The sequence below is a fragment of the Nicotiana sylvestris genome, chromosome 11, assembly GCF_000393655.2.
Source record: "Nicotiana sylvestris chromosome 11, ASM39365v2, whole genome shotgun sequence".
NCBI lineage: Eukaryota > Viridiplantae > Streptophyta > Magnoliopsida > Solanales > Solanaceae > Nicotiana > Nicotiana sylvestris.
Window position 1 is genome coordinate 113,132,737 of NC_091067.1, and position 72,089 is coordinate 113,204,825.

At 39.0% G+C, this 72,089-nt stretch overlaps 4 protein-coding genes across 6 annotated transcripts; 1 reads left to right on the top strand and 3 right to left on the bottom strand.

Annotated features, from left to right (window-relative positions):
* Positions 1-9,088: 9,088 nt before the first annotated feature.
* LOC138881515 (uncharacterized) lies at positions 9,089-9,835 on the bottom strand. The gene has a single exon (XM_070161746.1). It carries the CDS (start codon positions 9,833-9,835, stop codon positions 9,089-9,091), a length of 747 nt encoding a protein of 248 aa, XP_070017847.1.
* A 16,157-nt stretch (positions 9,836-25,992) lies between these two features.
* Positions 25,993-53,022, top strand: LOC104210543 (uncharacterized). Of its 3 annotated transcripts, none has more exons than XM_070162337.1 (15): positions 25,993-26,403; positions 28,320-28,994; positions 29,708-29,914; positions 30,029-30,337; positions 35,072-35,181; positions 36,279-37,469; positions 38,402-38,543; positions 38,616-38,784; positions 38,928-39,091; positions 39,930-40,015; positions 40,827-40,926; positions 48,371-48,432; positions 51,672-51,774; positions 52,122-52,330; positions 52,429-53,022. In XM_070162337.1, exons 1-14 carry the CDS (start codon positions 26,230-26,232, stop codon positions 52,296-52,298), a joined length of 3,669 nt encoding a protein of 1,222 aa, XP_070018438.1. In that variant the 5' UTR covers positions 25,993-26,229; the 3' UTR covers positions 52,299-52,330; positions 52,429-53,022. The 3 variants fall into 3 exon arrangements, with proteins under 3 accessions (XP_070018438.1, XP_070018439.1, XP_070018440.1); XM_070162338.1 differs by having other exon boundaries at positions 52,432-53,022; XM_070162339.1 differs by lacking the exons at positions 52,122-52,330; positions 52,429-53,022 and having other exon boundaries at positions 40,861-40,926; positions 51,672-51,766.
* A 548-nt stretch (positions 53,023-53,570) lies between these two features.
* LOC104245117 (ABC transporter C family member 10-like) lies at positions 53,571-59,266 on the bottom strand. Its single transcript, XM_070162598.1, has 11 exons — positions 57,239-59,266; positions 56,826-57,146; positions 56,642-56,728; positions 55,789-56,376; positions 55,525-55,689; positions 55,042-55,336; positions 54,733-54,947; positions 54,352-54,657; positions 54,204-54,267; positions 53,858-54,097; positions 53,571-53,762 (listed from the first exon to the last, which is right to left on the bottom strand). Exons 1-8 carry the CDS (start codon positions 59,222-59,224, stop codon positions 54,430-54,432), a joined length of 3,885 nt encoding a protein of 1,294 aa, XP_070018699.1. The 5' UTR covers positions 59,225-59,266; the 3' UTR covers positions 53,571-53,762; positions 53,858-54,097; positions 54,204-54,267; positions 54,352-54,429.
* On the bottom strand, positions 53,662-54,368 carry LOC138868135 (ABC transporter C family member 10-like). The gene is made up of 4 exons (XM_070161747.1): positions 54,352-54,368; positions 54,204-54,283; positions 53,858-54,097; positions 53,662-53,762 (listed from the first exon to the last, which is right to left on the bottom strand). The coding sequence occupies exons 1-4, from the start codon at positions 54,366-54,368 to the stop codon at positions 53,662-53,664; spliced, it is 438 nt and encodes a 145-aa protein (XP_070017848.1).
* Positions 59,267-72,089: the final 12,823 nt, after the last annotated feature.

Sequence of the window (72,089 nt, forward strand, 5' to 3'; positions counted from 1 at the left end):
GCAGCCTCAGACCCAAAGATGCATAAAGCATTAACTGCGGCCTCAGGCCCAAAGATGCATAAAGCATTAACTGCGACCGCAGGCCCAAATACAGGTGTTCGATATTTAAGGATTTAAAATTAGGAATTGAGAATCATACTGCAATACATAATAGTGAAATACTAAATCATGCTGAGTTACATGATAGTGCAATACTGGATCACACGGAGTTACATAATACTGGAATACTGAATCATACTAAGTTACATAATACCGGAATACTTAAATCATACTGAGTTATAAAATACTGGAATATTGAATAGGACTAGAATGAGACATGTATTCTTGAACTGATTATGAACACTGAAACTTCAACTGTTTATGACATGCTGAGTAAGCTATAATGAGACCTAGGGACATCAAACCCAAGTCTATATTGAATACTAACTAAGCTCACAATGTTCAGAATGAAAGTCATGAATGAGTTATGAAGCTAGAGAATAGAAGTTCTACAACTATTCAAGGAACTAGGCTTAACTATATTTCTGAGGCAATTGATACGTCGTAAAAGAAACAAAGTGTAGGGAGAGTCATTAACATTCCCAAACATAGAGAGTTAGCCTCACATACCTCAATTTCACCCCTTAGTGATACTACAATGATCCACAACACTAAGAACCTTTAACCTTTTTGGAAGAAATCTTGCAAAAACCCTCCTTTGAATTCTTGAAGAAATCCCTTGAAGATATTGAAGATGGGAGGGGTTGGAGCTCTTGAGAGGGTGTAGAAAAATCCTAAAATTCATCCAAAATGAAGTGGGAAAAATAACCCCCGAAGGTTTTATATCAAAATAGGGTCGGGTTGAAAAAAAATGAAGATTTGCACAGACGCGGTGCATTGGGCGCCACATGGGGCAGCGTGGTAATGAAATATGTGTCTAGGAATGAAATTTGAAGGTGCTATGATAATCTACACAGCCGCGCCGCATGGCGCGACGCATGGGGCGGCGCGGTAGGGTAAAATTCTGCCAGTGTTTGGTAATTTGGTCATAACTTCTGGTAGGAGTGTCCAAATGATAAACGGTTTGAAGTGTCAGAAACTAGACTCAAAGATCTTTAATTTGATATGTTGTACATAACATAACACCTTATATAAATGTAGATATGCTCGTCCAAATTATAGTCTTGTGCGTGCTCATTTAGAATTTTAGTCTATCATGTAATTTTCCAACTTGGCTTAGACTTAGGTCTTTCCTTGGACCCCAAATCACTTATGATATGCCTCGCATACTTATTATCATAACAAATTGATAAAAATCACATTAATACTCATTTAATGCATCCACAACTAATTCAAATTTACGGGGTGTTACATTATCTCCCCCTTGGGATCATTCGTCCTCGAATGATTGTCCTGGATGTATCTTCGGCTAACTCCGGACCTTAAATGGGTCTGGTGGGAACATGAACTTTCATTATGTTTACCGTGAAAATGGTAACAACAATTAAATTTGTAAATGAGATTCTAAAAATACATGATCTATTCTCGAGCTAGTTGTTTAGAGTAGTTGATGCTAAGAATACGAAGTTTAGCGATGAGATGCAAGCTAAAAATGGGGTGATAACCTAACCTAAAGGCTTACTGCCCGGGTTGTTTTACAAAGGGGATACAGGCTAAAATGTGGGGTTGAACGAGCCGAGGAACCTGTTGCCGGGGTGTAGGATCGGTCGATAAGGGGCCTCGGGGTTGATGCCTGGGTCAAGCACGGGCTATCGGGGGCAGTCGAAAATGGGACAATAGTTAAGGATATGATTAAACAAGGCTCTTTATGGCCAATACCAAGCAATATAATGAAGAAAAAGTAAGAAAGCGATAAATGCTAAAGTGGCCTCAGGCTAGTGAGGACGAGCAAGCTAGAAAGAAAAGAGAGAGAGAGAGAGAGAAAGATATTATTGCACTTGTGGAGAAATGGAGCAACATCAGCCCTTTACAAGGCAGTGCGAGTTCCCTTTATATAGGAGGGGAACTCGCTATAGTAAAACATGCATTAATTGTTCAAGTATGGAGATGGGATGGCTAGACGCGATGCTTCGGTGTAGGCCTTGGATAGGTCGGCTTTGTCAGACTTAGTCGCGTGCCTTGGGATCTTCCCCCATTGTTCTGGCTTTAATTTCCGTCTTCTCTGAGTCAGGCCTTGACGGACCCCAAGAGAGGGGACTCGACCTTGGCTCCCCATCCTCGGGGTCTCGAGGCATTCTTCTGAAATGACTTGATAGTGAGAAATTAAGTCCTCTGATTTTGCCCCGTATATATAGTCTTTGCATTTCCCAAAATGAAGCGATGGGAAATGATTCTCACACTTGACTCCTCGAGCTTCTTACAGCGACGTCACACCAGCGATGTACCCTATAGCGCAAGCTTTTGTGGCATCCGAGGCATCCCACGAACGTGTGTATTTCAACCTCATTCAATTCATTGCCGATTTCTGTTCTCCAAGGTGAATATACCATCGTCGATTTGGTTTTTCAAGAATACAATAATTGCGTCCGCCGGTCAATCTTCCAAAACCTCAATGGCCGTGTCATTATCCCCTATAAATGGGGGTGCTTTGGCATTGTTTTTCCTATCTCAATACCCTCGTTGGCTCATTTTGCCCATTCTTCCTTATCATCTTCTTCTATCCTTGAACGTCATGCTTAGGGCTCATGGCCTCAAGGCCATTTGGTGGAGCTCCCGTAGATTGTGTTACGGACTCTTGTCGGGGCTTCCCTTTATCGAGCATGGTCATGCTGCCATGTTACAGCGGTGGTTGCTGATATATTTGTCGTTGTTGTTGCTCTTAGCCCGAGACGGTAACGGATCGGGAGTTGGTTTTCCCCTTATGTAGATAGCCGTTCAGACTATGCACCGTTGCTCACAATCCTACCCAGGCCTGGCGTGGAACTTCACCCCTTGGGTTTTTTCTTTCCCAATGGAAAAAGTGGCACTACCGGTCGCTGAGGTTGGAGACCACCGAATCTTCAGCCTTTGGCTTTGGTGGGCCATGCCTCTTTTTTCTATCTCCTCTGCATCCCCTCCTTTTCCTCTTCTGCATCTTCTCCGGCGGGAATCCCTCGGGGGATTGACCTAGGAACCTAGAGGAGGCGACGGTCGAAGGAATCGCCCTCAAGGATGCGTGCTCGAGGGGGCGGTGCTCGAGGATGCTGATACCAGAGATGGACCCTCGAGGACGGATCGGGCTCTCAGGTTTCATCATATGTACATCCTTTCATTCCTCCATTTTTGGGGTAGAGAACCTCTGTAGGCTTCTGTAGTTGTATGTAAGGACCCTTCGAGGGCTGTTGTACATGAATTTTTATGAATATGAATATACTTCATTGACTTCCGCATTTGATTTTTGACTTATTCTTGTATGCTCTCGTGCCCTTTGAGGTTTTTGAATGTTTTCCTTTGTTGTTGACCGCTGATACCTAACTTGAATGCGAGCGTTCTTCCCGATCCTCTGCTGATCGTTATGGCCCCTTTTTGAGCCCATCACCATACCTTGGATCGAACCTGAATTGATCTGATAGGCTCGGGATGTCGAGCCCTAAGTTTTGCGTGAAGATGAGCTATCGAGAATGATATCCTAAATGAAGATCAGCTTTGGATACCTGGGGGGTCCCTTTTGAACTTGATGTAGATAGCTTTTTAAGGTGTATGGGATAGACTTCTGTTGAGGAGTTGCCTGTACTCAGGCGCTGCCTCGAGCCTTCGTGGAGACTTCATGATTGGAGCTTCGCGTGCTTATTTTTAGAAAAGTAAACCATGAGACTGGGTACCGCCTTGAGTCGAGTGATGGTGTTGAAAGCTTCCTGAAGCCCAACTTCTTTTTTGGTAAAGGTCCTCGGGGTTGGATGTTGCCTCGAAACTGGAGATAATACGGCCGACTCCTTGAGTCCTAGCTTCTCATCGAGGGATGCCTCTGGGATGGGGTATCACCCTATAGATCTATCTCGAGGCCATTGGCCTCTTAGGGATTTTCTCCGAATAGGTGAATCGTCGTTGTTTTCCGCATATATGTGGGGCAACTTCGGCTTCTTCAAAAGACCTCGCTACTTTAGATAACTACCCTTCACTTTGGCATAGGGTTCTTCATTTCTTCAGGCACAAAAAGCGTTGGTGCACGTTCTTGCTCTATTCTGTCAATTTTACTATAGTCATGGCAACTACTTTAGGGTCGACCCGGCAGGGAGTGGGGAATGCTGCTCCCGGGGCTCAGGATCCGCGGGAGTTTGCTCTGAAGACCGTGTCTTTGATAAAAGAGGAACATCTGGATATGGTGAGGAGATACTGTGGATGGAGCAAAGGGATAACGCTGCAGATTCTTTCCCCGGATGAGAGCATTACGAACTTCGCTAATGCATTCTTGAGCGTATACTTATATCCTTTCGCATTTGGCCCCCTTGATATGGTCGTGCTTGATTTTTGTTTGAAGTATTGGGTTACTTTGGCGTAGATACATCCATCATTTTGGCGAGTGGTGTTGATGATGAGGTCCTTTGCGGAGAGGGTTGGGCTTGAATTCACGCTTAGTCACCTCGTCAGGTTGTACAGGCCCTTTCATAACCAAGGTCTGCTAACCTTGAGGTGTCGTTCGTCCACGCCCTTTGTTGTTGATGAAGAAGAAAATGAGGATCGAGAATAGGCCAGTTGGTTCATCCAGGTCCGGATGGCCAACATTATTCTTGTGGAGCTTTTGTGATTTCCCGAGGGATGGAATTATGCACGTGAGTGGAGCGTTTGGTGCTTTTTCAGATTTTGCTTATAGCGAAAACCAGTTGAGTAATTGTGTTTTTCCCCTTTTGCAGCAACTTCATGGATGCCGGGCGAAGTTCTTGACCTGCCCGACTGGGTCCAGAGGTTGGTGACCCATTCGACTTGCGATGAGCGTAGGTGGCGAGCTGTATTCCGCATCAGATAGGGAGTGAAATACCAAGGTATGCGCCCATCTGCCTTTGCCTTGGCCTTAGTGTATTCAAGGTAACATTTTCCCCTTTCTTTTGTACTGGCCTTGCCGTTTTTAGGTATAGGGCGGTCCCTTGGGATGAGGCAGTGCTCTTTCGAAGAGGGGAAGGAGTTGTCGGCCTCTGAGCTGAGGGAAGACGGCGATGAACGGGATACGTGCCATGGTGTGATGGAGCTTTTGGTGGCGCTGAATGGGCCCGTGTCTTTGAGGAGAGGGAATTGTCTGAGCCTGCGGTTCCTGGGGTGTTTGATTCCCGGACGGCAGTTCCTCTGAGTGAATATGCTTTACTTGAGGTTGGTTCTTCTGGAGCCGAAGAGGCAGGATTAACAGGAGTGTGTTCCGACTTCGAGGAAGTTTGCCGTCTTCACTTCATGGTGAGTTTAGGCGCAGTTCTTCTGTATTCTGCGCCCTTCTTTCTTCATCGAGTTTTCCTTTTGCAGGCTTGTGATAGGCTCAGGTCTGACCTGCTCTGTCAAGGAGCCAGGCTTCGAAAAGTTCTGGACAAGGCTTGAATTATGAGAGCCATTTGATGGAGCATGTAACCTTTTTGTAGTACGTGCTTCACTCTTTTTGGCCTCTAAGTTTAACCCCTTTCTCCTATATTAGCTGCAAAACAAGTTGGAGACCTTGGAGTACCTCAAGGACGATATCGATCGCGTTAGGAACGCTTGTGTTGAGCTAAGGGCTCAAGTGCAAGCTCAAGCTTTAGAGGAAAGGGGCGTTTTGGCCAAGGTTCCTGCCTTCGAGGACCAACTCCGCTTGGCTCGTGACAATGCTATAGTTCAAGCAGATATGATCGGGAAACTCGAGTCTGATCTTTTGAAGATCAGGGCTGAGATAATCGATGCCCGGGCTGAAGTGGTTAAGCCAAACCAAGGCCAATTAGGAGATGTCGATTCGTATGAAGGACGTTGTTGATGCCCAAGCTGAGCTGAAGTGGACCCTCGACCAGGAAAAGAGGATCGAGGAATATGTTCGTTGCAGATCCCGAAGAGAAGTATCGAGGAGATCGGCACAAGGGGTTTTGTTCTCTTAGAGGAATTGGCTCTAGCATGGGCGGACGATCGTGATGCTCGGTCACATATTGTTGATGTTGCGGAGAGCGAATCTGATAGGTTGTAGCCTTTTGGAGCGGAGTGTAGATTTCACTATTTTTCCACTTGGTATTTGATACTTGTAAAGCATGTTTGTAGATGGAGAGTGCGCCCCTTTTTTTGCGTATGTAAGATAAGAGGGAACTCGAAGCTTTATTTCTTCTGCATCTCTTTCTATATTGCTTTTGACCAAGTGGGCTGGTTTCGGTGTTTGGCGGGATCCTCGTAGGTTCGGAACTGATCAGGTAGGCTTGGAGATTTTTAAGTGCGACTTTTGTCGTAAGTAGGCGTTGGGGCCTCTATGTTTTGCCCAGCTGTTTGGCTCAGTCTCCGAGTCAGGCCTTAACTCGAGCTTGCCTGACCTTCAATCTTATGTGCCCGTGCGGGCGGATAGTTATTGTTCTTATTTCTTTCCCTCGGGCATTCGCTGTTTCAGCTATTTTGGGTCCAGTCTCCGAGTCGCATTGCGATTCGAGCTTTAGTTGACCCTTAAGTTCTTTCCTGCCTACATGGGTAGACGACGATGGCCTTTTGTGCTTCGGGTCAAAGTGACCTTACAGGGGCGTGGCCCGGAGGCTCATTTGGCTGGCGATAGTGGCATTTATGTCGTGCCCTTAGGCATATCGCAGTTTAACTATTTTGGATTCGGTCTCCGAGTCGGGTTACGACTCGAGCTCATTTTAATCCTCAAGTTTTCGATTTTTCGAGCTGGCGATAGTGGCTCTTACGTTGTTCGGTCGTTGAGACCTTTTTAGTGTGTGGCCCGAAGGCTCGTTTGGCTGGAGACAATGGCTCTTATGATTTTTTTCCCGTGGGCTTTTTATAGGTTTTGTTCTCCGCTCGTTGAGGTCTTTTTGAAATAATTTTGCCTGACCTGTCGTCGATTCTGGAAGAACCTCGATTTCAAGTCGTTAGCGGCGATGTTCGAGCACCTCGGAAGGTTCTTAGATCGTAGGCTAAGTAGGTCGAAGCCTTGTGATTTTGGAGCTGACATGGTCGAAGCACGTTTTTGCCTGTTGAGGGAAACCTGTTTTAACCGGTTCTTTCCAAAGTATATTGAAGTAATGGCCTGCGATTTTTCTTAGCGATGGTCGAGCATCCTCAAGTCGGTTTAATTTGGTTGTACCAGCCATTTTGACCGTAGTCATATGTGTTTGGCCGAATCCATTTTTGATCCCGAGTGATAGTTTAGGCGTCTACACCGAGGGTATGCCCTTTTGGGATTCTTACAAATGCGACGTATAGCCTAAACTTCGGGATTTTGAATGTCATGCCTGTTGAGGTCTTACAGTTTTTCATGCCTGTTGAGGTCTTACAGTTTGTCATGCATGTTGAAGTCTTACAGTTTTTGTTGTAATGTAGATAGATCTAGTTATGTCGAGTCTGACTGCTTGGGGTCTTACAGTTTCGGGTTTTCCAGTGCATGGAGATTAATGACAGTCCCGAGTCATCGAGTTTGTTTAGGCTCGAAGGCCGTTTTTCGTGAGCTCGTAGTTGCCTTGCTGGGGATTTGTGAGCCCGGAGTTCCGACCCTAGGGTCGTGCGGGTGCCAAATTGTTGATGCTAAGTCTCCGAGTATTTCAGGATACATTCGGTGGAGGAGTCCCTGCCGGGAGTATACTAAGATTTCCTTATTTGGTGTATGAGAAGCTGAAAATATATTCTTTTATTGCTTGGCATAAACACACATTGTTTCATTGTTGTGAGCTCGGCCCGTGCGGGCGCGGCTCCTGGGACCATTTGATCTGGTACATGATTCCCTATTGAAACTCAGTCTTCCATTCCCCGGTCCTTCCGAGGGGATGATACCCTTAAAAGGAGATCATCGCTTGTCATTTGATTGTAGAATAAGGCATGTGATCCTTTCGTATCCTCCTCTGGGGGTATGTTGTTCCGCTAATAATCTTGCTGGCGAGACCCTCTTTGGGGCGGAATCCCGACCGAGGGAAAAAAGTGCGGCGGGTCCTGCTAAGGCCTTGGGATCTCTGGGTGGAGTTAGAACTTCCGAATGTCCCGGTCGATTGTCTGCATACAGTTTAGTGAAAAAATAGCAAAGGAATGGAGCAGTTCTTCCTTACTACGGGATGTGTAGGCGACAATTCGAGATTTGGTATGTTCCTGCCGTTTTGCGGTGTGAGCCTTAATACAGCCCTCCATTGTGTTAAATAAGGCTTGGCCGAAGATGTGGTTTGCTTACCCTTTGATCCTTTCGAGGGTGGATGTATTGATGTCGGCGATGCATCACATGGTGAGGAATTTCCCCTCTTCGCATATCGCTCCCCGTCGACGATTTTAATTCCGCCCCTTGCGTGGGATTTCATTCTTTTGGCGAAGTGGGGTCTGTGCTATCTCCGGGTGGTGTGCCCGCGGCCATCTGAACAAGACATCCATGCCTTGCGCCTTTTTTGACGGTATTGAACTCGGCGTTCCTGTCCGAGCTTAGACGGGATGTATCGAGAGGTGGTGGTGTTTTGGCCCGGCGGTTCGAGCCGCATTATTAACCTCGGTCCGACAATGTTGATGTGTTGATCGAACCACCTGAATTCATAAGCACATGTTTTATTTGAAATAGATCAAATGAGGGAGAGGGTTACCAATGCGTCAGTGTGAGGCCGAGGCGAAGTCTTAGTGCCTTTTTTGCCTGATGTAAGGGCGTCCTCTGGACTATATCCCTGGACCTGTTTTTCCCCGACGACGAACATTTTTACTTTCCATTTTTATGAGTCCTTGGAGGGTGCTGTCGCTTTTCCAATATCGTGGCAATACGTCGCGGCTCTTTTGCTTTGTTTTTCCTGGTTTCCTTCCTCCCTTTGGGTCAAATTTGAACCTGATCGCTCGACAGTGATCGGCGACGATTTTTATTGAGTAGCACGACTATTTTCCTCCTAAGCTAGTGGCCATTTTCGACCCCGTGGTTGTGCCCGCCATGCGGTTCCCGCGCCAGGTTGTGGTTTCCTCGGTTGAATAGGTCTGAGGCTTTTGGCGTCCTTGGTTTCGCTTATGGTGATCACGATGTTTGGTATAACAATGCTGAGATCATACTCTGACGGGTGAGGTGCCCCTGCCGGCCATGCCTCGCCGAATCTAGCTCTGCTGAAGATTCCTTGAGGATGTTGCCCTCCATAACTAGACGTTCGCACCTCCTTACTGGAGTATCTGGGCTTCTCCTCTTAACATACCCGTACCATCTGAGCGTTGCTTCCCACATCTTGTCATCAATGGGAGCTACATATACCTTCTCCCAAATATCAACATTCCTAATATTATCCATCCTAGTGTGCCCGCACATCCACTTCAACATCCTCATTTCCTCTACCTCCATCCTCTGGATATGTGATTTCTTAACCGGCCAACACTCAGCCCCATACATTATGGCCGGCCTAACCACCGCTTTATAGAACTTACCTTTGAGTATCAGTGGCACTCTCTTGTCATACAATACTCCAGATGCTAATCTCCACTTCATCCATCCTACCCCAATACGGTGTGTAATATCCTCGTCGATCTCCCCTCCCTCCTGGATAACAGACCTAAAGTACTTGAAGCTGCCTCTACTCGGGATAACCTGTGATTCCAGCCTCACATCCACGCCCATTTCCCTCTGCTCAGCACTGAACTTACACTCCAGGTATTCTGTCTTTGTCCTGCTAAGCTTGAAACCTTTAAATTCAAGAGCCTGTCTCCAAACCTCCATCCTCTCGTTAACACCAGTTTGTGACTCATCAATCAGAACTATGTCATCGGTGATTAGCATGCACAATGGCACATCCCCTTAAAAGTGATGTGTCAACGCGTCCATCACCAGGGCGAATAGGAAAGGACTGAGCGCAGAACCTTGGTGTAGCCCCATAATAATCGAAAAATCCTCAGAGTCGCCTCCTACTGTCCTAACCCGAGTCATCTCCCCATCATACATGTCCTTAATCGCCATAATGTAGGGAACCGACACGCCTTTTGCCTTCAAGCTTCTCCAAAAAACTTCTCTAGGAACCTTATCATACGCTTTTTCTAGATCAATAAACACCATGTGCTGATCTTTCTTCCTATCCCTGTACTGTCCAACCAACCTCCTAACAAGGTGTATAGCTTCTGTAGTAGAACGACCCGGCATGAAACCAAACTGGTTATCGGAAACGGACACCGTCATCCTCAACCTTGCTTCGACCACCCTCTCCCATACTTTTATAGTATGACTCAGTAATTTGATACCTCTATAATTGTTACAGCTCTGGATATCACCCTTGTTCTTGTACAGTGGGACCATCGTACTCCACCTCCACTCTTCCGGCATCCTCTTCGCCTTAAAAATTTCTAAAATTGATTAATATTGATCATATATAGCTAACTCAATAAAACAATATTCGCCTTAATGTTATTTCAAAATAATAATTTTATCAGTTGAGTTTTATAAGTTATCGTGCTTCCATTTTAGTTTCAGTAAAAACACATAACCCTAGAAGATTTAGAATTTTTCAAAAAATATTTTTAAAAATCTTCTCTCAACTTCATTCCAAAATATACAACAAGATTAATTAGATATACTTTTATTACTAAAGATTTGCCAAATAACTTAAATCAAAAAATTGAATCTTATGTTTTCTCAATTTTTTTTTTCTTTCAGAGGTTTCAATGTCACCCATGTAAAAATGTTTTAGTTGCTGAAATAAAAAAAAAGAATTTATGATTTACATAACTTTGTTGAAATATGCATGGGCAAAAAAATATTACTAAAATACGAAAACTTAATAGGACATACAAATTACCATAAAAAATTATTGAATTCATTGAGTGTGTATGTACATTTTAGACATTTTATTTTTTTATTATACATAATCTATTTTAAAGTCCTAAATATTTTAACTGCTTATATCGTTCAAATAAAGATATAATAACCAAAATTTTAATTAGTTTTAAAATCCTAAATACAAATATTCAAATTTATATTTTTATTTAATATGAAATTTACTTTTAAATGATAAAAATTCAATCAATATTAGTATAAAAAGTTCGCATTTTAATAATATAGATCTAGATTTGTACTACTGACACGACCTGAATTTCCCACCTTCGGGACCGTGATGGCGCTTAACATTGTACTTGCTAGTCAAGCCAACGTTATAGAATATTACACCTTTTTCCTTTATCCTTTTATAATTAAAATTTAACAAAACTAAATCAATGGAAATAAAAGCGGAAGTACATAATTTAACTGATTACTCATATACTATTAACGAAAGTCGAAATATATACTACCCAGAAACTAGTGTCACAACTCACGAACATTCTAAGAATACTACAAGTAATGGTTTGAAAGAAAATACATCTGTCTCGAAAAAAGTAAAACAGAAATGAAGTAAATATAGGAGGGGACATCAGGGCCTACGGACGCCTACAAGACTACATTTAGTCTCCTGAATGCAGAATCAGCAACTGACCTCTCGATCAGCCACTACCAGCTCCGAAATCTGCACAGAAAGTGCAGAGTGCAGAGTGCAGTATCAGTACAACCGACCCAATGTACTGGTAAGTGCCGAGCCTAACCTCAATGAAGAGTGACGAGGCTACGGCGGAGCATAACAATATATAACCTGCAACAGTTTATACTAAGACGGAAAGGAATTACAAAATGAAATATAACAATAACTTGCATTAAGTAAAAACGGAACCCAGGCTTTCTACCAATGCTCAGATATAACCAATCCTTCAGAGATTTTCAACACCAAAATAATGAACCTCAACAGAAAAGAATACATAAATAATACTTGATGCGGTGCGCATTCCGATCCCACCATATAATCAATAACAGTATAAACATTCGCCCTTATTGCTCCTTGTTACGGCATGCAACCCGATCCCACCAGTCCACCATTATTACTCCTCAATATATCACCCTTATTCCTCCTGTTATGGCGTTCAACCCGATCCCACCTATCCACCCTTATTACTCATTGTTGTGGCGCGCAACCCGATCCCACCAGACAAACACATTCACCCTTATTCCTCCTGTTGTGGCGTGCAATCCGATCCTACATCTCAGTACCAATCACAAAATAAGAACAAGTGTTTCATAGTTTAGCTCAAATCCTCCACAATATTTATACCTCAAATCGTAACCACGTGATATCTATACAATTATGAAAACTTTAACAGTTAATACTACGCAGCAAGACCAACCAAAGTGTACCATGAAGCACCAACAAACTATCTTCAACCAAAAAGGTAACCAAATGAAACTACGAAACCACTAATATTTCAATAGAGAAAACAACAGTTAACATGAATCAATTAGATATGGAAACATTTATGAGCAAGTAGCAATTAAGATAGAAAATAATATATTAGGAAACGAGGAAGGGAATAGGCTAAAATGATAATTTGGTGGCGCATGGGTACTCGTCACCACACCTATACGCCACACACATGGAATTTCACAGAGCAAATAAGTCGGGGATCTCTAATCTCTCAAGTCAAAGTCAGACCAAACACTTAACTCAAGCCAACAGGTATTTAAAGCTCAATTACCGCTTTACCTCTTGATTCCACCACCAATCCACTCATATCTAGTCATAATTAACTCAATAACATCAATAAATGCAAAAAAAATCAATTCAAATGCATAATTATAGGTTTTCTAATATTTTTCCCAAAAAGTCAAAACCCGACCCCGGGTCCACTTGGTCCAAACTCGAAATTCGGACCAAAACCCGATTATCCATTCACCTCCGAGCCCGAATATATAATTGGTTTTGGAATCCGACCCCAAATCGAGGTCTAAATCCTTAATTCTACCTAAACCCCCAATTTCTACCATATAAATCTTAGATTTTTTGTTAGAAATTTATGAAATATGATGGGAAAGTGAAAGAAAGTGGGTTAGGATCACTTACCAAAGTTTGGGGAAGATTTGGTCTTGGGAGAATCGCTTCTAGGGTTCTAGAATTTGAAAAATGTGAAGAATGGGTGAAAATCCCGTCTAAGTTATGTTTAGAACAGTTGTAGGTATCGCATTTGTGATCCTAGGTTCACAAATGCAAACTCGCAAATGCGGACATAGCTTCGCAAAAACGAAGAATGGCCTGGTCCTGCTATCATCGCAAATACGAACAACTGTTCGCAAATGCGGCCTCTATTCTAATCGCTATTGCGATAATGAGCTTCGCAAATGTGAAGGTCCCCTTCCCAGCCTTCTGATCACAAATGTGATGCTCGCATTTGCGAGCCAAACGCGAAGTCTGCAGACCTGAAGCACATTAGCAAAAATCCTTAAGTCCAAAACACTCTGTAGCCTATCTGTCACGACCCAAGTTCGCTCTCCGTGAACTGTCGTGATTGCACCTAGTCTCTACGACTAGGTAAGCCTAACAGTTTGCGGAAAAAGGAAGCGAAAGATAAAACTAACCAAAAATTGTTGATAAAACATAAATAAAATATTTAAGGTGTCGCTCGGCATATATAAAAAAAACTCTCACTGAAACAACTCCTAAAACCTGGAATCTCATGAAATTACAAGCTGTTAAATAACTACAAGTGTTCCAACTCCAGAATGTCTAAACAAAAGTAAATACAGGAGAGCTAAAGCTAGAGGGGAGAATAGAGAGGGACTCCACGGTCTACAAACGCGGCAGATATACCTCAAAGTCTCTGAAGATCGCCTTGCTTCGCTGATGCTATGGCTGAGCTGAAGAAGCTGGATTTGCACACGAAAAACATGTGCAGGAAAAGGCAAGAGTACACCACAGTGGTACTCAGTAAGTGCCAAGCCTAACCTTGGTCGAGTGGTGACAAGGAAGGTCAGGGCACTACTGATTATAGATTAAAAACAAGATAAAGCAGTATAGAATACGATAATATAATTAAAATGCTAATAGTCTATAATGAATAAAAACACAGAAAGAATCTAACTCAGTACACAGAAATGGCAACAGGGGATCTCCCAGGATATCGTCTTGTAGTCCCAAATGTAAATGTCCAGAGGATCTCCGGGGATATCATCCCATAGTCCAAATCATAAATGTGCAAGGGAAACTCCTAGAATACCAATCCTATTAGTCCCAAAGTAATTATCTAGTATGGGGAGTCTATCGGATGTTGTCCCGTAGTCCCAATCATAAATGTGCGGGGAGATCTACCGGAATACCGATCTGTAGTCCTAAAGTAAACAAGCAGGAGGATTTCTCGGGATATCGTCCCATAGTCCCAAAGTAAATACATAACCATCTCAGAAAAATATACAGTTCTATTCAAGAATTAGACAAGAATTTCTACTCTAACATGCTTCACAGAGCACAAGTAGGCAATTAAAGCAGGAAAAACAATTAAGTCACGTAAGCATGATTTTTCCTAATCTAAACAAGAAGCTTCAAGTACAAGTATTTGCTAAACTACAAGAAAACATGGTATTAGCTTAATAAAAATGGGATTTTCAACAATTAGCACGTGTACGCACCTGTCACCTCACTTACACGGCACTCATATAACAACAATACTAAATCCTAAGGGGAGTTCCCCCACACAATGTTAGACAAGCCACTTAGCTCGAACCAGCTCAATCAACTCAAAATCACGTTCTTGCCACGAGTACCCGACTCCAAATGGCCCAAATCTATTCAAATTAATTGCAAAACGTAAATATAACTTCAAGAAACTAATTCAACTAATTAATTCGAAGCTAACATGCAAAAGCCCAAAAAGTCCCCCGCGCCCACGTCATGGAGTTGGATAAAATTTAAAAATTCAGAACCCCCAATCACTCACGAACACACTCGAACAGAAATCACCAAAATCCGATGTCAAAATCTCACTCAAATCTTGGATTTTCAATTGGGGAACTTTTCTCCCATTTCTCAACTTTTACCCCCAAATTCCTTAATTAGAAGAGGAAAATAACAATGGATTATAGTTCTAGGATCCAAATAAAGATAGAAAACATTACCCAATGCTTCTCCTTCAAAAACCCTCAAGAAATCGACCTCAGCCGAGCTCCAAATCATTTTTTTCAAGTTTTGAGTTCAAACCCTCGTTTCTTCCCTTTTTCTAACTAGTGAATCCGCTTCTGCGACCATGGGACCGCACATGCGGTCCCGCTTCTGCGGCAAATGAATTGCACCTGTGACTTTTCATTAAACGGGCCAATTCCGCACCTGCAACCTTTTAACCGCAGATGCGGTGCCGCTTCTGCGGTACCTGGGCCGCATCTGTGACCAATTCCAACATTTACTCAGACCGCACCTGTGGTACTCATACCGCTTCTGCGGTGCTGCACCTGCGGTCCTACACACGCAGGTGCGATTATGACAGGTTCTGCCTACTTCAAATTCTCCTAAGTCCCATTCAACTTCGGTTAAGCACCTGAAACTCACCCGAGGCCCCCAGGACCTCAACCAAACATGCCAGCAAGTCACATAACACTATTCAAACTTGTACCAACCCTCGGAACGCTCAAAACAACGCCGGAACACCAATTCACCCTAGGATTCAAGCCTAAGGGTTCCCAAAACTTCCAAATTCCGCTTTCGATCAAAAAGTCTATCAAACCTCGTTCGAATGGCCTGAAATTTTGCACACACATCCTAAATGACACCACAGACCTACTCAACTTTCCGAAATTCCATTCTGACCCATATATCAAAATTTCACTATCGAATCGGAAACTTCCAAATTTCAACTTTCGGCATTTCAAGCCTAATTAAGCTACGGATCTCCAAAACACAATCCGAACATGCCCCTAAGCCCGAAATCACCCAACAGAGCTAATAGAATCAGCGGAATTCTATTCCGAGGACATCTTCACATTGTTCCAACCATGACCAAATTCTAAAGCTTAAACTCTCATTTAGGGACTAAGTGTCCCAAAACACTTCGAAACTCCAAACGAATCCTCCCGGCAATTCACAATAGCAGAAATAAACATGCGGAAAGCAATTAATAGGGGATTGGGGCATTAATTTTTAAAATGATCGGCAGGGTCGTTACATCCTTTCCCTCTTAAAACATTTGTTCATCCTCGAATGAGCATAGAGACATACATGAAGTAGTGAAGAGATGAGGGTAACGACTGCACATATCCTGCTCGGTCTCCCAGGTTGCCTCCTCGACCGGTTGACCCCGCTACTGAACCTTCACTGATGCAATATTCTTTGACCTCAGCTTTCAAACCTGCCTGTCCAATATTGCCACTGGCTCCTCAACATAAGATAGATCTTGTCCAACTGGACCGAACTGAAATCCAATACGTATGACGGATTGCCGTGATACTTTCGGAGCATCGAAACATGAAATATCGGATGAACTCCTTCCAAGTTGGGAGGTAAGGCAAGCTCATAAGCAACCTTCCCAACACGTCTCAATATCTCAAAAAGGACCAATAAACCTCAGACTCAACTTTCCTTTCTTCCTAAATCTCATAACGCCCTTTATAGGCGAACCCGAAGCAAGACCCGTTCTCCAACCATATAGGAAACATCACGAACCTTCCAGTCCGCATAACTCTTCTGTCTGGACTGGGCTGTACGAAGTCTATCCTGAATTACCTTAACCTTCTCCACGGCGTCCTGAACCAAGTCTGTGCCCAGTAATCTAGCCTCTCCTGGCTCAAACCAACCCACCAGGGATCTACACCGCCTACCATACAAAGCCTCATACGATGCCAGCTAAATGTTGGATCGATAACTATTGTTGTAGGCAAACTCTGCCAGTGGCAAGAACTAATCCCAAGAACCTCCAAACTCCATCACACACGCACAGAGCATATCCTCAAGAATCTGAATAGTGCGCTCGGACTGTCCATCCATCTGGGGGTGAAATGTTGTGCTCAACTCCACCCGAGTACCCAACTCATGTTGTACGACCCTCCAAAATCGTGATGTGAACTGAGTACCTCTGTCTGAAATGATGGAAACTGGGATACCATGTAGACGAATAATGGCAACTAACTCAAGGTCGTGAACAAGGTAGTTCTTCTCATGTATCTTCAACTGTCTGGACGCTTAGGCAATCACCCTATCGTCCTTCATCAACACCTCTCCAAGGCCAATCCTCGAGGCATCACAATAGACAATATAAGACCCCGAACATGTAGGCAATATTAAAATTGGGGTTGTAGTCAAAGCTGTCTTGAGCTCTAGAAGCTCGCCTCACACTCTTCCGTCTACTGAAACGGAGCACCCTTCTGGGTCAGCCTGATCATAGGTGCTGCAATGGATGCAAACCCCTCAACAAATCGACGGTAATAACCCGCCAAGCCAAGAAAATTGCAGATCTCTGTAGCTGAGGATGGTTTGGGCCAGCTCTACGCTGCTTCCACTTTCTTTGGATCCACCTGTATCCCCTCACTCGACACCACATGACCCAAGAATGCCACGGAATCCAACCAAAACTCACATTTCGAGAAGAACTTTGCATACAACTTATTTTCTCTCAAAGTCTAAAGCACTATCCTCAGGTGCTGCTCATGATTTTCCCGACTCCGAGAGTATACCAGAATATCATCAATAAAGACAATGAGGAACGAGTCAATATATGGCCGGAACACACTGTGCATCAAATGCATAAAGGTTGCTGGGGCATTGGTCAACCCAAATGACATAACCAGAAACTCGTAATGACCATATCGAGTCCGAAAGGCATATTTCGGGATATCTATCTCCCGAATCTTCGACTGATGGTAACCTGAACGTAAGTCAATCTTAGAAAATACTCGTGCACCCTATAACCGGTCAAACAAATCATCAATACGAGGCAAAGGAAATCGGTTCTTCACTGTAACTTTGTTCAACTGGCGATAATCCATGCACATATGCATAGAACCATCCTTTTTCTTTACAAACAAGACAGGAGCACCCCAAGGTGATACACTGGGCTGAATAAAACCCTTATCAAGCAATTCCTGTAACTGATCCTTCAACTTAGGAGCGGCTATACGATACGGAGGAATAGAAATAGGCTGAGTGTCTAGCAACAGATTAATGCCAAAATCAATATCTCTGTCGGGTGGCATACCCGAAAGATTAGCTGGAAATACATCAGGGAAGTCCCGTACTACTGGGACTGAATCAATTGTAGGGGTATCAACACTAACATCTCTCACCTAGGCCAGATACGCGTCACACCCCTTCTCAACCATTCACTGAGCTTTAAGGAAAGAAATAACTCTACTGGGAGTGTGATCTAAAGTACCCCTCCACTTTACTCGCGGTACACCTGGCATAGCCAGCGTCACGGTTTTGGCGTGACAATCAAGAATAGCATAATGGGGTGACAACCAGTCCATGCCCAAGATAACATCGAAATCTACCATATTGAGCAATAAAAAATCGGCTCTGGTCTCAAAACCACTAAGAGCAACCAAACACGACCGATAAACGCGGTCCACAATAAGAGAATCCCCCATAGGAGTAGAAACATAAATAGGGGAACTCAAAGAATCCTGAGATACGCCCAAATGCGAGGCAAAATAAGAAGACACATAAGAATAAGTGGAGCCTGGATCAAATAGAATCGATGCATCTCTATGACAAACCAGGACAATACCTGTGATGACAGAATCAGAGGCGACAACCTTAGTACGGACAGGAAGGGCATAATATCTAGCCTGGACTCCCCTTCTAGGGCGACCTCTACCTCCCCGACCTCTACCTCTAGCTGGCTGAGCAGGTGGGGTAGCAACTGGTGCTGGAACCATAGCCTGGGAACTCTGCGGGGCACGCTGTGGCTGAGGAGTCTATGGAGGTGCACCCCTCATAAGTCTGGGGAAATCCCTCACCATATGGCGTGTGTCATCACACTCAAAACAAGCTCTAGGAGGGCATGGTAGTTGTGGCTGGATCGGGCCAGGTCTGCTGGACTGACCACTGAAAGCACCCTGTGCAAGAGGCGCACTAGATACTGGAGGTGCATAATAAGGCTCCTGAGGTCTAGGATGAGCTAGAATACTACTGGCTGCTGGAAGAGCTGAATGAACGGGGTGACTCATATAACCCCTACCATGATGAACTGCAGCTGGAGCACGGGCACCAGAATAATGGCCTGACTCTCGAGACCTCTTGGCCTCCCTCTCTATCCCGAGCATGCATACCCTTCACTCTCCTAGCAATGCTCACCACCTGCTGATAAGAAATATCCATCTCCAACTCACGAGCTATGCTAGACTTAATGCTGGGAATGAGCCTCTCAATAAACCGGTGAACCCTCTCACGAACTGTAGCAACCAAGGTTGGTGCATGCCTAGACAAGTTAGTGAAACAGACAACATACTCTAAACAGTCATAGTGCCCTAGCGCAAATGATCAAACTCTGCGCGCCATGCGTCCCTGAGGCTCTTAGGGACAAACTCTCTCAGGAACATATCTGAAAACTGGTCTAAGTAAGGGATGTTGCCTCAGTTGGACTGTCCAACTCAAAAGTACGCTACCACTGGTAGGCTGCTCCTCGAATCTGGAAGGCAGTAAAAGAAACCCCACTCGATCCTGATATACCCATAGTGCGGAGGATACGGTAGCACTCCTCCAGAAATCTCAAGGCATCATCTGATGCTAAACCACTAAATACAGGAGGCTTATACTTCTTGAACCTCTCAAACCTTCGTTGCTTATCCTCTGGAGCCGTTGCCCCGTCCTCGGGCTAAACTGGGGCCACGGGCGGTACCGGTATAACCTCTGGGATCTGATCAACCTGGACCTGCTCCTAAGGAGTGCGGGCGGCGGGAGTTTGTGCTCCTCCCCCAGCCTGGGATGTGGCTGCAACAAGGGGAATCAACCCTGCCTGAGCTAGAGTGGTGTACATGCTCACGAACTGTGCAAGAATCTCCTGAAAAGCTGGAATAATAATAGCAATACGCGTATCAGGTGACTGGACTCCGGCTGGAGCTGCTAGTTGCTCATCTGTGGCAGTTCGTGCGGGTGCTCTGGCTGCACCACAGGCGCGTCCTCGGCCTCTACCCCGACCCCGACCTCTGACGGCTCTAGTATGGGGCGCGGGTGCCTAGTCATCTCCCGTAGCACGTGTCCTCACCATCTGTGAGAAAATAGAAGACATAAGTTTAGAATTGTGATACCAAAATCTCGCACGGCAAGGAAATCAAAGGAAGTGGAATTTTCCTAATAGTTACATAGCCTATCGTAGATAAGTACAGATGTCTCCGTACCGATCCGTGAGACTCTAATAAAATCGGCTTGTAATTCATGACTCCTATGAACCTAGAGATCTGATACCAACTTATCACGATCCGAGTTCGCCCTCCGTGAACTGTCGTGATGGCACCTAGTCTCTATGACTAGGTAAGCCTAACAATTTGCAGAAAAAGGAAGCGAAAGATAAAACTAACCAAAAACTGCGGATAAAACATAAATAAAATGTTTAAGGTGCTGCTCGACATATACAATATAAACTCTCAAACTAAGACAACTCCCAAAACCCGGAATCTCATGAAATCATAAGTTGTTGAATAACTACAAGTGTTCTAACTCGAGAATGTCTAAACAAAAGTAAATACAGGAGAGCTAAAGCTAGAGGGGAGAATAGAGAGGGACTCCTCGGTCTGCGGACGCGGCAGATATACCTCGAAGTCTCTGAAGATCGCTTTGCTTCACTAATGGTATGGATGAGCCGAAGAACCTGGATCTGCACACGAAAAACATGTGCAGGAAAGGGCATGAGTACACCACAGCTGTAATCAGTAAGTGCCAAGCCTATCCTCGGTCGAGTAGTGACGAGGAAGGTCAGGGCCCTGCTGATTATAGATGAAAAACAAGATAAGCAGTATAGAATACGACAATATAATTAAAATGCTAACAGTCTATAACGAATAAAAACACAGAAAAAATCTATCTCAGTACACAAAAATGGCAACAGGAATCTCCCAAGATATCATCCCATAGTCCCAAATGTAAATGTCCAGAGGATCTCCCGGGATATTGTCCCGTAGTCAGAATCATAAATATGCAAAGGAAACTCTCAGAATACCAATCCGTAGTCCCAAACTAAATATCCAGTACGAGGAATCTACCGGGTGTTGTCCCGTAGTCCCAATCATAAATGTGCGGAGAGATCTACCAGAATACCAATCCGTAGTCCCAAAGTAAACAAGCAGGGGATCTCTCGGGATATCGTCCTGTAGACCCAAAGTAAATACACAACTATCTCAAAAAAGTATACAGTTCTATTCAAAAATTAGACAGGAATTTCTGCTCTAACATGATGCACAAAGTACAAGTAGGCAATTAGCAGGAAAAACAATTAAGTCACGTAGGCATGCTTTTTCCTAATATAAACAAGAAGCTTCAACTATAAGTATTTGCTAAACTACAAGAAAATATGGTATTAGCTTAATGAAAACGAGATTCTCAACAATTAGCACGTGTACGCACTCGTCACCTCACGTACACGACACTCATATACCAACAATACCAAATCCTAAGGGGAGTTCCCCCCACAGAAGTTTAGACAAGCCACTTACCTCGAACCAGCTCAATCAACTCGAAATTACGTTCTTGCCACGAGTACCCGACTTCAAATGGCCCAAATCTATTCAAATTAATTGCATAATGTAAATATAACTTCAAGTAACTAATTCAACTAATTAATTCGAAGCTAACACGCGAAAATAAGAAAAATCACCAAAAACGTCCCCCGGACCCACGTCTCGTAATTGGATAAAATTTGCAAATTCAGAACCCCCAATCACTCACGAACACACTCAAACAGAAGTAACCAAAATCCGACGTCAAAATCTCACTCAAATCCCGGATTTTCAATTGGGGAACTTTTCTCCCATTTCTGAATTTTTACCCCCAAATTCCTTATTTAGAAGAGGAAAATAATAATGGATTATAGTTCTAGGATCAAAATCAAGATAGAAAACGTTACCCACTGCTTCTCCTTCAAAAACCCTCGAGAAATCGCCCTCAACCGAGCTCCAAATTATTTTTTCCAAGTTTTGAGTTCAAACCCTCGTTTCTTCCCTTTTTTGATCAGCGAATCCGCTTTTGCGACCACACTTGCGGTCCCGCTTCTGCGGCAAATGAACCGCACATGCGACTTTTCATTAAACGGACCAATTTCGCACCTGCAACCTCTTACCCGCAGATGCGGTGCCGCTTCTGCGGTACCTGGGCCGCATCTGCGACCAATTCCAACATTTCCTCAGACCGCACCTGCGTTCCTCATACCACTTCTGCGGTGCCGCACCTGCGGTCCTTATGACAGGTTCAACCAAATTTAGATTCTCCTAAGTCTAATTCAACTTCCGTTGAGCATCCGAAACTCACTCGAGGCCCCCGGGACCTCAACCAAACATGCCAATAAGTCACATAACACTATTCAAACTTGTACCAATTTTTGGAACGCTCACAACAATGCCAAAACACCAATTCACCCTTGGATTTAAGCCTAAGGGTTTCCAAAACTTTCAAATCCCGCTTTCGATCAAAAAGTGTATCAAACCTCGTCCGAATGACCTGAAATTTTGCACACACGTCCCAAATGATACCACAGACCTACTCAACTTTCCGAAATTCCATTCCGACCCCTATATCAAAATTTCACTATTGAACCTTAAACTTCCAAATTTCAACTTTTGGTATTTCAAGCCTAATTAAGTTACGGACCTCCAAAACACAATCCGAACACGCCCCTAAGCCCGAAATCACCCAATAGAGATAACGGGATCGACGAAATTCCATTCCAAGGCCGTCTTCATACTGTTCCGACCACGGCCAAATTCTAAATCTTAAGCTCTCATTTAGGGACTAAGTGTCCCAAAACACTCCGAAACTCCAAACGAATCCTCCCGTCCGAATGACCTAAAATTTTGCACACACGTCCCAAATGACACCACAAACCTACTCAACTTTCTGGAATTCCATTCCGACCCCTATATCAAAATTTCACTATCGAACCAGAAACTTTCAAATTTCAACTTTCGGCATTTCAAGCCTAATTAAGTTACGGACCTCCAAAACACAATCCGAACATGCCTCCCCTAAGCCCGAAATCACACAACAGAGCTAACGGGATCGACGAAATTCCATTCCGAGGCCGTATTCATACTATTCCGACCATGGCCAAATTCAAAAATTTAAACTCTCATTTAGGGACTAAGTGTCCCAAAACACTCCGAAACTCCAAACGAATCCTCCCGGCAATTCCGATAGCAGAAATAAATACGGGAAAAGCAGTTAATAGGGGATCGAGACGTTAATTATTAAAACGACCGACCGGGTTGTTACACTATCCAAAACTTACCCGAGCCCTCGGGGCTCAAACCAAACATGCACACAAGTCTTAAAACATCATACGAACTTGCTCACGCGATCAAATCGCCAAAATAACACCTAGAACTACGAATTCAACACCAAAACACACGAAAATTTCAAGATAGTTTCAAAACTTCTATTTTCTCAACCAAAAGTCCAAATTACATCAAATCTCTTCTGTTTTCACCAAATTTTACAGATAAGGTTTAAATATCATAACAGACATGTACCAGAATGCGGAACCAATATACGGGCCCGATACCAATAAGATCAAATCTTTTAAATTATTGCATTTTCAATCTTATCAATTTCTTTCAAAAATTTATTTTTCGGGCTAGGGACCTCGAAATTCGATTTTGGATATACGCTCAGGTCCCATATTTTACTAGGACCCTCCGGGACCGTCAAGAATACGGGTCCGGGTTCGTTTACCCAAAACGTTGACCGAAGTCAACAAAATCACCTTTTAAGTCAAAAATCCTCATTTCTTAAATTTTTCACATAAAGGCTTTCCGGATATACGCCGGACTGCGCACGCAAATTGAAAAAAGATAAAATGAGGTTTTCAAAGCCTCAAAATACAAAATCAGATTCTAAAATAGAAGATGACCCTTTGGGTCATCACAACTATTTATTTTGATTAAATATGCTATTAATTTTTTGGGTGCTTAACTAAACATGGATTAATTATTTTGTTTGATTAAAATAAGAATTTTTAAAATTTATATTTAATTATTTTGCATTGAAACAATTTTAATCAGACATAATTGTATTAAAAGTTTTTAAGTTAATATGTGATTTTATGTTCCCATATTTCAAGTTAATAAGAAATTAATTGAAGGCACGTATAAAATCGTTGCCATCTTGATTTTATGAGTATGGAACAATGACTGTATTTTTAATTAGTATAATTTATATAAGGTAAAATATTAATAATTTTTAAATTATTAAATATTAGGATTTCTTACCGAGTTTAATAATAAAAGATCTAATATGTAAAATTTTAATTAATTTCAAAGTCTTAAATAGCACAAAATCACTTAAATTATAATTTTCTCCACTGTAAAAGTTGTACCTAGTCTCAATGAGTAATTATTTAAATAAATATTAATTTAAAATTTATGTTTCAATTATTAAGAAATGTATAAATTCCTGAAATTAATGAATTCCTATATAGCTAACTCAATTCAAAGAAGCTGTCTCATAGAATTATTCAATTATCATTTAATATATTCACCTTAAACTTTGTTCTAAGATTATAATATTATCAGTTCAATTTTATAAATTATCATATTTTCTTTTTAGTTTCAGCATGAACATACAATTTGTGGAGTTTTTTTCAAGAGTCCTATATTTTAAGTATAACACATAAGAAAATACTTTGACAAATTTGTTGCTAAATAATTGATTTAATATTATTTAAAATTTCAAGAAAAATTTAGAGTTGACGGAAAAAGAGAAAATTAGTTAGCGTTTTCACTTTTGAGTTATAGATGTGTGCCTATTTTTTAGTAGCTTCAAAGTAGTGCAAACATGACAAGAAAAAGGTGCAAATCTGAATTCTTAATTTTAAACATTTTGATAATAAAAGAACGTATAGTTCAATTAAACTTTAGTACTAACTGGCTTTAAATAAGGACACTTATAATTGATAAATTAAATTGATTTTGAAGTTTAATATTATGATTTTTTACAAGTTTCAAATAAGAAAAAATATCCAAAATTCTAGCTGATTTGAAAATTCTAAAACAATAATTAAATGATAATTTTGTCCAATGTAAATTTCGTTGACTTTATTATTTAAAATTTCAAGAGAAAAATTATATTAATAATTCGATATACCTTTTAATTTTGCCAAATATAACGAGTCTTTTACTTTTGAGTTAGAGCTTATGTGTGACAAATCTGACGCAAAAAAAAAAATAGTGACATTTTGGAATAACAGAAGAATCTTATAATTCAATTCAAACTTTAATATTAATAGGATTTAAGTAGTGAAATTTAGATAAAGTGAAAGTTTAGTTAATTTTAAAGTCATAAATTAATATTATGATTTTTTGTAGTTTAAAGTATTTAATAACCAAAAGTTTAATATATTCCAAATAGCTAAAAGGTTGAACTTAGAGTCCTATTTGAATAAGCAACAAGGATTCACATTAACATTAGAGATTCCTAAATATTGTATAATTTTATTCACGTCATATAATATGGTTAAGATGGTTAATATAATTAAGGAAAATATATATATATATATATATATATATATATAAAAGGTAAGTTGGTTAATTTTTAATTCCTAAATATTAGTATTTCTTACAAACAAGGAAAGAAATTTTAAGTTATTTTTAAAGTCTTTAATATTAGAAAAAATAACTAAATTACAATCTTGTCTAATGTAAAATCTATTTTTAAAGGGTAATAAAGACGAACGACATCTGATTAAGGAGTTTCGCACTTTTAATATAGCATAAATAGATAGACAAAGATGACTAGCCACACGTAAACGAGAATGTGATTCTTTTCATGATTGTTAATAGAGCCATGTAATGTCATTAATAGCTTAATAATATTTCAAATTTCAATGAAGAATAAAAAATCATCATGATTCCAATCGAAAAACTACCTAAATTTCCAAGTTATATATGTTTTCCCAGTAAATATCGTCAAAATTGGAGGGAAAAGGTCTCCATTACAAAACTTTCTTTCCCTTCTCTTTCTTCCTCAATACTCTTCGCCCTCTTTCTAATTTCTACACAGTGCCACTAGAACAAACACAGTAGAGTAGTACTAGTAGTTTTAAAATTTCAAATATTTCAAACTTTACCAATCCCCATTTCTCTTCCCAGAAAACCCTAGGGAAATCAGAGGCAAAATTGACTGAACTTCAATTCTTAATCCAATGGCAGTGGATACCAATTTGGCTTCGTTATTTGAGAAATTAAAGTTGGAAGATCTGTATGTTCCACCCAGACCTTGGGAATCAATTCCTTCAGAATGCGGCGGCATTTCTTCTTCCAATTCCGCTAACACTAATCGGTCTTCCCATGTTCAATACTCCACTTCCGCCGTTTCTGTAAGAACCCTTTTCATCTATGACATTTGCACATAGGCAACGTACGTATTAATTCCGTGATGTATAGCTGGTGGAGTGTTGTTTTATTACTTATGTATTGCTATAGCATTTTTTTTGTTTGGACACGTCCTATGAGATTTTTTACATTTTTCCTCATTTTTGATCGAATTATGTGCTTCTTTCGCTGTTTTCGTAAAGAGCACTTTGATTTTAGTGGGAAATTTTAATTCTTTTTTCTGTTAATTCGATGAGAAATCAAAGCGGCAATGTACAAGATTAATTGCCTAGTGTACAACAGATGAGGATTGTTTTGTGCTTGTGTCTTAGTGAAGACCGTTACACTATTAGGAAGTTGGCACTGCTTGGCATAGGGCTCAATGAAGCTGAAAATAAGACACGAGACTATGAGACTAGGGTTCAATCCTAGCAGAGGCAACAAAAGCTAGGTGATTTATTCCCATCCGTCTAAGAATTTTGACAGAGTTATTTTGTACATTTGCTAATGTATGGAAACAGGTACTGTGGATTTATTGAGGCGTACGAGAGATGGCCGGACGCTACCGTTATAAAGTGTAACTCATAGAAAGTTGCATTTATGAACTAATTTATGGACAGTTGCAATAAAACCACTAATACGTTAGTTCTTCTGTACCTTAACTTTTCAAGCAAATCTAGAGTGACATGTCACTGCTACATGACTCACTTAAGGTAGGAACAAATTTCCCATGTATGTTTTGGTGCCAATTAACAGCTCAGTTTTGCCTCAATCCCAGGCTAGTTGGTCTCGGCATATAAGTCCACACTATTATTTTCGAGTTCTCGAGGTTCTCTATAATTCTTACTGACATATAAATCTAAAAAGTTAAAAGCGCTCCCATGAACACTAGGTGTAATGTATACTAACATAATGACTAAGCCCTAATCTCAACTAGTAAGTGTCGCCTATAGGAGTCTTTGGCTTCTTCCCCTAAATTTGCATGGATCTCGAAGGAATATAAATCTTTGAAATAACATCATTCCATGTGATCTTTTGGTTATCTCATGTACTAATCATTGCATTTGGAGGCTTACGTAGGACATGATCGAAACATCTCAAGCGACCTTCATTCATTTTATTCTATGTGTGTGCTACTTACACATTCTATCAGATGTTATCATCTGATTTTATCGAATCTTAATACACATCCATCTTAACATCCGCGTTTCTGGCACTCATATTGTGGATGTGATGGACTTTAAAGGCTCAAAAGTTCTTTCATATGAATTGGTGGTCTCATCACTGTTCTATGGGACCTGATAACTGAGAAATGGGGAGTCACATTTCACTTACAAAATTTTTATTTGCTATGTCTATTGTTATTTCAATTAATTTGAAGCCAAAGTTAAGGGGAGATTGGGGAACCTTTTGTGATATGGCACTAAATGGAAATGCGAAATTTGTTTTCTCCTGTAGTTTGGATTTTCCTAAGTTCTAAAGTTGCAATGGGTGTAAGTAATTGATAAATGTTTTAATTGCATATTTACCGTTTAATGGTTAAGTGCGGCTTTTGAATATTTTTCGGGTTTCTACTTTCTACTGCAATTCACCTTTTGTTGTTGTTCATTAAACGAGGAAGTGGGAATGGAAATTACCAGTTTGAGTGCATAATATACAACCTATGATACTGCTCTATGCTTGATTCTTGCTGGGACATGTTTTGTTGGTCATGTTCTTTGAGGTTCTATTGTTTTCTTAGATACTCAAGGCTGAACATTCTCTTTTTCTTGTGACAAGATAGAAAGTTGCATTATCTTTATGATTTCATCTCTTGTGATATTACCATTTTATGATGAATGAACTAAGAGTTTTTTCTTCCTTCTAAATTCTGGAAAATGAAAAGACACTTTACCTATTATTCGAACATTCATCCTTTCAGGAGTCTAGCTTGGTGAGACTGACATTGGATGCTCTGCAAGGTGTAGAATCAGTTCTGATATCTATTCAAAAGCTTTCTGCTTTATTTTGTTTTGATTCAGCTGATAGATCCTTCCATCATATCCCAAGTTTGTTGACACGGACTTCAAGCACCCTTGCTTTGGGAAATCTACTCAAATCTATTGGGCGTTTTGGTTGCATCATTTTCCTCCTTCACAAATTTGTCGATCATTTTACATGTTTAACTCCAGATGGGAATTCAGATGAGGATGAAGTTCAAAAGTATGATGCTAATGATGGTGTGGGACGTCGAATGAGCAATCATACACTTGTTAATCAGGCTTTCGCAATTTCTGTGGCGAAAATCTTAGATGGGTATACCTCCGCCCTAAATACACTATATGCTTCTGTCAATTTTAGGCGTTGCTTGAAGTCCAAGGGTGGAGGCTGTTTTACTAGTGTTGGGCATGGCGAAATTACATTGCTAGAGGCTTATCTGCACTCTGCAGGACTAAGAACTCAGCTGGATGTGCTTGGTAATATCTGCAATATGAGTGATCTAGCTCTTAGATATTCTGAATTATCTCTTGAAGAAATAAGTGCCAAAGCGTTTTTAGAGTTTAATAATTTCCCCAGAAGTGGTGCTCTGCTCACTTTCTTGTACACACAACTAAAGGTTAGCATCATATAGAAGCAGTTCATTTAGTGGCTGTTCTACACTTTGACATTCTTAAAATTGGATTCCTGATGTTCTTTTGCTCATTCAACTGTATGTGCTTGATCTGGTACTTTGCCGATTCATGAAGGATTACATTGTGCATGTTTAGCAAGTCACACATGGTATTTGATTATCATCTTGGTGTAAATGCTTCATGGATTATGTGCTACATATTTCTTTCCTTTCTATATCTGAGGAGGAAAGCAGCCAGTTATTAGTAGATATGTGGGAAAAGAGCGATGTAATAATGTGTGCAGAAGGACACATATCCATAGACTTCACTGAGGCTAGAGTAAACCTGTTTCCTATTTTGTGCCTAAATTTACGTTACCACCTGAAAATGCTACTGAAATATCCAAAATGGTTAATCTGATTCTGCTAAGAGATTTTTGTAAGTAGGAAAGAAATAGCCTGCATTCTTAATGGAAAATATGTAACTTAAGGTATTTAACTGCGATGTCGATATTGTCCAAATGGTGCACTCACTATTTTTGGCTGTTACAATAATGTGTGGTGCTAAGTATTATTCCATTCACCATTGTGGAAAAAGTTACATTTTGGGTGAAACAAGGTGTGAGATTTTATGGATCTGAACTTTTTGTATAAGATATTAAATAAGGTGTCTCTTTTGCTTATTATTGATATCGTTCCTTGGATTTTTTTTTGGCTAGATGGCTGATCCAGCCCATTGTGCTCTCCTGAAGTTCCTGTTTCTACGTTCATGGGAACCGTACTGTGGATTTATTAGAGCATGGATTTTTGAAGGTAGAATTGCTGATCCTTTTAAAGAGTTCATCGTGGAAATTGTGAAAGAGCAACCTGATCATGAGCCGGGTAACACTGGAATCTCTAATGACTTCCCATTAGCAAGTGTTAGGGTAATGCTGTCTGTCATTGCCTAGAATTTGGAGTTTTAATTTTTTTCCGATGCTGATATGCTTATTGTGTCAACTTTGGAGTCTGTTTTTATCATCTGCTACTCAATATCTCAGGTGCGACAGGGAGTTTTACCTTTGTTTCTGGAGGATTGTTTGCTTCCCCTTTTCCGAGCAGGTCAACAGCTTCAAATAATAACAAAGTTACTTGAGTTCTGTGATACTTTTGGACCATTTAACGGTATTCATGAAGAACTCCTTCCTGGCATCGATGGGTTTTCAAGCGAATTCCCAAGCTTCAGATCGTCCTTGTTATTTGAGAAAGGAACTATTGAGACAATGGTGGTTTCAAGAAACAGTTATTACCAAAGGATGCTGGAGAAAGTTGACAATGTTTTCACTAAGATGGAATTCAGATTTCGGGAGGTAATTTTTCAGAGGCCACTGTTCCAGTATCATCTTTCTTATATATCTTTTGCTTTCCTCTACAGCTGTAGGATCTGTGATTTTTTTTTTCTTTCTAGGATAACAAGGTGTGTTGAATCTTGGCTAATTGCTTGCGCTGGTTTATCTATTAGAAACTATGATTTCTGTATGATTGTTTATCCTGTTAAAGAATCTCTAATTTGATATCTTCTGAGAGATAACAACAACAACAACCAAAAAAAGAAATCCAGTGTAATCCCACAAGTGGGGTCTGGTGAAGGTGGTGTTTACGCAGACCTTAGCCCTATTTTGTGAAGGTAGACAAGCTGTTTCCGATATATCTGCTGAGACATGATTAAGTAATTATTTTTGTGCTCTCTCTAACATCTTAAACCTTTCGATAAGATGGTGACATACCTCAACATGGTATGAGAGCATGCAGAGGCCCAGGGTTCGAGTTTCCCTGCCACCCATTTTTAAAAAAGAATCCACGTGTTTGGTCCGTGAAAAAGAATTAGGTCCGCACATGAGTGGGCGTGTTGAGGCATAATTAAGTAACTAAAAGTATTTTCTCTCTAACAACTTAAGCTTTTAGATGAGATGGTTACACACTTCAACAATATACGATGTGGGAACACCAACTTTTACTTCTGCTTTTCACTTCTGACTCGAGGTAGTTCCTGCAGTTGTTCTGGTTTATCTCGTTATATATTGGAGATTCCACTGAGATTGAATAATCTCGTACTTAATTCTTTGCAGGGATGTTAAACATAGTCTGGATAGCTGCTTTACTTTTGGTAATGCCTAGATATCAGTAAAAAGTTTCAAGGAAGAGTTCTTTTGCCTCCTGAAAATACTGCACTAGTATTTTTGAAGTATGAATTCTGTTTAAATTAGGGAGAAGAATATGGATTAATTTAGATATTGAAGTAAAAAAAAAATGCCAACAGCAGGTGATGAATCTTGTCTAAAATAAATTAAGTTTTTCTCTTCTCCACTACAAGATGGTGATTATTTTAAAAGACATGTTAGATATTCTAACCTGGTCCAACTTATTTAATTCTTTCTAAACCTGCCTGCTGCCTTGGAAAATGTGAACATCAGAGGCCTGACATGATGTGGAAGTTTTTTTGTTTAAAAGTTCAGATTGTGGTCTTTTTCAATGATTCTGATATACCCATTGATACTGGGTTCTAGTTGAAGTATGAAATCTGTTTAAATGAGGGAGAAAATATGGATAAATTTAGAGATTGAAGTTAAAAATGCCAACAGCAGGTGATAAATCTTGTCTAAAATAAATTTAAGTTTTTCTCTTCTCCACTACAAGATGGTGATAATTTTAAAGATGTGTTAGATATTTCTATCCTGGTCCAACTTATTTGATTCTTTCTAAACCTGCCTGTTGCCTTGAAAAATGTGGACATCAGAGGCCTGAATGATGTGGAAGTCTTTTTGTTTAAATGTTCAGATTGTGGTCTTTTTCAATGATATTGATATACCCATTGATACTGGGTTCTAGTTGTTCTTTCTACCATAAAGTGCTGCAAAGTTACATCTGATACGTGTTTCTAAGATACTTTTGGAATATCAATTATCAACAAAAAGTGCAAGCTAATAGTTTGGTATTAGTTTGCTATATTTTGTTTGTTCATTGCTTGGTGAGTTCAAGTCAAGATTCGTTCAGCGAGGTTGAATATAAAGAAAGAGATAGGTTCCGGTAAAAGAGTGATATTGGACTCAACCTGTTCTGGAGTTTTACGTACACAACTTTCACTTCATGAAAAGGAACACTGGCTTTCTTGATGTCATAAAATCTTGAGTTCTTGATCTTTTATGATCTCCTAACAGCAATGTGATGGAATTTTAAATTTTTTCCTTTTTTCTGGTCTTAAATCGTTCTCTATAATGACATGTTTTTACTCTAGAATAGTAGGGAACAATCTTTTTTCCCCCTTAGTTTGGATGAATTTTTGGGGGAGAGCAAGGGCAGTTAATATGAAAATTGACAAAAACTCTAGTTCCTTTCAGGTATAAATGAAAGGGAAAGAAACCTTCTTTGGCGAAATCTGTGATGCCAAAACTGACCTTTGATATTATGAACTTAAAAATGCATATAAATGTATTAAAGTCAAGGTAATACCAGTTTGTTCCTTTTTTCTTTAGATCAAACCCCAAACTAAAATTTGATGCTCCTTTCCATTCTTCTTGTCTTCTTTACTTTTTTTTTTCTGCATGGTTTCTTTTCCTCTCTCCCTTTCTTGTTTTTGATCTAAACCATCCATTGTTTCATATAGTTTTCCACCTGTAGATGATTTTCCAAGTCCTGCTACCATGGATGGAAAAAAGTGAACATTAGAGAATTTAATTTGTCCAGTAAAAGGTCGTGACAATCCCTCAATAGAAGTGTCACTTTTCCTTTTTCTCATGTATCTTTTTCCAATGTAATAATATGTGAAAAATGAAATAAATGACAATTTTTTTTTGTCTTTGATGGTATGTAACCATGTCTTATATATAGTACTGTCCTTTACCTGGCATATTCTCTGTTTTTCATATTTTTTTTTCCGCTTAAAGGTATAATGTAGTATTATTCAAACCAAATGTCTCAAGAAGATTTGTATCAAAAAGATTTTTAAAGAAAAAGGATTTCCTATGCGTTTTAAATAATAAGACGCATAAAGGTCTTCTCACTAACATATTCTTCAGTTCCTGAACCCATGTAATCACTCATGAGCAATATGAACAGTTTCAGGTGCTAAAGTATGTAGAATTAAGATGTAACCCCCCCCACCCACCCACCCACCCAACCCTCTTTTCCAGGGAATTCTTTGCTGGGGTGGAGAAGAGGGAATCAGAAGAGGAAAAATAGCTTTGATTGGTTGGATTTCAAGCATCTAAAGCTGTCATCTTACATATAGGATAAAATCTCTTTTTAGAAAAGAAAAAAGGATAAAAACTTAAAGTAAGTTAAGTATATTAAAGGAATTCCAAACAAGTTTTGAAATGAGAATGAGATCAATGAGGTATAGTTATGCTACTTTGATTATTTGATCAACTTAAATCACGAGGGTAAGTTCAGATAGTTTCGTAGATCATGCAAGACAGAAACTTCGGGTACAGTTGAAGATTTAGGTCTTAAAAATAAAAGACAGATGACCGAATATCTGATAAAATGATATGAGAATAGTAAAAGGTGATGTTGTACTTCTATCTGAAGCTTAGACAGAATCACCTGTCTGCATCACCAATTATATCTTCCTCCATTTCTTTCTTACGCTGTTTCTTTAAAAGTTCTCTGACACAGATAGAGAGAGGGGCGGAGGAATAGAGGAGGAAAGAGGGGAAATAGATACATAAGATGTAAGACTATTTTCTCCATTTAAAGCCACCATGCACTAAAACTACCCTGAGGGATGTATCACAATGGCAAATGATAGCTAATGAACTATTCCTTTTTTGATTAATTAGTTAATGAACTTCTCTTACGTCGAGTTTTGACAATCCGGGTGCTAATATTGAGTATATCGTGCCAGATTCTGTCATTAATGTAAGACAACTTAAGGTGTCGAATGACGACAAGTCTTGGTTTTGACTTGTAACGGCTTCAAAACTCATGCAGAATATAACTTTTCCCTGCTTTTAAGGGAGAGAGATTTAAATTTAATCATCACTGTCTTTATTTTCCATAAAAAAGTAAAAGCAGTTAGCAAAAGTGAAAGGAAGCGAAGGAGTAGTCCCTTCTCAATTGCAGAATAATCGCTATATAATCTATTTATTTTTTATAAATTATTACCCCCAAGACTGCCGCTTCATCAAAAGGTCTTTGCCTTGTGAATGTAAAATCGAACGGGTGATCGAGCAGAAGTAGCTCCTCCTTAGTACTTAAATAAGTCACTTCTTAGTTTACACTGCAAGTACTAGTAGATAGCTAAAGAACCACACATGCTCTTGACGAAAAGAATTCTCATCGCCTCTTTTAGACCAGCTAGCCATGAAAAAGTGAAGGGAAAAAGGAAAGACATTCCCCTAAAGAAGCAAATCGTTATTTTACTTTGCACATACTAGATAGCTAAAGAGAATACACCAGTTCTTGATAAAAAGAACTGCCATTGAGAAGGGGAGGAGAAAACTCAAAATGAAGAAAAAGTATAGTCGAACTTCTTTTTAATATTTTATATAAGTAAAAAGTGGTACTTAAACTTTGATGCCTATTATCCAAATTTAAGTAAGAAAAGGAGATCCACATTTTGTATGATCATTTGATTAGAGAGCTTAACTTTAACATTTGTAGGACACAGATTCTTCAGCATTAACCACTGCTTTATGCAACCACAATGGAATTCATGCCCACAATCCAATATGCCCATCTCATCTCCAGTTATGTATTCCTCCCGACACAGATTCTTCAGCATTAACCACTGCTTCTCCCCTCTTTGTCTTTTAATATCAAGCAAATATATTAATTTTGATTACACATTCCAGTAGTTAACTTTTAAAGGCTCTATTCCTGCATATGTAGAGTACCTAATAAGAGTTTAATACATATGTGTTGTTGAACAAAATTGTCGGATATTTTTATGATGCAACAAGTAATCTAGACAGTTAAACCAGCTTTTTTCACAGTAATTCTAGCCTCTCACCATTTATTTATTATAGAAGTAAAACGAGGCTAATCTTTTCTCTTAGCTTTTTCACGTGTTCCATAAGATTTCTATTTCCCAAATATCTCTCCAGGGCATGCAACCTAGGTATGCAAACCATGCAAGGAACTTGACCTCTCCTGTTTTGTTTTCAACTAGTGACAACTTGGATGCATATTCAAACGATACCAGAGGTCAAACTTTGTAAGTCTACCCACTTTATACACTTCATTGTGCATGTCCCCATGTGCTGGCTCATTTGATTGTGCATCCATCCAGGATTGTTGTGTCTATAATCTAATTTGATTGTGCTTCCGTCCAGGACTGTTTGTCTATAATCTAATTGTTTAAAAACTATTTATCTACTATCTATCCATCATTCTATCTCTATAGTTCTTGGTTTCTGTCTATAGGGAGCAAAAATTGCATGATCTGAAGTTAGAAATGTAGAAAACAAAAGGGCAGCCCGGTGTACGAAGCATCCCGCGTTCATGCAAGGTCTGGGGAAGGGCCGCATCCCAAGGATGTGTGATGTAAAAGATATAAATAAATCAAATATCCACTCTTCAATAATTTAAGCTTTTAGGTGAGACTGTTTACCAATTCAACATGGTATTGAAGAAAGCATAGGTCCTGCTTTCGAGTCTCGCCTCACTCTTTCATTAAAAAGAAAACTTCCACTTGCTTGGCCCATGAAAAAGAATCTCGGCTGCACAAGAGGGAGTGTGTTGAAGACCTAAAATAAATAAATAAAAGTATTGTTTTGTTAACATTTTGAACTTTTAGATGAAATGTTTCACACGATTCAACTGGGTGTTGATTATATACAATCCCACATTGGTCAAAAGAGGTCTATAAAGGTTTGGGGATGCTCCACCCATTGCTTTATGATTTTGCATTGGTGTGTTCAAATTCTTTGGCATGGTATTAAGCAACCTTTAGAAAGACCTTTCTAATGCACTTAAGTCTGCATTAAAGTGCACGTATTAACCCTAAAATTATATTGCACATAAAAGAGGGTGTTGAGTCATATAATGTCCACAACAGGTATATTAGGGGCATCTAAGGGTTTATAAAAGTGTTGGACTAGTCAATGCATTGCCCTAAGTTTTGGGTTGGATACCCGAACTCTTTTACATTGAATGAGTTCACTGAACTCTTAGTTGAGTCGCTAGAGCTGCATAGCTGAGTATTTTCTTTCCACTCATTCTTAACGCAGATTTGATCATTTTGTCAGTAACTTTTTGATTTTTGTATCACTCCTTTCCCTGTTACTAAAGAGTATAGTATCTGAATTTTAGGGTTCACGACACCATAGAAGCTGAGATTAGCACAGACGATGATTTTTCTGGTACCGAAGATCTCCTGGAGTCATCTGAAGCTTCATCAGAAGAAAACTCAGAGGGGCAAAGTGATTTTGACCTACCGAGCAACAGACCTGGCACTGATGTGGTGTTGGAGCCAGATTATTTATCTGCTTTAAGTTTTATTGATGATGGTCTTTTGCAGAAGCAGAAGTTTCCGCAAGATGAGATTTCATGCTCTGCAGAATATGTTTCGTGTAAATCATGTAGAAGGATGGAAATATCTTCCACGGATGTTAGTAACAGTGAAAGAGCTGCATGTGACAGTTCTCTGCCCTATAGAAGTGGGGAACAAAGTACGCTGCAGGATCTTGATAACCGGATCACTAATAGTTGCCACAATACTTGCTGTCTGTCTGATTGCTTTCCAGGAAATCTTCTGAATATTGATAGGAGGAGCTCTCAGAGTACATGGTCGCATGAAGTTGAGATTGAGCCGGAAGTAGGCAGTTGTAAATTTGGTGTCCAGTTGCCTAACAACGTAGATTCTAGTGGTTCAGTTCTACCTCGAAATCCTTCATTGCCTGAGGCTTATGAAAAGGATCAGCATCCATATAGAGCTTGTACTTTTTTAAGTTCAACAAGTTTGCCATCATGGAAGCTGAAGCATAACTCCGACTTTCTAAGCATGAACCCAATTTTGGCTAGAAGTTCTCTTGTTAACCCAAAGAGGGAGCCTGAACAAATGTGCTCAAGAGATTCTAGGCAATCTTTTCCTTTTTTTAATTTCACATCTATCAGAGATCCTTGCGAGGTTTATATAGAAAAGTTTGCTGCCAATTCTAGAGATCAGTTAGGAGCTGGGGTTTCTGTTTTGACTGGTACAGCAGCTACTGCTGCTGTTCTTACTAGTTGTCAACATAACTTAAAAGATCACTCTGATAAGAACTTGGAGAAAAAGGAAGAGCTGTCTCATACTTGTTCCCCTGTAGGTTCCGAGGCTCACATTCAAAAAATCTCATCATTGGAAAATGCTGCTGGTGGGAGTGGTTGGGAGAGACTGCTTGCTAATTCTAGCAAGATTGCCAGTACAACTGCTAGATTTCCGAAGACTAGTTTGGTGACAGTCCTTGAGATGCCACTGGATCATATTATCAAAAAGTGCCTGTTGGAGGAGATTTTGCTTCAGTATCCTTATATATTCTAGATGCATGAAATGCAGCTTATCAACACTTGCAGTAAACTGTCTTTATTTTCCCTTGTTTGTTTATGCTTTACTACTGTGGCGTCCAACTTTTCTCCCCATTCATGACGAGGAAAGAATTTCATTTACATTTTTCTGACTACTTAGCAAAGAAGATTAAAATCAAGATAGCCCAAAAATTGGATGTGTGTCAAGACGCTGTCGGGCTCCGGCCGCTGACTCAAGTGCCCCCATTATGAAGTTAAATATTAACGAAAGAGGTAGAGATGCTCATGCTTCTAGTACCTCAAATGTTGATATTCCTGTGACCTGTAGTGCTAAAATATTATTCAATAAGGGACGATCATCTATGTAGTTGACATGATGCTTGATAAAATATGAGTATTCAAGGATTTTGAAGTTGGAATTATTTTAGACATACCTGATTTATGCAGTCTCAGATGATGGGTTTTCATGAAAAATCGGTTAGTTCAAGGTCAGTGAAGTATTTGAGTTGCAGGGCTGATGTTCCTTGGTGGGCCAGTCCTCTAGAACCAATTTCCTTCTCCAAGTTTGAATAGTGACCATTGTCTTGCCCACTTTGACATCTGTAAACTGTGTTTTAGATCCATTGTTCCTCGGCGGGCCATAGTTCTCTTATGTTCTCCTTTGAATCCTCAACTTTGATACTTTCTTCAGCTATTTTATATCTGCGAAAGTGATATTTTCATTTCTTTCTCTAATTTTAAGAAGAGTGTTATTCGAAAAGAAATGATTGTTTTTTCATATATATATAAAAAAGAAATGATTGTTTTGCTTAAACTTTTATTTGTTATTAATCACCATCATCACAATGTTCTTTAAGTAACCCTTACCTGTTGGGGAGCAGGCAAAGGCATTCTTATATGGCCTCTCATTTTTTCCTTGACATTGCTAGATACAAATACTTGAGCAAGTTAACTATACAATTACTTGATAAAGGTTTTAGTTTGCATGAACATTTGCTGGCTCTAAGGAGGTATCATTTTATGGAATTAGCAGATTGGGCACATCTGTTTGTCAGCTCTCTTCAGCATCATGTATGTTCTTCTCCCACTTTATAGCTTGTTTTTTACTTTCCTTTTCTTGATTTGTGTATTTTCTCGAAACAGAAATGGTACACCGTAGAGGCAGAAAAGAGAATATCAGCAATTCAGGGCATTCTTGAGTTGTCAGTTCAGAGATCTTCTTGTGAAGGGGACCCTTATAAGGATCGTTTGTTTGTCTATGTGAAAGGGAGTATGACAAACATCTCAGTTTCTGGTAGAGGAACATTTTATGGTATGGCAAACATCTTCTTGTGAAGGGGACCCTTACGTTTTACCTTTTCTCTGTCCATTTGTTTCTCTGCATCTGTATATATGGTGCATTATCTTCTACAGGCATTTTTGGTTCAGCTTTTAGAACTATATTACTCTTGGCAGGAATCCACTCCTTTGATTGTTTGGGTTTGGGTTATCGAGTAGATTGGCCACTCAGCATCATATTGTCTCCTGGCGCACTAAAAATGTACTCGGACATCTTTAGTTTTCTGATACAAGTCAAGCTTGCTGCTTTCTCTTTAAGTGATATATGGCGCTCATTAAAGGTACTGATTTGATATTGGTCCCATAGTTTATTAAATTCATCATGTATATATATGTAATGCGTGGATTTTATGTTTCTATGTCTTTGCTCAACCCTTCTCATTTTCTTTTCTTTGCTTATTCCCTGTCTCTTTATATTTATTCTGAGAACTTGTATACACCTAGTTCGTTGAAGTTAAAGCAAGTTCCAGCCTGCTTGGGATTGACCAAAGAAGCAGTTACGGGTTACCTAATATTGAAATTACCTCTTGTGTGACCATGGAAAGCCCTATTTCATTTCTTTTCATTAGCCTATACAGGTTGAGAACAGGGATATCCATGTTTAATTTGTTGTCAAATGCCTTGTGAAGGCATTGATTTATGGAGCCTACAGGTTAGTAACTGAATCTATATTGTATGAAGGAATGAAGAGTGGGCTTAATTGTTTTGCGGTATAATTGTTAAGTATTGGAAATCGTGGTTCAGTCACCGCAATCCAATACCATTTAATATGACTTATTTTTCCTTAGTTTTGGAATTCTTTCTAGTGGCCGCCATCACAGTTTAGTTAGTGTTTGAATGCATTTGATTTTGAAGGGCTTCAACTAAGGTGGAGAAGTATTTTAGGAAGTTTATATCTCTTATATCTTACCCCTTCCCTATCATGCTGATAAAATGAAACAATAACTGAGGGTGCATATTTACATTAAATCCTCCCAAAACCAAATAAAATAAAATAAAATGATTACACTGCACAGGATAATCACAACTGTAGTTTTGACAGTTGGCTCAACCAAATTATTTTACATAAGTGATGCTTTAAGTCACCTAATAATTTTGATATGTTGTCCTTGTGAACAGGATCTCTCTAAATTGGACAAGAAGAATCAACATTTTGCGTTTGGCAATGCAGAACCAAAGCAACTGTCCATCTTAATTGAAACAAGGTCCTTTTTACGTTTTAATTATTGTTGTCTTCTTTCTTTCTGGCTAACTTGATGTCATTTGACCCAAGGCTTGTCTGGTAACTCTATGTGAAAGGAATAATCACAAGATATTATGCTTTTGTGTATGACATGTTTTTCCGTATGATGTTGCTTGCTCTTTTATGGGTTTTTTTATTAAGAGGTTGTGTGCAATCATATATGCAGAAAGATGCTAGCTTTTTCCGAGCTTGTTCAAAGTTGAGATATTTCAGATCTTGCTATAGAGTTTCTTTTGATAGAAACCTAAGAAGCACGCTGCCACACCGTGCATTTCTTGGTTATCTTGGAAACGCGAAGCAAAGCAACTGTGCGCTATTTCGTGTTGCGCTTAAACACTTGTTGGGTCATAATCACATTGATGCTAAATGTAAATGAAATGTCTTAAGAGTCACAATGAAAATGGACCTAAGACCTATATCTACGACCCGAAGTAACTTGTTGAGCATTGTGGCGAGAAAAGTCTAACCGAAGCAAGTTGGTATGACATGACGCTTGGAGGGTCTGCGACTTAGCTGTGAGTTTGAATATTATAGTTGTATATAAAATATATTAGTGATGTTGGAAGAAAGTAAATGTGTTAAGTGTAAACCATCTATAAAAGCCCGTAGACATCACTATTCTTCAATCTCTTCTCTTATATCTAACATAAGCTTATCCCATGATTTTCTACTCAATCATATATGCTATATGTGCTGAGTCGTTTCATTACTTTTGTGGTTAGAGTCTGCTACTTTCTGCTGTTTTACTTACGTGGTTCTGAATTTCATTCCAGGCACCAGCTTAATCATTTTGTATGTACGTTGCAGCAATATGTACAATCACAACTATCTCATGTGTCCTGGTGCAGATTCATGCATTCTCTTAAGGATAAGGTTTGGAGCACCTTCTGATCTGGGTTTTAATGAATTTCACCTTTTCCCCCTTTATTTGCTGTTTGGTTTGTGATTATCAGCCTCTTGCTAGTCTTAATCTTGTGCATTTCAGTATCCTACAATATGCTTTATATAATGTTGTTTTAGAATGGTTCCAACTTCTGAAGCTGAATCAAGGAGCCTGGGAATTTTCTCTCTCTACTTTCAAGCTCTCAGGCACACTCCCCGAGGAGCCTGGGAATCAAGGAATCTTAGGTTTCCATGAACACCATTAGAAAGCCCTCAAAATTCCGACCACTCCACTGAAATTTTTCTGACGAAGAAGCTGCCACGCGCGGCACTTTCCGGCGACCTAGTCGCCACGCGCCGGCACGTGAGCCCTTCTCCGGCAGCTTTTCAAAATTTTTTTTTGGACAACATCCTCTACTGATAATTCCGACCAGATCTGTACAATTTTTTCAGATTTCCGACGACTTTTATTTTTCCGGGGAGCGGGGAACCTCTGTTTAGTCCAGATTTCAGTTTCTTTTACCTCAACAACTCAACTGTGATAACCATCAAACACTCCTTATAATTTCCATAACCTGAGCAGCTGGGTGGTACAATATGGGAGACGACCAGATTTATTTCAACGCAGGATTCAAATCTTTTGACATCACCAGATGGAATTCCTACAAAGATGTATGGTTCGAATGGGTGGAGAGGAGCCGCATCATGATGAGACGTTCATCCATGGGCAGAAAGGCAATGGAATGGATTTGTTTCGTACTTAAAGAAGCGTCGACAGATCAAATGAATTTAGTGAAGCGATGGAAGTACAAGGAACATATGACAGAACATTTCTGTACCAGGAAATTCAACGTTCATGGAAGATATATGAGCATTCTGTCACTGAAGGGAGAAGGGAGGTCTGTTATTATAATTCCAGAGTTAGCTTTGAATGCAGGTTGGAAAGACATAGCAGCTAAGATAGAAAGATTCACACATCAGACCTCCAAAATGAATCCCACAGTTCCACCTAGAATCACTGTGGACAACTATCCTTATGTCAAAGAAATCAAGGAGAGTAAATGACAATCAAATACCCTTCGTGAGGCAAAGGTCAGCATAAACAATGGAGATATCTCTGTTGTGGAACCGACAAGTAGCGAGGATTCTGGTTTACTAAAAAGATGCATTGTCGAGTTTTTTGGGAATGAAATCAATGAGAGACCCACTTTAGCAGACATAAGGCGATGGGCTAGTGCTTCATGGAACAAAGCATATGGAGTAAACATGTATGAAATGACAGGCAACATGTTTCTATTTGAATTTCCAAACAGATTCATGGCGGAGCAGATTTTGCAAGGAGACTGGAGATGGAAAAAGTTCAAGCTTCACCTGGAATGGTGGAATCATACTGTTGGATGCATTCCAACCTCACAAATTGCGGAAACATGCTAGATTAGAGCCATGGGGATTCCTTTACATCTATGGTCATAAAAGATCTTCAAAGAAATAAGAGATCTCTGTGGAGGATGGATAGCTACTGAAGAAGAAACTGATCTCAAAAATCATCTTAAGTGGGCAAGAATTAAAATTGTTGGTGATGGCAGAAAGATTCCCAATGAGGTTGGGATTGAAAGAGACGGTATCAAATTTTTCATCCCAATCTGGGCTGAAAGACAGGCAAGATTTGAGCTGAAGATGCAGGAAAACGAACAATCCTTTGAAGCAGAGAGATATTTGAACAATCAAGTGGGATGCACCATATTGCAAAACGCTGATAAAGGAAAGGCAAGTGTGCAACTTATACATGGTTCGAGTTCGATAAATCGGAGCAGTAAAGTGACAAACAACGAGCTGAAATCCTATGACTTCGATTTGGCTGCAGAAGTCATTTTTAATGATCTCTCGTGTGAGTTTTCAGATGATATTAGGCTGAAGCCTTATATTGAGGAAATGGGAGGACCTTCTTACTTCGAGGCAAAAGAGTCTAGTCCAGGGGATCCAATCTCCAATGCAAACCTTGAAAGTATGCCAAAGGCAACACTTAACAGTTGCAGTCAGCCAGAAGGTGGAGCAGAGATAGCAAGACTGGAACAGAAGGCAGGGGAGCAGATCATAAACACAAATATGGGGGAAGATCAAGCTGGAAGTGCTTTGGAACAACTAAAACACTTTAGCTCTATCCAAGATTGGGAAATCGAGGAGGTGACTCCTATAGCAGTTCAACAACACAACCCATTAATGGATAAAGACATGGATGCAACACTATGGGTTCATCAAAATATGATCAAATTGGGGAAAATGTTTGGAGTAGATTTTCAAGGCCATGAAGAAGAAGCATTGGAGTTGTTAATGCAAATTGACAGTTGCAGACATGTTAGAAAGGTGAAGACAGAGTTGGAGGTGAAGAAACAAAGGTTCAAAGGATCACTGGAATTAAAAGGATTAACTTCGTTTGATGTCAAATTCAAGAGTGACGGGAAAAGGAGTGGGGGAAGAGATCTATCAATCCTTTTTTTTTTTTGGCAATCCACTAGTCAAGCGCCTAGGGCTAGTTTTTTATTAATAAAAGAAAAGAAAAATACAACAATTAGGAAAAGTACAAATAAGGGGACAATAGCACCGGTATTGTTACCCATATGCCTTGGCTATATAATCACTCCTCTGCGCCTCACACTGCCTTATGAAGACAGCCTCATGTAGAGGATTCATGGTGTAGCTGTCGGCAACGTCTCACGAGGGCATATAATCTCATAGCCGTGTGGATATTTTCCAAAGGCATAGGAACAAGGTAACACAAACCGGGCTAAACCTTACCTTACTAATCCTATCAATCATTTCAATATGAAGATCAAAGTAATTTCCTGGAATGTAAGTGGTTTAAACGACAAGAAGAAAAGGGAGATCATAAAAAGTCAAGTGCAGAACTGGAGGGCAGACATTATATGCATGCAAGAGATAAAAGTGGAGGGGGATATCACGGAAATAGTCAATCAAATATGGGGTGGTAGATGGGTAAGGTATGCAAGTTTAGAAACTAGCGGCACGAGAGGGGGGATTTTGTTATTATGGGATTGCAGAGTATGGAAAGGGGAGGTGTTACAGACTGGTGCATACACTTTGACTTGCAAGTTCGAGGCTCTTTTACAGAATTTTCAATGTCACATAACAGGAGTGTATGCCCCAAATTGTAGAATAGAAAGGAAAATAGTATGGAGAGAAATTGGTGCAGTGAGAGGATTGATGGAAGGTCCTTGGGCGGTTTGTGGTGATTTTAATGTTACAAGGTACCCTTCTGAAAAACGGGAATGTTTAAGGAGATCCAGGGCGATGGTGGAATTCTCGGATTTTATAGAAGATATGGAGTTGATAGATCTTCGACTTGAAGGAGGCTACTATACTTGATTCAAAGGGGACAATCACACAACCGCTTCAAGAATTGATAGATTTATCATTTCAGAAGAATGGGATGAAAGCTTCAGAAACATCAAGCAAACTATCCAACAAAGGTTGATTTCTGACCATTCACCTGTGGCTCTATACTGTGGTGCTTGGGAACAAGCTAAATCATACTTTAAGTTTGAAAATTGGTGGCTGAATGTGGAAGGTTTTGATGACAGAATTAGAGACTGGTGGACATCTTTTGAATTCTCAGGAAGACCAGATTACATTTTAGCTTGCAAGTTAAAAGCTCTCAAGGGCAAGCTAAAAGAATGGAGCAGAAGTTGTGAAGGTAATTTGGGATTGCAAAAATCAAAATTAATGAGTCAACTCGCAGGTTTTGAGGCAACACAACAACTAAGAGCGCTGACAGAGGAGGAATCAGTGAGGAAAGTAGTTACTTTAATGGAGATTGAGGAACAACTCAAGAATGAAGAAAGTGCATGGAGACAAAAATCAAGAGCTCTGTGGCTCAAAGAAGGGGACAGGAATACAAAATTTTTCCATCGTACCGCCAATGCACACAAGAGAAACAACAACATTGATCAACTATCGATTCGACATGAAGTAGTCGAGGATCCAGCCAGAATAGAGAACGAGATCATTGAATTCTACAAGGGGTTATACACAGAACCTGAAGAGTGGAGACCAACGGTCAATTTCGAAAATAGCAAGAATTTCTGAATCAGAGAGGAAGTCTTTACAGAGTAACTTTGAGGAACAAGAAGTTTTGAGTTGTCTGAAGATGTGTGCAAGTGACAAGGCCCCAGGTCCGGATGGATACATAATGGGTTTTTTCATAAAGTGTTGGGACATTTTGAAGGAAGACATCATGGAGGCCTTCAACAACTTTCATTCGCAGGAGATGTTTGAGAAAAGCTTCAATGCAACATATATAGCTTTGATTCCAAAGAAGACAGGTGCGAAAGAATTGAGAGATTTCAGACCGATCAGTCTGATAGGGAGCTTCTACAAACTGCTCTCAAAAGTCTTGACTGAAAGACTTAAGAGGGTGGTAGGGAAAATAGTCGATGCTCAACAAATGACTTTCATCAAAGGAAGACAAATAATAGATGCAGTGTTGATTGCCAACGAAGCTGTGGATTCAAGAATAAAAAAGAAAGAACCTGAAATCTTATGTAAATTAGATATTGAGAAGGCCTATGATCATGTAAATTGGAGCTTCCTACTCAGAATGCTAGAACAAATGGGTTTTGGGTAGAAATGGAATAGATGGATGAAATTTTGCATATCTACTGTAACATTCTCCATTCTCATAAATGGATCTCCTAAAGGTTTTTTCCATTCACACAGAGGTCTAAGACAAGGTGATCCTTTATCTCCCTTTCTATTCATTATAGCCATGGAAGGATTGAACAACATGATCAAAACGGCTAAAGTCAGTGGATAGGTTAAAGGTTTTGAGGTAAACAGGAGTGGGGCAAACAATCTAGAGATCACACATCTCCAATATGCTGATGATACTCTAGTCTTCTGTGACGCTGAAAAGGAACAACTTAGATTCCTAAGGATCATTTTGGTCTTATTTGAGGGAGTCTCAGGATTACACATCAACTGGAGAAAGAGCAATATTTTCCCCATTATTAATGAAGTTAACAACATGGAGCAACTGACACAGATATTGGGAGGAGAAGTTGGGTCCCTACCAACTGTTTACCTTGGGATGCCTCTTGGTGTAAGATCCAAATCAAAAGAGATCTGGAATTCAGTCATAGAAAAGTGTGAGAAGTTGTCAAGATGGAAATCGCAATACCTATCATTGGGGGCAGGCTAGTTCTAATCAACTCAGTATTAGACTCACTTCCTACTTATATGATGTCTTTGTTCCCAATTCCAGCCGACATTTTACAGAGATTGGACAAACTACGAAGATCATTCCTTTGGCAAGGTAATAAGGAGAAAAAGGTCTTCCATTTAGTTAAATGGAAGACACTCACAATGGCTAAAAAACAAGGTGGTTTAGGAATAAGGAATTTGAAGAATCAAAGCAAGGCTCTTAGAATGAAATGGTTATGGAAGTACTCTCAAGAACCCCAATCTTTATGGGGCAAAGTGATAAAAGCTAAGTATGGTGAGGAAAATAACTGGGTGTCAAAAAAAGTCAGAACATCATATGGAGTAAGTGTGTGGAAATCCATCAGAGAACTTTGGCCTATAATGAAGAACCACTCCTCCATAAGAGTGAGCAACAGAAGGAACACATCATTCTGGAATGATAACTGGTTAGGACACGGAAGCTTAAAGGAAAGATACCCCGATATGTTTGGTTTAGCACAAAACCAGCATAGGACAATAGCTGATATGAGGAGTCATCAAGGATGAGAAATCACTCTCAGAAGACAGCTGAATGACTGGGAGATAACAAGATTAGCTGACCTTTACAAAGAGCTGGAAGCATTTAAAGGATTACAGGAAGGGTTTGATTCACTTTGGTGGCAGAGGCACAACAGAGGGGTTTACCGGGTGAAGGATGCATATAAGATTTTGAATCATAATAATCAACAGGTAGACCCATGGCCTTGGAAACATATATGGAAAACAAAGATTCCATACAAGGTAGCATGCTTCACTTGGCTACTAGCAAAGGAGGTGGTATTAACCCAGGATAATCTCATAAAAAGGGGAATTTCTCTGTGTTCAAGATGTTTTCTATGTGGGGAAAATGCTGAAACTGTCACCCATTTATTTCTACATTGCAAGATTATAGACCAACTATGGAAAATCTTTATTAGTCTTAGGGGTATTTCATGGTCAATGCCATACAGGCTTAAAGATGTTCTTTATAGCTGGGAAGAAGCTGGAGCTGAAGCAACTAATAGAGATAGATGGAGGATTGTCCCGGCTTGTATATGGTGGACAGTTTGGAGGGAAAGGAACGCTAGATGTTTTGAAGATAGAAGCAATCCAGTGCAGAAGATCAAACTCAATTGTATTCTTCTTTTTTGTTTTTGGTGTAAAAAGATTTACACAGAAGATACATTGACAATCATAGACATACTAGGATCTTGCTAGGTCTCAAATCAGAACATCTACAAATCCTCTTCATGTAAATTTGGTTTTCAGTGCAACCTATGTACTGATGTTTTTAATATATACAATAGTTATCAATTCAAAAAAAAAAAAAAAGAATGGTTCCAACTTCCAAGCTCTTATATCAACAACAAAAACAACAACAACAACAACATCAACAACATTAACAACAACATACCCAGTATAATCCCACAAGTGGGGTTTGTAGAGGGTCGTGTTCACATAGACCTTACCCCTATCTTGGGTAGGTAGAGAGGCTATTTCTGATAGACCCTCTTATATCCTATGCTTTTAATGGCTAAGATGTGAACCTATTTGGATGAGTTAATAAGCTGTCGAAATTCAATAAATATTTGCTGTTGTCCTTTTGGTTATAAATTATCTGTATTTTTGAGGAAATGTTTAACTTACTTTTTGGTTTGGGGATGGGGGTGGGGAAGGACCAACACTTGATACTGTAATCTTGCTTATAGGATTTTGCTACTTGAGCCAGTTTCTTCAGCATGGTGTTGGTCAATAATAAATATTAATTTTGAGATGTAGCATCGATGGATTGTTGAAGGCTTGGAGTTATCTTTTGGTAGGTTAATTTAGCAATTAAATGAACATATTGACCAATTCCTGCAAACAGGCTTCCCTCACATGTTCTATGAATGGATCATTCTCATTCAAAACTTACCAGACAGAAGTGTCAAATTGTTCTCATTTTTATTGTCAAGCAATGCAAACTATATTATCTCTTTCTACAGAAATACAGTTCTACTTTTTATTTTCTTCATTGGTGTATTTTTTGTTGTGTCTGGCTCAAACAGGTTTTTAAGCGCTTACTGTGTTAAGAGTAATTTCAAATTATCCAAAAAAGATTTAAAAAATATTTTTTAACTTTTAGTAATTAGATTCTTGTCATTCTGAAAAGTTTTCGAGATTTTACTCCATACTTGTGATGCCATTCTTTCGTCATCAGGTCAAAGATATGATGGATCTGCATTCTGCACATATGGCATACCTGGATGACTCCGTGCACATGTAAGATCAGCTCACGTGGCCACTTTTCTTACTCCCCCCCCCTTCCCCCCCTTTCTCTCTCTCTGATACACACACACAAAAAAAGTTTATCAACAATATTCAAAGAGAGATACTTTTGTGTGTAATTTTGTATAGTGCAATACTTTGGGATTTAATCAACAAGTTGCAGCTGTGGATCTTGTCATTTTGCCTCAGTTTTAAGCCAGTGGGAAAAGGTGAATACGATCTGTGGTTGAGTAGTAGTGCAGGAGGGTGTATTGATTATGTGACCAGTGTAAGTAGGAGTGACAAACATGCGGGTCGGGTACGGTTTGGGTCGAAAACGAGTAATGGAAAAATGGATAAATTATCCGACCCGACCCATATTTAATATGGATAAAAAACGGGTTAACCGGCAGATCCATGACTTCTTACATATGATTACTTTTGGGAGAATTCTTAGTCTCCCTAACTCGAGGAACCCCCAATTTGAGGCTTTACAAATGTAAAAGTTAGACCCATTGGTTATCCATTTTCTAAATGGATAATATGGTTCTTATCCATATTTGACCCGTTTTAACAAAGTTCATTATCCAACCCATTTTTAAGTGGATAATATGGGTGGTTAACTGCTTTCTTTAACCATTTTGCCACCCCTAAGTGTAAGTGACAATCAACAGTCACCTGGAGAATCTTTGATGTTGTCTACGTGTGCATGAGGGGTAGGGATGGTGGAGAGACGGAAGGAGACATTTGTGATGGTGAGTCAGAAAGATGATATTTAGTGGGCGTTTGGACATAAGAATTGTAAAATTTCGAAAAAAGGTTAAATTTTTTTTCAAGTGAAAATGGTATTTGAAAATTAGAGTTGTGTTTGGACATGAATATAATTTTGGGTTTTTTTGAATTTTTGTGAGTGATCTGAGTGAATTTTGAAAAACAGTTTTTTGGAGTTTTTCAAATTTTCGAAAAATTTCAAAATTCATCTTCTAGTGAAAATTGGAAATTTTATGGCCAAAGAGTGATTCGAAAAAAGTGAATTTTTTTCAAAAAAAAGTAGAAAAAAATTCATGGCCAAACGGGCTCTTAGAGTGAGAACATTTCATTTGACACCGTAGTTGGTTGAGACACTGAATCTGTTTGTAGTTCTCCACTTCTTTGTATAATAAGGATGAAAAGGAAGGATAAGTGTATCACATCTTGTATTCTTCTACTTTAGTATGAAAAACTTGACAGCTCATTTTTAGTTTTCCACTTATTCGTTATAGGAAATTGGAGTTTTCTTTTTCCATATAGTTGAACTATAAATGGAGAAAACAAAAAAGTTTTTCTGGTACTGAACAGCACTAAATGGTTTCTTATGATCTATTGTCTCTTATCTTCTACAGAAAACTTATTGTACTCTACCAGCAGCAGGACAAATAAGCTACTGCACTTATCTAGCTTAATAGTTGTAACATTTTTTCATCCAATTGTTCCAATTTAATGAGCATTAAAATGTAATGCTATATTAAAAGGGGAAAAATGAAAAGGAAAGTAGATCTGCTGATAAAGATAAGTTGACAAATTGTTGGCAAAATTGACTACTACTCTACTTCTGTCCCAAAACTTGTCTGTTGTGACATGCTAATTTGACATAGATGTGTAGTATTTGGAAATTATAAATCTTTAAAATGAATAATACTAACTTTTATGTACTTGTATGGTTTTCCATTTTATTTTGCAAAAATGACGGATCAAAACTGAGTTTGACATTTCTATATCGGATAAAAGCCAAAATTGTTGGAATGTGGGAAGTAGTTTTCTTGAAAACTGAATTATGGTATTTTAGAGTGTATGCCAGTGACTGTTTGTTGGCAACTCTCCTATATGACCAAATGATTTGCACCTTCAAATGAAGACTTATGGGTATGAATGCAGGCATACATTCTGGATAGATTTTGAAACTATCTAGATGAATAACAAGAAACATTAGTGCTAGATGTAGATAGCCTCTAGTTTCAGAGAACCTCTAATTTGCTTTAACAAACAAATTATTTAGTATTAGAATGAAATGACCCTTAATAGAGCGGAAGGATTCTTTCATTGCTTTCATGAGGGGTTGCCAAAAAGGCATCTTTTGATGAAGTCCATCGTCATCCTACTCAACATCCTACTTGATCTTTTGCATGTAATGTTAAAAAAATGTGCATAAGTAATTACTTCCCAGAGACATCCTACTACTTTAGATATGGGCGTGGGTCTCAATGCATTAGTTTCTATTAAGTGTTTGATTGAAAGAATGAGCTATTGTCTTCTTATGTTGTTTGATAAATCTTCACCTCATGAGCTGGCTTTTAGATTTTTAAGGGCTAAGTCTTTTTTTAACGTAAATCAGAGCAAAACCATCCCTATTACCAGTTTACCTAATGTTGGGCCATTATGTTATATTGTTCACGAATCAGATATTCAGTCCTAGGCGTGCAGGGGTGTCTTAAGTGTTCCACATTGGTTGAGAGAATGAGCTGTTATCTCCTTATATATTCTTGTGCAAGCCTTACCTCATGAGCTAGCTTTTGGCATTAAGTTAAACCCAAGATTCATTTTCATAACAGTTGCAAACTATCTGCATATCTTTATTAATTGACAACTTAACAAGAAGGGGATGTGAGGTTTGGGTTTCCATGGTGTCTGTTTCGGTTTACACTTCCCTATGGAACCAGAGTCTCTTTGTCTTAAGGGAAATTGAACCTGTTATGATTGGATTAGATGTGTGCGAAGTAATTTCTGTGTTAGTCTATTATATCTTGTTTGAGTCCTTAAAGACTATTCGATGTCATATTTTGTCCTTTATCCCTCTAGAGTGCCTTGAAGCAGGTAAAGATGTTCTTTCTGCTTTAGAAGGATACTAGAGCCTGTATGATTCACTTTTCCTAGCATTTGTGTTTATTTAATGCTTTTCCTTTGCTCATAATGTTCCAGTTACCCGATATCATTTAGATGAAGATTCAATATTGCCCCCCCCCCCCCCCCCCCCCAACTCCCCCGTCCTTAGGGTTAGTTTCCCTGGTCATACAGCTAAAGTGGAATCCCTATAATCCCTACTAATTGAGGCTTTCCACTTCTCATAGAATTTAGACCCTTAAGAGTTTAGGATCTTGTGACCTATCTTGTCTAGGCACAAGTCCCTATCTTTGCTTTGATTTTGTCGTTGATGACTCAGAAATTTTGACTTTCTGTTTGATGAACGTGTCTAATGTTTTCAATATGAACCTTTACAGATGCTTCCTGTCTGAGGAAACTCAACATATTGCCAGCATTATAAGAAGCATCTTGCAATCTGCGGTGGATTTTCGATCTTGTCTGAGTGGAGACATTTCACAGGTGATTGTTAACATCTGCATGTTTATGTGTTCAGGAGGCATTTGTTGGTTTGGGAACTTTTTACAGATTGTTATCAAATAATTATTTGAGAAGTCAACTTGAAGGGGTAATACTTAGTCCTTGATTGTGAGTTTTCCAAGGTTCTAGTACAGCAACAGCACTCATGCCTTGCATGCATACTTTGATTATTTTGTTGTGCATCTCCAAGTTCAAGTTCTCATTCTGTGGGTCTGGGGGAATGGCATGTCTGAATATAAATCAACCTACCTCGGAAAAAAGTTGCATTTAACATCCTCTAAGAGACTGGAGATAATAAACCAAATACAAAATATTATTGCTGTTTGCAGGTGCTTCACATAAGGAAAACATTTTCTGAGAATATCAAAGAGTTGTATATATGTTATCTTAAGTCGCCCAGACATGTAGAATTCGGCCTGTCATGTTTCTGGGAGCGTCTGAATTATAACGACCATTACTCAGAGGTTATTGGTAAACAGATGGGACACAAGGTCTTTCTCGTCTAAAACACCAAGAATTGACTGCTGACTCGAATGAGGTAAGAAATTTTCAAGTACGACTCTAAAGGAAGGAAATGAACTACCTATTCCACCCAAGTTATTACATATTTTGACTTCTTCTATTGATCCCTTTCAGAAGAGGTTTAGATGGTCGTGACAAAGAAACCACTGGTTTCACTTAGTGGGCTGGGAATGCCCCCTTTCAAGGAGACTATATGCAGAAGGAGAGTATTTTGTTTCAGGTGCTTGGATATGATCACGTGGTCAGATTTTTCATGAGCAATAGCACCTTGACATTTCGTGGGTACATTTTGTTCAAAGGCTCGCACATGCCCAACAAGCACAGATACATTAAATGTCGTGCATTTCTATATAAGATCCTTGAAAGCGGTAATCTATTTCAGGCGGATAATCTGGCTCTCTATCTTGACACACAGACTTGCGACCTTTGGGTTGTCACATTATAGGATGTCGTTTAGGTTTCAATGAGTTTAAAAGTTTGGCATGTCATACATATTGTATGCTGTATGTAGCACAAGTGGAATTTAGCCTTTGTTGATAACTCGGTTGAATTGTAATTGTAACTTCTTTTAGTTTATGTTGTATACATTATGAGTAAAGAAATTGGTTTTCCTGTTTGAGTTTTTAGTATGGGATCACTCTTTGCAAGAATACAGTCCACGGAAACATAACTTGCCTCTCACTTTATGAAGGGACGCTTGTTCTCTTGTTTTTCTTGTACTGTTATCTCTTCTTTCCTTTCCATATTTTCCAAACTAGGCTAAGTGCATTGTGTTTTGTCGATATCAATAGAAACGTCAATTATACAAGATGCAAATAGTCAAACGAGTCATCAATAGAGAAAAAATGAGAAAGAAAAAAAGTACGAGTTAAAAACTTCTCATTTTGTGCAATAGTCTCCCATTTCTTTTCCATCCTTTAAATAATTTATGTAACTTTAAGTGCTCGGGTGGTTTGAGGGTAATAAGAGATACAAGTATGGAATAAGTTTTGGTACTGGTTTGTATATTGAAACTTGTATAGCTAATTATGGTATAAGTTAATACCCCAATTGATGTATTATTTTAGAGGAATAATACATAATTATCCCATGGGGTTGTCCCATAAGTTAATTACTGTTTCCACTTTGTTAGAGTCCAAGAGTCGCAAATGCTGTTTCCATTAACAGCATTTGTATGTGTATTTATATATAAATATATATATATATATATATATATATATTGTTTTAGTCCGGAGCTAGCTTTGACATCAACTAAACAAAAACTTAACTTAGATATAACTACGATTCAACTCCAAACAAGTCGACGTCAGCAGAAAACAACCTAGATACGGTGCCAAAACTCTCTTTTCACTTTTCAGCACGAGCCCAGTACTCTTTTACAAGCTCTCCAAATAATGAGCCATCTTTGCTTATCAGCTTCTTCGGCTCATCAAACTCAACCAACTTCCCTGGAAATCAACAATGTGCAAATTGTAAACTCCAACATATTATGAATTAGATACTTCCTCTGTGTAATCCAGAAATGCAAATTGTAAAAACTCACCATCACTTATTGCTAAAACTTTTGTGTAATCCATTACTGTTGGAATTCTGTGAGCAACTGTTATAACCGTGCAGTCTACAAATTCTAGTCTGATTATTTTCTGTAGAATTGCATCTGTTGCATTGTCAATGGATGCAGTTGCTTCATCTAGTACTAGAATTCGGCTCCTCTTCAACAGTGCACGTCCAAGACAGAATAATTGTCGCTGTCCCATGCTCCAGTTTGATCCATCTTGTAAAACTGCATTTTGCTCATAGTACTTTTGTTATCTTCTAGGACAAAAAAAAAAAAGACAGTAAAATTTGCGACATGATCTTATACTTATGTTCTACATTTTGACCTTTACCTGCGGAATCTAGTCCCGTTTCTTTTCCTTGAACAGCCTCTCTAAGCTGGCATTTTTCAAGAACCTTCAACAAGAAAATTCTATTAGTAAATTAGAAGCAATTATCAAATCCTATTTAGCAATGAGATTAGCTTTATATGAAAGTTACCTTCCATATTTGATCATCACTATATTCTGACAAGGGATCTAGATTGTATCTAACAGAACCTGTAAAGAGCGTAGGATCTTATGGAATAATTCCAATACGCGACCTAAGATCATGAAGCCTAAGTGTTGAAATATCGCGGTCATCAATGATGATCTTGCCATCTGTAGGTTCAACGAGGCGAAACAATGCACTGATAAGAGTTGTTTTCCCACTGCCTGTTCTGCCTACAACCCCAATCTTTTGTCCCCCTTCAAATGTACAACTTATACCTTGAAGAACTAATGGACCATTTGGCCTGTACCTCACCTGTTTTAGAACAAACTTAAAAGAGATCAGACGCTTTCATGAACTAATTAACGATTCCTACTACTGAAAACATACCTTTAGGTCGCGAATTTCCACTTTGCCACGCGTAGGCCAACCAGGTAAAGTGTGATTACTTCGGCCTACTTCAGTTGCTTCACTAGGTAGTCTCATGTATTGTTCTAACCTTTCTACAGAGATAATAGAATTTGCTATTGTGCATTCACATTGAACAGACCAAACTAGGACTGCATTTAGTGATAGGCCATAGGAAAATGCCATTCCAATAAGTCCTGCGCCAGCAAACAACGTTCAATCTGAGATTTTCTAATACGCGCGAGTAGCCTTAGAAAATGTCATGTATCAAAAAGCTTAAACGGAACAAACCAGATACAGAAGAGCCTATGTGAAGCGACGTCATGCCAAGCATCCAGGAGGACATGATAACCGCACACATTATCTCCAAAAGTAGAATTAACCATTCAGTTGCTGAGAAAGTATGAAAAAATGGCCTTGCATTTTTATCAATAAACTCCAAGTTCTTGACAAAGAAACGGCCTTCCTGTCCAAAAGATCTGATCGTCGTTATTCCTGAAATGCTTTCAGCTAAATGGTTGGCAACTAAAGACTTTGTTGTTCCATTTAATCTCATCAGCTCTTTTGCTGAAGCATTGTAGTACCTCTGCATAACAAAATGTGTAGATAATTACACATTATAAGAACTATTGATTTATTATGTGCCTGAAAATTTACATATATAACCATTTCCAGAAGTACTAGTAATGGAAATAATCATCGCGCTAAGATTATTCACCTTCAAACTAACATTTGAAGCTATAAGAACTTAAAAGTTATAACAATGTCTATTACCTGAACTAATATAGTAACGTAAATCATAAGTACGATGGCTAGCAGCACCTCTGGAGCAAGAAAACACAAAATGACGTAGGTAGAGTATGAAATAATGATTGATCCAACAGTGAAGTTTATCAAGAAAGGCAACTCAATGTCAACAGTGCTTAAATCTGAAGATACCTGCACAAAACAAATAGACAATCTTCAATAGTTAACTAATTAAAACTAACATTAAGTGCAGATTTAATTTGCAGTAGACATTTGTTCAGCGATTCTTACCCGACTAAGTATTCTTCCAAAAGGTGTTGAGTCAAAAAAAGACATTGGAGCAAAGAAAAGAGAGCTTGACAGTGTACAGAAAATCGATTTTGACGCACCAAGTCCCAGCTTTACTGTCAATAAAGATCTTAAAAGCAGAAAGAGTAGTAAACTTAAACCAATGATTGTGTAGACAGTGATTAGCTTTAATCTGCTAACACTGGAATTTTGAAGGTCAGTAGCCAGCTTGTAGCTTTGTATATACTGTCCAACTACAAACATTGTGTGAGCAATGACTGCCAAGGAGAAATACAAGAATCCCTTGTAATGCTTTAGATATTGAATGTATGGCTTCATTCCTGCGTCTCCTACTTCTCGTTCTTCTGCCTTGATTAATTGATCTCCTTTTAGAGAAACTACACCACATTCATCGGAGGAAACATTATTTATCTCTATCTCAGCAACTTTAGGTCTTTTAGTAGCATAAATTTCTTCACATTTTGGACCGGAAGGAGTTTTTTGTGCGTTGACGAGTTCCTGAAATTCCTCACTTTGTGACAGCAACTCATCAAAGGTGCCAGATTTCAGGATCTTCCCACAAGATATTAGCTGTGAAATCGAAAGAGACCTAGTTAAAATGGTGATAGATTATAATACTTCGTCAAACATCTAACTAAACTTTTCTCAAGTTACTGCAATAACATTGTTGATAAACTCTTTATTTTTCCAAGGGCTAAATAACTAAAATTGTTGTCAACTTTGTTGGATTGCTGCTTCTAAAGATTACTATTAAATACATTAGATGAGAAAATAAGTGGAAAATTACAAGAGAATACAAATAGAATTAATGGAGTTTTTCAGTGAGGTTACTAACCAAAATAGAATCAAATGTTGGAAGAAATTCAACTTGGTGTGTTACCAACAGCACAGTTTTTCCTGATAAAGCTCCCATGACATAATCCTGCCAAATCAAATACGGAAAGTTGAAAAAATTTAACTGCATAAGTTTTGCAAAAGGAAGCCAATGGAGAAGACTTGAGATTTTGCATTATAAGTACATTAAAAAGATTAGTCGAGGTGTGTGCGTCTACAGCACTAAATGGATCATCCAAGAGGTAAATATCTGCATCCTGATAAAGGGCGCGAGCTAGTTGAACCCTTTGCTTTTGGCCTCCACTCAAATTGTTACCTCTTTCTCCTATCTCAGTAAGATCACCAAATGGAAGCATCTCCAAGTCTTTCACTAGTGAACTCTTTACTAGAGCTTGTCGATACCTTTGTGGTTCCATATTGGATCCAAAAAGTATGTTTTCTTTTATGGTTCCTGTCTGAATCCATGCTGTCTGAGAAACATAAGCTGTCTTTCCATAAACCTTAACCTACAAAATACAGTAACATTTTCTGGTTACGCCTATACTGCATTATTGTACCAAATCAAATAGGTAGACAAAACAATATACAAAAGACTTACAGTGCCATTGATGTATGGAACTTCTCCAAGAATGAGAGACATCAGCGTAGATTTCCCTGAGCCGACTTCACCACAAACAGCCACTTTTTCACCATGTTTAATCTCCAGATTTATGTCCCTTAATGCGGGATTTAAAGAATTCATCTCCCAAGAAACATCAGTGCACTTTATATAAATATTCAAATCATCCGGACTTTGCTTCATGTGATCCCTTCTATCCATGTCAGGTTCCTCTAGAAATTTCACAATCCTTGACAGCGAAACCTTTGCTTCAATAAATGCCCCGACAACATCAGGGATTCTTCTAATGGGATCTTGAAGCAGATTTAAAGAGGCTAAAAATGTGAAAACATTGCTGACATTGAGAGGAACTCCAAACAAGTAACAAGCTACAAAAGTGGCGGATGAAACCAGAATGGGAGATGACCAAAAGAGTATAAGGTAGTATCCTTTTTGTGTTTGAACTAATGATAGCCACTTGGTTTCCTCAGATCTCAACTTGTTTATCTCATTCAAGAAATGTTTCTCCCAAGAATATAACTTGAGAACCTTCATATGTGTAAGCGCTTCTGTGATGGCCTTTAGCCTTTTATCTTGCGCGATCATGAGGTTAATCTGATACTTAAGCTGCAACTTGGCTAATGGAGAATTTACTAGTACAATTAATATTACAATCACTAATGCTGCTGATGCAGCTACCCCTATAGAATAGTATATTAAACACAAAACTAGTACGAGCTGAAGAATCGTTGTCCATATCTGATGAAACCAAAAGGGAAATTCACCTATTTTATGAGCATCTACAGTGACATAGTTCATTATTTGGCCAGGGGAATGAGTTGTCTTAGCAGCATTTGAGACTTGGAGTTGTTTTTGAAAGATAGCTGCAGTAAGCGATGATTTGACTTGGAGTCCGATCAGTCTACTCCTGAAGCACCATTGCCTTTGTGCTAGAGATTCCGAGCATTTTGCAAGGAAAAAACCGGCTGTTAGAGCGTAGCCCTCATACTTAAAAGCTTCTTTTCCTTCAGAAACCTCAATGAAGGTATGAAGAAATAATGGTCCTGTCGTCAGCGTTAATGTCTTGATTAGAGCAAAGATCCCAGATATGAAAATTTCTTTCTGCTGGCAGAGGAGTAATGCCATTAGTATTGAAGGTTTTCTTAAAGGATCTTTTCTTTTTAGTATATTCAGTTGCTCATTAAACAGATTAAAACATGTTCCTGCTCCATCTGCTGATCTTAGCTGAGGAACGTCTTCATCCTCGAGAGTCTTCTTTTTACCTTTCTGCATTAATGGATTCAACCACCAAAATGAAAATTTTCCAAGAAATCCAGCATTTGCAAATGGAGTAGTTTCATTACTAATTCCATCTTCACATTGTAAAGGTTTATAAAATGTCTCATCACAAAGATCAATACCTTCATAATTGCCATATTCATCACTTTCCTTAAATCCACTACAGATCAAAAGAATGGCTCCTAATAAAGATAGTGCATCTACTATCACTTCACCTCCAATGACATGGTCATAATTAATACATTTCCACACAGATGTTATGCAAAGAAATCCTGCTAATAACAAGGCAAGGATTGAATAAAGCTTAACTATAAGGAAAAGTTGCTGCTTGTATAGGCTTATGATTGAACTTACAAATAGCCATGTAATTCCATGGACAAGAAACGCGAGCCAACGATGTAGAGGCAGAAAAGTCTGATATTCTTGATCATGGAGTTGCTCTTTAAGCTTCCATGCTCCCAAAACTATGTATCCTAAGCCCAAACATCCATTAAAAACGACTGAACAAATCGATAACTTAGAAACTCGACGACATTTTGATTGACATAAAAACTTCCTCAATGATACTACATTACAAGCTAGTACAACTAACAGGATGATCAACAGTAGGGAATCAACAGATAACAGAAAAGTATGATTGAGACATGCATCAAAGGATTTCCCACAAAAGGTATTTAAGAAATCCATAAGTTCAGTTTCTTTGAGATGCAAGCAGAAAAGGCAAGTTTGCGTCACCTTCTTAACTTTGTCAAGAACACTAAGCACCATTTAGACCTTCAGCAAGTAGTGATTCTGCAATTTATGTTTGCACATGAAATTTACTTAGTTGGTTTGTTGGACCATACAAATTAAATGATAAGACATAAACCGAAATGAATTGTCAAGATATTGACCTTTTGTTGCATTAACATGCTAATAACATTATTCATGAGGGTGAAGGGACCAAAAAGTTAAAAGAAGAAACTAGCTTTTGTGAGGTCCATCCCATAAATCAAGGAAGAAAACTTTCTTCCTTGATTAGCAGCAGCCCACGTTTCTTTCTTTTCTATGTCAAATTCGGTAAGCGTGCAGAAGGCAATGTCAGAGGAAAAATATATCTGAGAGTTAAAAAGAAAGAGTGAGGTTTCACAGACAGGATATAAGAAAATAGTTTGTGAGAAAAATAGAGAGTGAGTGATATTGTAGTGAGGTGGAAATATCAAAAGAGGGTTATTTGTTTTGAGTGTTGTAGTGGTCTTTTGAGTATTTTACTCGGACCTACAATGTGTAAAATTCCTTTCTATAATGATATTAGTTGCTCTTCTCAGGGTCGTGGTTTTTTCCCTTATTCAAAAGGGTTTTCCACGTAAAAATCTTGGTGTCGTTGTTACTCTTTTATTCTTGTTAATTATCGTATCTCGGTGCTATGTTCTTATTCCGCTTTTATTATCGTGAATATTATTTTTGTAGGGGGTTTATTCCCAACAGCTGGTATCAGAGCACAGGTTCTGCTCGTTCACTGAGATACTATTCACTGTCGGTAGTACTATACTCGGTGAAAAATAAAAATGTCTGGAGTAAAGTACGAGGTAGCAAAATTCAACGGAGATAACGGCTTCTCAACACAGCAAAGAAGGATGAGGGATCTGCTCATCCAACAAGGATTACACAAGGTACTAGATGCTGATGCCAAAAAGCCTGATACCATGAAAGCTGAGGATTGGGCTGACTTGGATGAAAGAGTTGCTAGTGCAATCAGGTTGCACTTATCAGATGATGTGGTAAATAACATCATTGATGAAGACATTACACGTGGAATTTGGACAAGGTTGGAAAGCCTATACAAGTCCAAAACTTGACAAATAAATTGTACGTGAAGAAGCAGTTATACGCCCTACACATGGGTGAAGGTACAAATTTTTTGTCATATTTAAATGTGTTTAACAGACTAATCACACATATTGCCAATCTCGAAGTGAAAATCGAGGAAGAAGATAAAGCTAACTTGCTATTGAACTCGTTGCCACTTCGTACGATAATTTGGCAACAACCATCCTGCACGGTAAGACTACTATTAAGTTGAAAGATGTCACATTGGCTCTTCTACTCAATGAGAAGATGAGAAAAAAGCCTGAAAATCAAGGGCAGACTCTCATCACAGAAGGTAGAGGCAGGAGTTATCAAAGGAGTTCGAGCAACTATGGTAGATCCGGAGCTCGTGGGAAGTCAAAGAACCGATTCAAATCAAGAGCTAGAAATTGCTACAATTGTGATCAACCAGGTAACTTCAAAAGAGATTGCCCAAATCCAAGGAAGTGTAAAGGTGAAACTAGTGGCCAAAAGAATGACGACAACACAACTGCCATGGTACAAAACAATGATAATGTTATCCTCTTTATAAATGAGGAAGAGGAATGCATGCACCTGTCAGGTCCAGAGTCGGAATGGGTGGTTGACACAGCGGCATCTTACCATGCCACACCGGTAAGAGATCGTTTTTGCAGATATGTAGCAGGTGATTTCAGCACAGTGAGAATGGGTAACACAAGTTACTTAAAGATTGCGCGGATTGGTGACATTTGTATCAAGACAAATGTCGGATACACATTGGTTCTAAAGGATGCGCGGCATGTACCTGATTTGTAGATGAACTTGATCTCGGGAATTGCTTTAGACCGAGATGGATACGAGAACTATTTTGCAAATCAAAAGTGGAGACTCACTAAGGGATCATTGGTGATTGCAAAGGGAGTTGCTCGTGGCACGTTGTACAGGACAAATGCAGAAATATGCAAAGGTGAATTGAACGCGGCACAAAATGAGATTTCTGCAGATTTGTGGCACAAAAGAATGGGTGATATGAACGAGAAGGGATTGCAGATTCTTGCCAAGAAATCACTCATTTCTTATGCCAAAGGTACAACAGTAAAACCTTGTGACTACTGTTTATTTGGTAAGCAACATAGAGTCTCATTTCAGACATCGTCTGAAAGAAAATTGAATATACTTGATTTAGTATATTCTGATGTTTGTGACCCAATGGAAATTGAATCAATGGGCGGCAACAAATATTTTGTTACTTTTATTGATGATGCTTCACAAAAATTATGGGTTTATATTTTGAAAACCAAAGATCAGGTGTTTCAAGTTTTTCAGAAGTTTCATGCTCTAGTAGAAAGAGAGACGAGTCGAAAGCTAAAACGTCTCCGAAGTGACAATCGAGATGAGTACACTTCAAGGGAATTTGAAGAGTACTGTTCAAGTCATGGGATCAGACATGAAAAGATAGTTCCTGGAACCCCACAACACAATGGCGTAGCCGAGAGAATGAACCGCACCATTTTGGAGAAAGTGAGAAGCATGCTCAGAATGGCTAAACTGCCTAAGTCATTCTGGGGTGAAGCAGTTCAGACAGCCTGTTACCTGATCAAAATTAGTCCATCAGTTCCGTTGGCGTTTGACATCCCAGAGAGAGTTTGGACCAACAAGGAGGTGTCCTACTCGCATCTGAAGGTGTTCGGTTACAGAACTTTTGCACATGTACCAAAAGAGCAGAGAACAAAGCTGGATGATAAATCTGTTCCCTGCATATTTATCGGATATGGAGATGAAGAGTTCAGATACATATTGTGGGATCCTATAAAGAAGAAGGTCATCCGAAGCAGATATGTAGTCTTCCGATAAAGTGAAGTTGGAATTGCTGATATGTCAGAAAAGGCGAAGAATGGTATAATTCCTAACCTTCTCACTATTCCTTCTACTTATAACAATCCCACAAGTGCAAAAAGTATGACCGATGAGGTTGCCGAGTAGGGAGAGCAACTTGGTGAGGTTATTGAGCAGGGGGAGAAACTTGATGAAGGTGTCGAGGAAGTGGAGCACCCCACTCAGGAAGAAGAACAACCTCAACCTCTGAGGAGATCAGAGAGGCCAAGGGTAGAGTCATGCAAGTACCCTTCCATAGAGTATGTCCTCATCAGTGATAAGGGGGAGACAGAAAGTTTTAAGGAGGTGTTGTCCCATCCATAAAAGAACCAGTGGATGAAAGTCATGCAAGAAGAGATAGAATCTCTACAGAAAAATGATATGTACAAGCTGGTTGAACTTCCAAAGGGTAAAAGACCACTCAAATGCAAATGGGTCTTTAAACTCAAGAAATATGGAAATGACAAGCTGGTCAGATACAAAGCTCGATTGGTGGTTAAAGGCTTCGAACAGAAGAAAGGTATTGATTTTGACGAAATTTTCTCACCTGTTGTCAAAATGACTTCTATTCAAACAATTTTGAGCTTAGCAACTAGCCTAGATCTTCAAATGGAGCAGTTGGATGTGAAAATTGTATTTCTTCATGGAGATTTGGAAGAGGAGATTTATATGGAGCAACTAGAAGGATTTGAAGTAGTTGAAAAGAAACACATGGTGTGCAAATTGAATAAGAGTTTTTATGGATTGAAGCAGACAACAAGGCAGTGGTATATGAAGTTTGACTCATTCATGAAAAGTCAAACATACCTAAAGACCTATTCTGATCCATGTGTATACTTCAAATGATTTTCTGAGAATAACTTTATTATATTGTTGTTGTATGTGGATGACATGTTAAATGTAGGAAAAGACAAGGGGTTGATCGCAAAGTTGAAGAGAGATTTGTCCAAGTCATTTGATATGAAGGACTTGGGCCCAGCACAAGAAATTGTAGGGATGAAGATAGTTCGAAAGAGAACAAGTAGAGAGTTGTGGCTATCTCAGGAGAAGTACATTGAACGTGTACTAGAACGCTTCAACATGAAGAATGCTAAGCCAGTCAGCACACGTCTTGCTAGTCATCTAAAGTTGAGCAAAAAGATGTGTCCTACGACAGAGGAGGAGAAAGGGAACATGGCTAGAGTTCCTTATTCTTCAGCAGTCGGAAGCTTGATGTATGCAAGGGTATGCACTAGACCTGATATTGCTCACGCAATTGGTGTTTTCAGCAGGTTTCTTGAAAATCCTAGAAAGGAACATTGGGAAGCAGTCAAGTGGATACTCAGGTATCTAAGAAGTACCACAGGAGATTGTTTGTGCCTTGGAGTATCGCATCCAATCTTGAAAAGCTATACAGATGCTGATATGGCATGTGACATTGATAATAGAAAATTCACTACTGGATATTTGTTTACATTTATAGGGGGAGTTATATCATGGCAATCGAGGTTGCAGAAATGTGTCGTACTCTCTACAACTGAAGCAGAGTATATTGCCACTACTGAAGCTGGCAAAGAGATGGTATGGCTCAAACGGTTCCTTCATGAGCTTGAATTGCATCAGAAGGAATATGTCGTCTATTGTGACAGTCAAATTGCAACAGACCTGAGCAAATATATCATATATCATGCAAGGACGAAGTATATTGACGTGAGATATCATTGGATTCGAGAAAGGATAGAGGATAAGTCTATGCAGGTAAAGAAGATCCATACAAGTGATAGTCCTTCAGATATGCTGACCAAAGTGGTACCAAGAGACAAGTTTGAGCTATGCAAAGAACTTGTCGGCATACACTCAAACTAGAACCTCCAGTGTTACCTCCTTCAGGTGAATGAGACTGGAGGGGGAGGTTTGTGGGGTCCATCCCATAAATCAAGGAAGAAAACTTTCTTCCTTGATTAGCAGCAACCCACGTTTCTTTCTTTTTTGTGTCAAATTCGGTAGGCGTGCAGAAGGCAATGCCAAATGTAGTAGGCGAGGTTCTGCCTATAAAAGGAGAGCTTCAGCTCTCATTTTATACACCAATCTCAGAGGAAAAATATATGTGAGAGTTAGAAAGAAAGAGTGAGGTTCCACAGACAGGGTATAAGAAAATAGTTTGTGAAAAAAATAGAGTGTGAGTGATATTGTAGTGAGGTGGAAATATCAAAATAGGGTTATTTCTTTTGAGTGTTGTAGTGGTCTTTTGAGTATTTTACTCGAACCTATAAAGTGTAAAATTCCTTGCTATAGTGATATTAGTTGCTCTTCTTAGGGCTGTGGTTTTTTCCCTTATTCAAAAGGGGTTTCTACGTAAAAATCTTGGTGTCTTTGTTACTCTTTTATTCTTGTTAACTACCGTATCTCAATGCTGCGTTCTTATTCCACTTTTATTACCGTGAATATTATTTTTATAGGGAGTTTATTCCCAACAACTTTCACATCACAAGCAGAAATGGAGTTTGGTTAATTACCTTTTGTGATAGATTCCAACATCATTTTTGTGCATGTTTGGTTAGCTTTTTGATATGCTTGCATAAAAGTCAACATTACAACACATTATTTACTTTTCATTTTTGTTGTTCGCCTGAATAATATTTACATAAGTTATAAAGAAGTCTAAGTATTATCTTATGCGACATAGAATTGGAGTACGTAAGAATATGGAGATTAGTAGAACACTGACTAATTAATAAAACTAACATGACAAAATAACCTCATGTATTAACCGAAACACATATTTTAATTCCCACGTTGCAATTCAACACCAATAATAATAAATTCAGTGAGTTCCCTTAAGTGAGATTTGGGGAGGGTTGTGTGTACGCAGATCTAATTGCCCTTACCTTGAAAGGACAAAGAAACTGTTTGCGATAAACCTCGACTAAAAAGAAGAATTAACCAACATTTACTCCTTCAAGAAGTAAAAAACCCCTAACATGCTGGTAATACTATCCACATTATTATGCATGAGGGTCTAGGGACAAAAAAACAAAAATAACAAGCTTTCCATCAGAAGCAGTACTGAATCTTCCTAAGTACAGCCATTGGCGGAAACACGATTTTTACCAAGAGGATTCAAAAAATAAAAAAGTAACAGGCCAAGAAATTCAACGCCAGGTATATATAAATAAAAGAAAGTTTAACCTTATATGTTAAGTGTAATGTTTTCGGCTCATGATTAAAACATTAATGAGCTTGAATGTCAGTAGATATACTAGATTAACATGCTAGTATTATTATTACTTTTTTTTTTGTTGTAAAAAATTATGTATGAGGGTCCAGGGACCAAACAAAAAAAGAGCTTTCAAATCAGAAGCAGTATGGAGCTTCATTAATACATTAATGAGCATTCAAATACAGGAAAGTAGATTCAATGGTAATTTTTGTTTTTGGTACATGCTCAGCGAGCAGAAAAGAATTGAAAAAAGAAATGCTGTTATCACATGTTGACCAAAAGATATTTAAATGGTTTACAAAATTTTATATAATGAGACTCACTACTTGACGTTTTTCTGGCTGCTATCAACAGCAGAATCTATATAGACTGTAGTATTAATCTGTATTTATTTAAAAGTATCTCAGGATAATTAAAAAAGGTAGTCCAATAATGCACTAAGCTCCCGCTTTGCGCGGGGTCCGGAGAAGGATCAGACCACAAAAATCTATTGTATGCAGCCTTACCTTACAAAAACTACTTCCCTTCAAAAACTATCTCACGAAGGAACAAAATTATCTGTTCGTTGCAAAAAATATATTATAACAGTCTATAAGCAATTGCTGACGTTCAAAGAAGTAAATGAAGATTCAATCATTGTTAAAAATAATCTTGAGAGAGAGAGACTCATAATTTGGGACGTCGAACAAGAAGTTAAAATCGTTTTATTTTATATAATCGTGCATGTTATATATGATTTTTTTTAATAATAAATTTGGTATGTGTGCCAGATTGTATATAATTCGACTAGTTCTAATATGTACCCCTCCGGTTCACAATAAGTGACAAATTTATTTTTTTATTTTGATTCAAAATAAGTGTTTAGTTAGATAATAAAAAAAATTCAATTTATTTTACTCTTTTACCCTTATGTGCATATCCCTAAAAAGTTTTCTCACTCCTTACTATAACTATGTGACCAATATTTAATAAGGTTAGTTTAGTCATACTAGGTATTTTTGTATAGGATTTAACATTTTCTTAATGGGCACGCTAAAAGGAAACTGGTCACTTATAATGAACCGGAGGGAGTACCTGCTATCTTCCACCAGTATAGTGTCACGACCCAGATTTTCCACCATCGGGAGTCGTGATGGCGCCTACTAATGTGAGCTAGGCAAGCCAATTATTGAACCATCTACCTTTTTACCAATTTTATTCTCTTTAACAATTACGAAGAAATATAACATAAGCGGAAGAAAACAATAAGCCATCTGAACATGAATATCTATTACAACTGTTTGAGTCTCGACTGCCCAGAACTGGTGTCACAGTTTCACAGACGGTCTAAGAATTCTACAAATAAAGGTCTGAAAGAATTTAATACAACACTGTCTCTGGAAATACATGTAAGAAACAGGAAGGTAAATATAAAGGAGACGCCAAGGTTTACGGACGTCTGCAGGGGTCGCCTGATGAACAAGAATCAACAATTTCACTACGGTTCGAAGTCTACAACACTGGGATCTGCATAAAAGAGTGCAGAGTGTAGTATCAGCACAACCGACCCCATGTGCTGGTAAGTACCCAGCCTAACCTCGGCGAAGTAGTGATGAGGCTGGACCAAACTATCAAATAAACCTGTGTAGTTATATAATATACATTGGAAAGTAAAACAGGAATAAGCAAGTAAATATGGGAGAGGGAAACATACTGCGGGGGTATACCAGTATTAACAGTAAATCCAAAGTAACAGTCTAAGGGCAACTTAGAATTCACAACGAACAAAAGAAACTAATATCCAAAATAAACACACTTGTATCAATAGTTGTTGCGGCGCGTAACCCGATCCCAATATGTATCAACACTGTTGCGGTGTGCAACCCGATCCATATCATTTATCATTGTTGTGGCGTGCAACCTGATCCACATATATCATTGTTGCGGCGTGAAACCCGATCCACATATATCATTATTGCGGCGTGCAACCCGATCCACATATAATATTGTTGCGGCGTGCAACCCGATCCACATATAATATTGTTGCAGCGTGCAACCCAATCCACATATAATATTGTTGCGGCATGCAACCCGATCTACATATAATATTGTTGCAGCGTGCAACCCGATCCACATATAATATTAACAACAATCATAACAAGAGTCCCGACAAGGGATCAATAAGGTCTACACTACCCCGACAAGGGAGAAACAACTATAACCAAACTTGTTACAACATCTAACTATCTCAGCTATAACCAAACTCGTTACCACACCTAACTATCTCAGCTACAACCAAACTTATTACAACACCTAGCTACCTCAGCTATAACCAAACTTGTTACAACACCTAACTACCTCAGCTATAACCATAATCCCTACCCAACACAAAGAACCATCAACCTAAGCATCCGTAATATCAATTAAGAACACAATGCAAGGGAACCACGACTCAACAATAGCCCGGCAAGGGGGCAACATAATGATCTCTTCTCTTTCTCACTTTTACTTCACAATTCACTTCACAACTCGAGCCAATGCTCTAGAGTTTCAATTATCACTTATACTTTCACAATTCGTTATACAACTGGAGCCAACGCTCTTCAATGTTCATAAGTCACAATTCTTTCCACAACTTTACACAATGAATAGAAATCTTCACCAAGGCATGAATAATACAACGAAGTCATGAAAATCACAATATAAGACCCACGGCCATGCTTGACACCAACGTATAGATACTTGTCACCATGCCTATACGCCGTACTCAACAAGAAGCAAATAGCAAATAGGACACAACTCCTAATCCCTCAAGCTAAGGTTAGACCAAACACTTATCTCGAACTTTCACGACCAACTCAATCCTCAAACACCGGCTTTCCTTTCGAATTCGGCGCCAAATCAATTGTATCTAGACATAATCGACTTAATAACATCAATAAATTCTAAGCAATCCAATTCCAATACTTAATTATAGCTTTCTAATCATTCTTCCCAAAAATCCAAAAATTAACCCCGGGCCCTCTTGGTCAAAACACGAGGTTCGGACCAAAACCCGATCACTCATTCACCCACGAGCCCAAATATATAATTTGTTTTGAAATCCGACCCCAAAATGGGGTCAAATTCCCAAATAATTTAAAAGCCCTAACTCTACCCAAATCCCTAATTTTCTACCCTTAATCACATATTTTAGGCCTAGAAATCTAGTGGGTGTTGATAAAAATGGAAGAAAACGAGCTTATGATTACATACCTATGAAGCTATGGTGAAGTTCTTCTTCAAAAATCGCCCAAGAGGTGTGGAGAAGATGAAGTTTGTGAAAAATAATGAAAATCCCGTATGACATTCTGTTTTTGAAACTTAAAATAACTGGGCGAAATTGGTCATCACGTTCGCGATGAGTTAGGCCTGACAGACCTTCGCGTTCGCGGAGCTTTGGCTCCTCAAGCCTACGCGTTCGCGATGCACAAAATGGTGATCCCTCCCCAGGCCTTAACCTTACGCGTTCGCGAGTGCATGGACGCGTTCGCGAAGGGTATTCCCCCCTCAGCCTTGCGTTCGCGTCTCAAGCTTCGCGTTCGCGAAGAAGAAATTTGGCACCTGAAAAATTTGCCTTACGCGTTCACGAGAGGGACCACGCGAATACGAAGAGTAAAATCCCTGGGCACTGAACAACAGAAACCTGCAACTTTTTGAGTTCTAAGAACCTTCCGAAACACACCCGAGCCCTCAAGGCTCAAAACCAAACATACGTACTAACTCAATAACATCATACGAACTTATCCGTGCGATCAAATCACCAAAATAACCTCAATAATAACGAATTAAACCTCAAAATCAATGAAATATTTCAAAACTTCTTAAAGCATCAAACTTTGCATTTACGGTCCGAATCACGTCAAACGGATTCCGTTTCTTACCAAACTTCACAGAGTTATCTTAAACCACATATAAGACTTGTACCGGATGCCGGAACCAAAATACGAGCCCGCTATCAACATGTTCTAATCAAAATTCATTTCAAAATCCTTTAAACAATTTCAGAAAATAATTTTTCTTTAAAAATTCATTTTTCGGGCTTGGGACTTCGGAATTCGATTCCGGGCATACGCCCAAGTCCCACAATTTCATACGGACCCTCCGGGACTGTCAAATCACGAGTCCGGATCCGTTTACCAAAAAAATTGACCGAGGTCAAATTTATTCATTTTATAGTCAAAACTTATCATTTTTCACAGATTTTCACATTTAGGCTTTCCGGCTACCTGAACTGTGCATGCAAATCGAGATGATGCTAAATGAGATTTTCAAGGCCTCGGAACACAGAATTTAATTTAAAAGCAAGTGATAACCTTTTGGGTCATCACATATAGATATTGAGTAACTTTGTCTGTCGAGGCGTATGTCGTATATGAATTATGATACTGCATATCATTGTTAAACTTTGCAGTTAATACATGTAGAACACGGAGATAAATCAAAAAGACAAAATACACGAGTGACAACTCCTTTTATTTCTTTCATCAAAAAATGATTAAAGAAAGAAAGAAATAAAATAATCAGCTACAATATGAAATCAAGTATGATATGAGCTTTTTCATTTGTAAAAGCAGAAGTGGCCCATTAGTTAGGGAATCAGATGTGCAAGGACCACGTTCTATATCGACAGCAGCAGCGGAGTTAAAATTTTCACTAAAAAATGTCAGAATTTTAAAAAGTAAATACACGAAGAAATAAAGAGGATTAATACATAATATATATGCATACATAAAAAAAAATTACCTATCTAAACAATATATTTTCCGACGAAAGGGAGTAAATCGATACCCTTAGAGCTATGTAGCTTTGCCATTGATTGAGAGATATACTATCAGCAGAAGTGAGAACATATTTTTTATTTTTTTATTTTTAAGGACATGTTTCTTGATAGAAATTGTTGGGAATAATCTAGTACGTTCGATCTATAAGAATAGGAATAAACCGTTTTAAGCTCAAAATGAGCATCAATCATATAAGGTTGTATCATCCTTTTGTTTTCATCTTCGTCAATTGGATACTTACTTTTTTGAAGAAAAAAATTCATTATCATTCATTGTTACTCCTAATAAACAATAGTTCTTTTTTTAACTCCTTTTAACCCCATAATGATATTGAATAGGAAGGAGGTTTTTTCTTAATACTATAACTCGCTTTTCTGGATGTTATTGTTTGGAAAGTTTTTTATTTTCTTTAACTTTTGGTAATTTAACTATGGTTAACAAGTGAAAGATATACAGTATACTATAGTAATAAAAATGGAAAGGTGTCATTCCCGTAAAGTTGTGCGTGGGTGAGTAACACTTTTCTTTTTTCGTCCTATATGTAACTTTATCTCTTCTTTTTTACCTAAATAATAAAAGCATTTGTTTATCTTGAAAATGATATTAACAATTATATTTGATTTGTGGTTCTAAAAATATGTGATTTATCTTAATACTAGTTGTTATGTGAATAATGCTTAAGTGTAAATGAGCAAGAAACGATAAGCAAACCAGTATGGTCACAAGATTGAGGGCCTCGAGCTCAGCGATATAGGACCTCGAGCTCAGCGATATAGGACCTCGAGGGCAGCCTTTAACGGTTGATAATGGGCAATAAATGAAGAACAATAAATGAACTATAAATGAACAATAAATGAACAAGTGATAAGTCTGTAGAGTAATTGTGACGACCCGACCAGTCATCTCATGAGTTACCGCTCCGTTTTCCCCTATTTTAGCTTCTTTATGCTTCGTTATCCGTGTTTTATGTGATCGGGTTGATTAGTTCGAGTTCGGAGAGGATTTGGTAAGAAATGAGATACTCAGTCTCTTTTAAGAAGGCTTAAGTTGGAAAAGTCAATCGGATGTTGACTTATGTGTTAGAAGGCTCGGAAGTGAGTTTCGATGGTTCGGTTAGCTTCGGGAGGTGATTTGTGACTTAAGAGTGCGATCGGAATGGGTTTTGGAGTTGTAGAGAAGATTTAGGCTTAAATTGGCAAAGTTGATATTTTGGCGATTCCGGTTGATAGGCGAGATTTTGATAGAGGGGTCGGAATGGAATTCCGAGAGTGATAGTAGCTTCATTGTGTCATTTGGGATTTGTGTGCAAAATTTTAGGTCATTCAGACGAGATTTGATAGACTTTTTGATCGAAAGCATAATTTAAGAGTACTTGGAGTTCTTAGGCTTGAATCCCCTGTTAAATTGGTGATTTGATGTTGTTCCCGAGGTTTTGAACAAGTTTGAACGATGTCATGGGATGTGTTGGTGCAATTGGTTTGGAATTCCAGTAGTTCCAGGATGTTTTAGGCCAAAATCATAGCTGTAGCAGGTCCAGAAGGGTTGCAGGCCTCGGAACCCACCCATGCGGACCATACAAAAGGAAGTGCAGTCGCGGTATGTGTTGTGCGGACCACATAAAATGAAGTGCGGCCGCGGTAGTTTCGTGCGGGCCGCGGTGGTTTTGTGCGGACCGCGGTGCTTTTGCACGGACCGCGGTGGTTCTGTGCGGACCGCGAAGGCTGAGATCTGAGGGATACTCTATAAATACGAGGTTTTGGGTTTTATTTAATATTTTGACCTAGAGAGCTCGGAATTTAGCAATTTTTTGAAGATTTTTCAAGAAATTCATCGGGGTAAATGATTCTAACTCAGATTTGGATAGAGT

Bases quoted from the DNA above. Each gene is read 5' to 3' on its own strand.
- LOC104245117 (XM_070162598.1), bottom strand. From the start codon at position 59,224: ATGGATTTCTTAAATACCTTTTGTGGGAAATCCTTTGATGCATGTCTC. The intron at 56,729-56,825 runs GTACTTATAATG...TTGATTTGGCAG, and splicing joins CCTCGACTAATCTTTTTAAT to GATTATGTCATGGGAGCTTT. The intron at 54,658-54,732 runs GTATGTTTTCAG...GTTCTAAAACAG, and splicing joins TGGAAATTCGCGACCTAAAG to GTGAGGTACAGGCCAAATGG.
- LOC138868135 (XM_070161747.1), bottom strand. The intron at 54,098-54,203 runs GTAAAGGTCAAA...AGCAAAATGCAG, and splicing joins AACGGGACTAGATTCCGCAG to TTTTACAAGATGGATCAAAC. The intron at 53,763-53,857 runs GTGAGTTTTTAC...GTTGATTTCCAG, and splicing joins AGTTTTAGCAATAAGTGATG to GGAAGTTGGTTGAGTTTGAT.
- LOC138881515 (XM_070161746.1), bottom strand. From the start codon at position 9,835: ATGCTAATCACCGATGACATAGTTCTGATTGATGAGTCACAAACTGGT.
- LOC104210543 (XM_070162337.1), top strand. From the start codon at position 26,230: ATGGCAGTGGATACCAATTTGGCTTCGTTATTTGAGAAATTAAAGTTG. The intron at 30,338-35,071 runs GTAATTTTTCAG...ATATCTCTCCAG, and splicing joins TGGAATTCAGATTTCGGGAG to GGCATGCAACCTAGGTATGC. The intron at 38,785-38,927 runs GTATGGCAAACA...TACTCTTGGCAG, and splicing joins TGGTAGAGGAACATTTTATG to GAATCCACTCCTTTGATTGT.